The sequence below is a fragment of the Lycium barbarum genome, chromosome 9 (assembly GCF_019175385.1).
Source record: "Lycium barbarum isolate Lr01 chromosome 9, ASM1917538v2, whole genome shotgun sequence".
Lineage (NCBI taxonomy): Eukaryota > Viridiplantae > Streptophyta > Magnoliopsida > Solanales > Solanaceae > Lycium > Lycium barbarum.
In genome coordinates this window covers 115,579,045-115,651,133 of record NC_083345.1, presented here as the reverse complement: position 1 = coordinate 115,651,133, position 72,089 = coordinate 115,579,045, and the positions used below count along the sequence as shown (strand labels likewise).

The 72,089-nt window shown below is 34.1% G+C and overlaps 2 protein-coding genes and 1 pseudogene across 2 annotated transcripts; all 3 read left to right on the top strand.

Annotated features, from left to right (window-relative positions):
- Positions 1-4,938: 4,938 nt before the first annotated feature.
- On the top strand, positions 4,939-5,678 carry LOC132611524 (glycosyltransferase family protein 64 C3-like; annotated as a pseudogene).
- Positions 5,679-18,823: 13,145 nt separating this feature from the next.
- LOC132609544 (peptidyl-prolyl cis-trans isomerase CYP18-1) lies at positions 18,824-28,919 on the top strand. Its single transcript, XM_060323590.1, has 5 exons — positions 18,824-18,978; positions 19,079-19,153; positions 27,053-27,214; positions 28,018-28,176; positions 28,399-28,919. The coding sequence occupies exons 1-5, from the start codon at positions 18,976-18,978 to the stop codon at positions 28,480-28,482; spliced, it is 483 nt and encodes a 160-aa protein (XP_060179573.1). The 5' UTR covers positions 18,824-18,975; the 3' UTR covers positions 28,483-28,919.
- Positions 28,920-40,543: 11,624 nt separating this feature from the next.
- LOC132611523 (uncharacterized) lies at positions 40,544-43,927 on the top strand. The gene is made up of 2 exons (XM_060325945.1): positions 40,544-40,850; positions 43,363-43,927. Exons 1-2 carry the CDS (start codon positions 40,683-40,685, stop codon positions 43,843-43,845), a joined length of 651 nt encoding a protein of 216 aa, XP_060181928.1. The 5' UTR covers positions 40,544-40,682; the 3' UTR covers positions 43,846-43,927.
- Positions 43,928-72,089: the final 28,162 nt, after the last annotated feature.

Below are 72,089 nucleotides of genomic sequence, written 5' to 3'. Positions count from 1 at the left end.
TAAAATCTGCATCCTCCACCGTAGAATCAGAATTCTTCAAACTAGGTCTTCTTTTCACGCTTCAATTTTATGGACCGTAAAACAGAAATACGGTCCGTATATTTCCACCGTAGAATGACACTTCATGCCATAGTTCCTGTTGCAGCTTTTACGGTGGATTTCACAGGCCATAAAATATTTTACGGTCCGTAAATCCTCACCCTATTGTGACTTGTCTTGAACAGGTTTCTATTGATGTGTTGGACAAGGAATACGGTCCATAGAATCTTTTACGGACCGTAGAAGTCACCGTAAAATCTTCTTCCTGCATCTGCCTTCCAGAACTTCACATTTTGGGCCTTTTTCATGCTATTTTCCACGTAATTTCCATCACATGACTAAAATACCTACAACAAGGCAAAAGACATAAAAAAAAAACGACAACAAGTTACTTAAAAACAAGTAAAACTTTAAGTAAAAATGCATCAGATGTGCCCTATTTCTACGGCACATCAATACACCCATACCCTTAATTGGATGAAAAAACCCCAAATCCCACAAAATTACTCGATTTCGTTAAAATAACTCATCTCCAAAATTAAACCCGCCTCGGCCCACAAATAAAATCAACCCCCATCAAATATATCGTTCTACTGTCGCCGCGAAAACGGTGATAAAAAAATTGCAAAATGAAGGTGGATTTGAAGGGGTGAGTTTTGAGAGTAATAGGTGTCTGGAGGAAGTTGACTATAGTGAGTTGTGCGATGAAATCGGAGACACCATGGTGAAGGGGAAGAAGCTTAAAGAAGGGAGAAAAGAATGGGAGAACTGATGAGGATATTACTGTGTTTAAATCAGTTGGTTCTGTTGTTGTTGATCTTCTCACAGCTCAATTGGCTTATGATACTTACATCAAAAGTTGTTAACTGTAGTTAGTAATACTTTTCTCATATATTCTGTGTGGCTAGACAAATAATAATAAAAGAAGATAAAGCTTTATTTTCTCTGAAGTTATTGTTCCATGTCTCAATAAGATAGTGAGGCAGATTTGACATTTCAAAAGATGTTATCATTTGACAGGCTTTTACCTGATTACCATGGTTGTTTTATACTTTTGGTTGAAATTTGTGATATGATAACGTTAACATTACGGACAACCAAAATAGTATTGTGGGCCATGTCTTCTCCTTAGAGTGAAAATCTTGACATGGGAATAAGAGGCACCGGTAAAAGTTAAAAGTAATGGGGAGCATGTGTAGCTAATTGCACTAAGACGAGCAATATCTAGCCCAACTGTTCGCGACCGCAGAGGGATATATTTGGGTGGGGGCTGATTTTATTTTGTGGGTAGGGGTGGGTTTTATTTTAGGAATGAGTAATGAAATCGGATAATTTTGTGGGATTTGGGTTTTTCATCTAATTAAGAGTATGACTGAATATTTACTAGACAGCTGGGGTATATTTGTTTATAATCGCTAACAGATGATAAAGTTAGCTAATAAAGCAAAGTAGAGGGTTATATTTGACCTTTTTCCCTTTTTTATAGTGTCTCTTAATAAAACATTAACTAATAAGGTAATTTAACTAAATCATCCTAATTTAAAAAAATTGGAAAATATTCATAATATGGATCAATTGCATTCTTCTTGTTGTGGAATGTGCCGTAGCTTGAATGGAATTTTTTATTTTTAGTTTTCGACTTTTAGTTAATGGAAAGTAAGGATTCATACAACCGATCTGAACTTGCTTGGGATTGAGAGTAGTTGTTGTTGTACTTTGGTGAATGGAAAGCTAGGGTGCTTGAACAATATTAGGGGTCCAAAGCTCATAACAAATTATGTGGGTGCAAGTCTAAAAATTGGAGTTATGGTCCCATTTTATAATTTCGTTATTTTTGCTTAATATTTTGTGGGGTAGTTATCCCCGTGGTTGAAATAAAACGTGATAAGTGCCCCCATAAAAAAAGGAAAACAAATAAACGAGAGAGAAGAAAGCTTTGGCTATTTGTTTCGATAGTCCCGGTTAGAAGTGGAGAAGTTGCTTGCTATTTAATTATAAGAAAGAGCACTTCCACCGCGGGGAGGAGCTAGGTGAAGGGAAGGGGATTCAACTGAATCTCCTTTGTTGGAAAATCACACAACACAAATGGGGCAAAAATGATTTATTTAGTTATATATAAACTGTTGAATCCCTTGACATAAAGGAATATTCCAACTATGAGGGTCCAAATGTGGATTAGTCACAAGTTCAGATCCAATTATGACATTATAGTATTTTCTTTTAATATTTTGGCTCCACCACTAACTTCCGCTAAAAGTAGTTTCCAATCAAGTCGGAGTTGCTTCTCTATTCTTAACTAATGTACTGTAGAAGCAAGTCCTTATTTTTCTCTTGGCTTATGGAAATGCTTTGTAGGAATGGAAAGTGTTGCACAAGGGAGACTTCTTAAAAATGACAATGGGGTTCAGTGAAGAACTGGAGCTACCTGAATCAAAAACCAGAGTGGCAACTTATGAATCCTTCTATGCACAACCGGAAGAGAACAAGTCCAAGACTTGATGTAGTTGATGAGTAAGTGAGCTAGTACAAAGAACAAAGGAGCCTCCCCTCCCATCCACCAAAACAAAAAAAGAAAAGGAATAAGTGAGTGTAATTAAGCTTAATAACATGGATGTTCAGTAATGCAAATTTCTTTTGATTTGCTGCTTCTGCTATGTTGTGGTAATGCTACCCTTTCCTTCGGTTTTGGGTGGGTTTTTTTTTTGGGGGGGGGGGGGGGGGGGGGGAGGCAGGGGCGTAGCTAGCTCATCGAGTGGGGTCGAACCTAGTAGCTTTAGTCCAAACCTTATATTTTTGTTAAAAAAATCTATTGAACATATACAAATTATTAATTAAGAATCCAGTAACTTTAAAAAATTAAAATTCCGAACCCATAAACGTCAAATCCTGCCTCCACCCCTCTAGTGAGTGGTCGATTTTTTAATCTTGTACAGGGTTCATATCATCGCATGTAGATAGTAATTGCAAAGGCAGTTGCGTATCCTGTGCTTGTGCTCAAACTATACAATAATGTGTGAATGATGGGACATACACACAGGTGGAGCTAGGGGGTTCATCTGAATTTCTTCGCCGGTAAATTGCACTGTACACACAAGACCGAAATATTTATTATGCATTTATAGTAGATGTTCCTTGAATATTTCGTGTGCTTACTTCTTTATGTTTTAAATTCCTAAAGGGCATACCTGAAGAATTTATTCAAGCTCTTAAGTGCCAAATGTCAATTACACAAATAGGTAACCCGGATCCTCAGCACATTATTGCCCTACCCCCCACACCCCCCCCCCACCCCCACACACAACACGCACGCACGCACATAGCCTATACCACTCTATCGTATTGACAAAATAGAATACATTTCAATCTGTCCAAGAAAAGTGCGCTTCTTCCTTGATTGACAAAAAAAGTTCTTCGAAAATTCTAATACTAAAAAGAAAAGCTCTATATATTTAATGTGACGTGTTTTAACAAACTCCTTCACTATCTTTTTAAAAATCACTTGGGCTTCATTTGTTTACACTTCACAAAGGTCTTAATTTTAATCATTTAAATTTCATAATTAATCCTTTTATTTTTAAGTCTGGATCTTAATCATTCATATTTTAATGAATCTAAGTTGATCTGTAGAAAAGTCTTACAGGGGTGGGAACAAATACCGAAAACTAAAAAATCAGACCTAATCGAACTAATTCTATTTGGGTTTGGTTCTATTTTTTCTAAAACTTCGATGTTCGATTCTCTTCTCGGTTTTATGGTCCCAGTTCTTCAGTTAAATCGAAATTTTATAATATAAGTTCAAAAAATTTAAATATTGAACACTGCTGGTCCCTCGGTCTAAACATTTCCGGCAACCCAGGCCCAATTCTCACTCAGTCTTTAGACAATTAGACTTTGACTTTAGTTTCCTAATTTCTATTTCCTAACCCTAGCCGCTAGCATCTTAGACAGAGAGACACTGAGTGTGGAGCACTGAAGCAAGCTCTGTGACTGTAATGTTTATGGCTGTAAGTTGTATGGCTTAAGGCATTTGTGTTGCTTGTTGTAAGGTGTACGGTGTAATGAATTTTAAAACACGTGTTGCTGCCTGTTGCACGCTCGTGAATCAGATTCTTGCCAGTGTGTGTGGCTTCTAGTTGTGTCCCATTACTATCATTGCCATCTCCTTCAAGTGAAATGTTATGAGATGGCTTAATCAAGTGAACTGTGTGAAGTGAAGGTTTAGTTAACCCAACTTCAAACCGAATTAGAAAATCGAACCGGAACGAACCGAATTAATTGTTAGGTGAAGACTTTTGATAAACCGAGGAACTGAATCGAAATTTAAAAATCTAACTGAAGAATCGAACGTATCCTACTACCAAATTGAAGAAGAAAATTTCACCTAATTAATATTTTCTCATAAGGGTGGAACTTATCAGTTCTCCTTGTCTCGAGAGTTTCTTGAAGCCTGTGCATTGCTTGCCGGTACAACAGCAAAATACTATGCTATACCTGTGAACAGCAAAATATAATGCTATACATGTGAAGGACCTTTTATTTTTATTTTTAATTTCCGGGTTTTGCGAAAGTGCCATCTGCCAAATTAATTAGGTGATTATTCACCAACACTAGGAAGTTCTTTTCCTATTAAATGAAAATTCATACGCATAAAAAGATTTTCAACATTGCGCACCGTAATTTTTCACTAAAGAGATTCAGTTGACAGCAATACTGTGTCGTATCTAACATTATAAGCGAGGGTTGAATAAGTGACGGATCTAGAATTTTCAATCACCGACCCAACATGTACTCTTGTGTTCACAGTATTCAAATATATATATATATATATCAAAAATAAAAAAATATCTTATATATACAGTATAATAATATTTTGCCGAGAATGTTCGGTGAACACCTCGGTCCGGTTTCTACCCACACAAATCTATTACTACACGTGCGGTGCTTATTTGCGATGACGACATCGAACCCGACCCGGAATCCGTGAACTTTGCGTTTAACGTGTGGAAATCCAACCCGGATCGCCTAGTCGGGTTCTTCGTCGGATCCCACAACTACGACCTAACACAAAAATCCTGGATCTACACCATGGAAAACAACAAGTACTCGATCGTATTAACAAAATTCATGATCGTGAACTTACAATACCTCCACGAATACACATGCAACGAAGAATATGCAAAACTGAGGGCAAAAGTGGAAGAAAAGAACAACTGCCAGGACATACTGATGAATTTTGTGGTGGCGGAGGAGGTGAAAAAGGGCCAATTTTGGTGGGTGCGAGGAGAGTGAGGGATTGGGGAGATGCGAGGAACGAAGGTGGGGAAATGAAGGAAAGGGAAGTGGGTTTGAGTAGTAGAAAAAGAGAGCATAGGAAGAGAAGAGGAGAATGTATTGCCGAGTTTCATAGGTTATTGGGGAAGATGCCATTGAGGTATAGTTATGGGAAAGTGGTGGACTCCATTGGAGAACAAGGTCTATGTGAGAAAGGTGGCAAGTTAGTGTATTGTGATAGGCAGATTTTCAGATGAAATGAAGGAATTTCCAATTTTCATTTCATTTTCTTTTCTATTTTTTCAATAATGTAGAAGTCAACAAAGATTTAGCAACTGCCTGTTTGCTGTGAAGCTTATTGAACAAGACGACATCGACGGACTGCGTCGGTTGTTTTTGCGCAAACATGCGCGTAAAATATAATTATTTTTTATATTATTTTTTAAAATAAATTGACGGACTCCGTCAATTTTTTATTTTTTTTATAAAAATACCGACAGAGTCCTTTGTAGAGCCAAAAAACAGTATAAATTAAATCAATGTAAGTATTTGATCAAAGAATATGAGTGGTCTAATGGTACAGCCCTTTAATGCCACGGGACATACCTGGGTTCGATTCCAAGTTGCTACATTTCATTATTTATTTTCAAGAAAAAAAACCGACGGAGTCTGTTGATTTTTTAATTTTTTCGAAAAGCGACATAACGTAAACCGATGAACCGTTTGCGTCGATTTTCACCGAAAAACCGACGCAATCCGTCGATTTTCGCCTTTTTTTAGTAGCGCTGGTTGGGGTAGTGGGGAATAAAAAGAAAGAAATGGTAAGAAAGGAGAAGAAGAATTAAAGTGTTAATGAGAAGCCATACATAGTTGATGCATCAGACAAAGGGAAATGGAGGGAATTTAATTAAAAAAAAAGGCGAGAAAGTACATGAGAGAAAATAGCACTGTTAGAAATGGACGAAAAGTTAACTGACGGATGTTAAGTTTTATAAACTTAAGGGATGTTTTTGGTTAAGTGAGATATTATAAGGATGTAATGAAAGTTTAGCTCATACAATGGGGATGATTTTGGGTAAAGCTCAGGATATTCAGGTAAATTCTATTTGTGCTCTATGTCAAACTCAGCCTGAATCCAAAAATCATCTCTGTGTGGACTGTGTAGTCACCAACACTATATGGAAGAAGGTTGCAGGTTGGATGAAGAAATTGTACTTGCCAGCAACTACATGGGATCAGCACATTCAACACTATAAATGAGTCATTTCCGATAGTTCAATGGCATAAATGAGCCAAACTATTGATGAGTGGCATAAACGAGTCATTTTCGATAGTTCAATGGCATATGTGAGCCTTTTCCGATGAAAGAAACCAAAGGATATTTGAGAGGGAAAGCACTGATGTGGACAGATCTCTTGTTTATCTAACAGATCTCTTGTTTATCTAGTTTTCTTGTCTGTTTAATAGATTCTTGTTGTTTTTTTTAGTGTTGCTAGAGGAATAGAGGATCCCTTCCTAGGAGGTGAGCCTCTTATTTCTCCAGGCAGATTAGTTCCACATGAAAGATAAAAGAGGTTATAAGGTCTCATTTATTTTTAATATAGTAAGACTAAAATGTTTGAACCTAAATATTAAGATGTGCATTGAGATTTAGATATTTGAATCTGAATCTTAAATAATTAAGAATGTCTTTTTTTAACATGAATCTATAAAAAATGTCTTTATTTAAAGATGAGTATTAATTTAATAAAATGCTACATTAATCTAATATTGTATCAATAAGAAAATTAGTAAAAAATGTTATGACAGTAGATGGTGGTCATGGTTTGTGGTGATGGTTGTAGGTGCCAATTAGGGATGGTGTTGGCTAATGGTTGTGTTGTGATTAGTAGCCAGTGATGATAGTGAAGGTGGTTGGCAATATATAGTGGTGATTATGAGCAATGATTGGTGATTGTTATGGTAATAGTAGTTGATTGTGATGATTGTAAATGGTGGTCAGTGATAGTGATGACTGATTGTAGTGATTGTCATGGTTGTAGTCAGGGGGCGAATCTACATATCAAATTTGAGGGCATAAGCACCCATTGAACTAGAGAAAGAATGTGTTTTATTATATTGAAAATGTAAGAAAATGAATATATAAAGTTAGCAAGCACCCCGGTAATAAAAAGTTTTATGGGTGCTTTGGCCAATGAAAGGTTGCTGGAAGGTGATGAAAGTTGGGCAGTGAGTTCAATTCTCACTTCTAAGTTAACATGCCCTTTTTAATAAACATTTTCCTTATATTATCAAGCTAGCTACTTCCGTTTCATTTTTGCCCCAATTAGATAGACTCTTTTGTTCTTTCTACTAGCCACTATTTTGACCTAATTTTCCATAGTTTTCGGTTCTTCTTCACTAACTTTTGTTTTACATTTTTTTCTTCTTTTTACTTTGTCTGACTCACTTTAACAAAAAAAGAAAAAGAAAATCTATTTATAAATGGACTCCAAAGCTACCCCTTCTAAAGATGAATTGGTCCTCTAGAACGATAAAACCCACCAATCTTTTTTCTAGCTAGTTGTCCTTATCCATCACAGTTTCATGGCGTCCGTAATACTTATACGATGTGATTCGTAGTACTTTATATTAAGAAAGTTAAGCACCCATGAACTCAAAATCCTGGATCCGCCATTGTTTGTAGTTATGAGTGGTGGTAGTTGATAATGATGGGTCGCGATAGTTGACAATGGCGGGCAATGAAACTGACGAATTGTCATTTCTATAGAAATCTTGAAATAAACATCTTAACGATATAAGACTTTAGAGCTGGGCGTTCGGTTTTTCGGTTTTTCAAAAGTCTGCACCGAACACCCAATCGAATTAGTTCGGTTTGGTTCGATTTTCTAATTTGATTTTTTTCGTTTGAAGTTGTGTAAACTAAACCTTCACTTTACAGAGTTTACTTGAAGGATTCAGCCATCTCATAACATTTCACTTGAAGGGGATGACAATGATAGTAATGGGACACAACTAGAAGCCACACACACTGGCAAGAATCCGATTCACGAGCGTGCAACAACTAGCAACACACATGTTTTAAAATTCATTACACCTTACACCTTACAACAAGCAACACAAGTGCCTTAAACCATACAACTTACAGCCATAAATATTACAATCACAGAGCTTGCTTCGGTGCTCCACGTCCAGTCCTCAGTCTCTCTCTATCTCAGATGGTAGCAGCTAGGGTTAGAAAATAGAAATTAGGAAACTAAAGTCTAATTGTCTAAAGACTGAGTGAGATCTAAAGACTGAGTGAGAGTTGGGCCAGGGTAGCAGGAAATGTTTGTGCTGAGGGAGCGGCAAGTGTTCAATATTTTAAATTTTTTGAACTTATATCATAAAACTTCAGTTTAACTGAAGAACCGGGACCATAAAAAGGGAAGTTACATAAATATAAGTAAATAAGTAAAATATTACATAATCTACAACTATTGACTAAATTACATAATCTACAATATATAGTCTATATTTAGGGTATATGTATGATTTTATACCATAAATAAAAAAAATGTTGTTATGAATAAATGGCTAATAATAAGGAGTTTCCTATATTAGTGGTAACCAAATCAAATACATATCAGAACACATTAATTACTTTTCTAAACATCCCAATATACAACTAGCATTTTAATCAATAAAATAGTATACTACTGTTTATATGATATATATTATATAATTCCTTGAACAAGTAAATATATTCTTGTACTTATATATTACGAATATTTCACTATTGTATACTATATATAATATTTTTTTATGTATATTAACTAGTATATACTATATATAAAATAATTTCTTATGTATAGTAAACAAAAAGTATTATATATATATATATATATATATATATATATATATATATATATATATATATATATATATATATATATATTTGACCACATACATTATTGTATATATTAGGCACATATTGTTTATTATATTAAATATATACAAATATAAATTTAATTGAGTTAATTTTCCTATTTCATGGAAGAGAGAGAAAAAAAATTGAATAATTAATATGTGATGGAAGAAAGGAAGCCAAGTTTTATGAGATTAAGATCCTATTTTAGTGGTAATCCATCAGTAATTATATTATTCTTTCTATATATTGTATATTGTATATTTTATATGTTATTGTAGAGTACAATTGGTTGGCACATAGAGTAATATATTCATATATTAGGTATATCGTAATATTATATACTATATATAATATACAAACTTAAATATACTAATTTCTACTATTATATTCACAAATATTATGCTATTATCTTTTCAGTTAAATATACCAATTTGAATATACCATAATTTTTAAGGTATATTTTCATGTACTTTTCTTAATATTAATATATTCAAATAATTTCTTTTAGTAACAAAAAAAATAATTGAATCATCATAAGTGAAATTAAAAAAACAAGAATAAAAAGGAGGAAACGAAAGAAAAAAAAATCTTTTTAAAATGGTAGATGGAATATGGGATTTGAAGTTGATTTTGTTTGTTTATTTGGAAAATTACATTGTAGTGATTTTGAAAGAAAGAGAAAGTAAAAAGTGGATATGAAGAGAAAGTAAAAGGTGGATATGCATTAATGGTGGTAACTCCTAAAATTAAGTATTATTAATATTTTAGGAATGTAAAAAGTTGTATTTTTGTAATTAAGAAGTTAAAATTTTGAATAAGTTATATTTATGTAATTTTTTTAAAGTAGTTGTAATGTTTTTAATTAACATTTGAAAAAGTTGTATTTGTGTGACTTTCCCACCATAAAATCGAGAATTGAACACCATAGTTTTAGAAAATAGAACCAAAATGGAATCGAAGAACCGAATTAGTTCCGTTCAGTCCGATTTTTCGATTTTCAGTTTTTATTCCCACCCCTACTAAGCGGCTTGTCTGTGCTTCACAGTAATTAGAACATTCATAAATTTATTAACAAAATTTTTAGTGTTTCTAAAGTAATCATGTAAAGAAATGAAAGATTCAAGAAAATTTTGATCTCTTTACGTGCATATGTATGTATATATTTAAAAATATGTTTATTACTTCGTAAATTAAATACTATGTGTATATCAGTAATGAGTATAATTTTTCCACCTTTCATTTGATCGGTTTGGAGTGTTCGTGGATCTGCCGCGGGTGGTTGCATTGGTCTAACGAAGGGCTTGGATCCAGTTCGGAGCGAAAAGACGAAAAGGGGCATGGATAAGATTAGAACTACGTGTAAGGAAAAAGGCTTCGATTTCTTCGTTATACTGAGGTTTTGCTGATAGTCTGTTCTGTTATGGCATTGGTCGCATGGATAGGATTATAATTACATGTAATCTGCTGACAATCTTGTGATTTTGGACAGATTTAAGGGCAATTTTGATATATCGCTGTCAACTAAATCTCTTCACTGAAAAATTATACTCCCTCTGTCTCAATTTAAGTGTCTTATTTTTCTAAGTTTGACTCAAAAAGAATGTCTCTTTCTATATTTAATAAATTTTCCAATTCCAACGTTCTACCTGACAAGTTTAAAACCACAAGTTTTAAAGAACTACACACATCTTTAATTTGAGACCATACTCCCTCCGTCCCGTATTAGTTGGCCACATTACTAAAAGTCTCGTTTTATTTCTCAAACTTCGTGCCCAGTCAAATTAAGGCACTTATAAAATGGGACGGAGGGAGTAGTAAGCATTGTTGAAAATCTTTTTATGTGTGTGAACTGATTGTTTAATTTCATTTAACACAAATAGAACTTCCTAGTGTGGGTGAATAATCACCTAATTAATTTGAGTCAATCTCATTTTACCCCCTAACATTTAATGGTTGGGAAATAATACCCCCTCCACTTATTAAATGGGAACGATAACCCTCTTATGTAATATTTTTTGGTGAATTTTTATTTATTTATTTAATAAAGATCTTTTTTTTTCTTTTTAGAAGTAAATTACAAAAATATATAAATCTTATTATTGTCTCATTCACCTATTCCGTTGAAAATAATATACTCATCTTTTAGGATATAACAACAACTTGGAATAATTTGTTAATAAATTTCAAGCTATGTTGCATTCGTTTTATCAATGATTTTCCATACCATATGTTAATAACAAATGTTGTATCAATATTTTTTCTTCCCTAATTTTAATTGGTTGGATATAATTGGTGTTTAAAGTTTTAGAGTTTTTGAAAAAAGATTGTATGAATTAAATTTTAAAATATTGTTGGTTTTCTCTTCAAGAGCTAAGCTATTTAGGACATCTTTCAGACCATTCGATACTTTATTTGGGATATATATAATTCTCATTCAACGTGTGCGTTTTATGCCAAATTACAATTTTTGGTAAAATTCTACTTTCTATCCCAATTGATAATTTTGACTAGATTAAAATTTGTAGTCTAAAATAAATTATAAGATATTTGTATGACTCTAAATCATCTTATTAATAGTGAAATGAAAATTTTAAAATTAAATTACTCCCTCCAGTTCAAAACAAGTGTTCACTTAGCCTTTAGCACACTCTTTGAGAAAATACTAATTCCTTGCTTGAAATTTATTAACAAAATTTTTCAAGTAGTTGTTATATCCTAAAAGATAAGTACATTATTTTAAACAGAATAGGTGAATGAGACAATAATAAGAGTTACCTATTTTTGTAATTTAATTCTAGCAAGAAAAAAAGGTGTTTATTCAAAAAAAAAAAAAAAAATCTCACCAAAAAATATTACATAAAGAAGTTATCATTCTCATTCAATATATAGAGGGATATCTTTTCCGACCCTTAAATGTTACTGGATAAAGTGGAATTGAGTCAATTAATTTGGCAGATGGTACTTTCACAAAACCCGTTAATTTTTCTTTCTTTTTTTTTGAAAAAAGGTTCGCATATTACATAGCAGGAGTACTTTACTGTTGTCGTACCAGCAAGCAATGCACAGGATCCAAGAGACAAGGAGATTAAATAGACATAAGTTCAACCCATAAGATAAAATATCTAATTAGGCGATGAAACTTCCTTCTTCTTTAGTTACTTTCATTTGTCTACTCTAGCATATCAAAAAGAAAGACAATTTTATTTTTTTATTTTACTCTTAAGACTAACTACTCATTCCTCAAATCATTTTTCAAGTTCATTAAATCTATACATCATTAATATGGGTATTATGATTAAATATGCACTTCATTTACTGTTCCTAAGGGACCTGCAAAGTCCATTATGGACATGTAAAAATGAACAGAGGGATTATGTAGAGCGTTGATACTATCGTGAAACATCATCAATTATGAAGAATAAAATGAGAATGGCTCTTTCATTTAGGATAATTTTAGAATAACTCTACGTTCACTTCCAAAAATATTTGATCTTTTAAATTTACAAAAAGTAAGCATGTTCGATCTCGTCTTCGTTAGATTTTAAAGTGACAACGCACGTTATTATTGATGGATCTCTAATGTGCTTCTCACATAAGGTAACAAAAACCAAGCAAATAATCCGGTCTGTTATCCTAGTTTCATTAACAACAAAAAAGTTTAGATCTATATCATTATTGTATTACCATTATCCTTGATTATCAGGTCTATATCAAATCGTCAAACCTTCGAGTCTGAACTGCATTCAAACTTCAGATCTATGGTCTGAATTTAGGTTCTACCAATTTCAATTAAAGTTTGACACTCTGAAGTTTCAAATTTAAGACCTTCAGGCCTGATGTTTGATTATGGAATGGCTAAATCTAAAACTTATAAAATTTGACTATTCTTTAACTAGTGGTCCTAAAAATGGCTACTTCTGCACTTCACTCTACACCACCCGATGGCACTTGAACACAAAATGTAAACCTTAAAACTTCAAGCCTTTGGTTTGAAGTTTAACTAGTGTACAACTGTGCGCGGCTGACAAAAAAATTATTTTACACATATAAGAATCATAGAATTAATGAAAGAAAAATAAACGATACAAAAAGTTTGACGTAAATAAATAAAAATATAGATAATCTCCACATTTAGTTTAAAATATTTATTTCTTCCAAGGAAATAATTTTTTATAGACAAATGCACAAAAAGTAAAACATACTAATAAGCATAACAAATGTAGATTTACTAAAAAATGAGAGAAATATATGGAGAAAAAAAGAGGAAAAAGGGCAATAAAAACATAACATGTTTGTCAGCCCTAAACCTCTCTGATAACATTAACTTGATACAAACAAAAAACTTAAAATTTCAAAAAGATTACAAACCAAAAAATACGAAGTAAAGCAATTTAAGAGAACTAATAATATTTACATGGCGATTAATAAAACAGTAATGAAAATTTTTAAAGCCTGCCATTTTTTTTCTTCTTTAAATACACAAAGATATTGAATACAATGTCCATAAGAAGTTATGGATGCACATGCTAGTTGGTCGTGAGCCTCTCTCTAGTGCATTGACCTGAAATGTTTTTTAAAAAAAAGTAAAATTACAAAAAATTTATAAGAATGGATACCTCAATATATGCAAATATTTTACAGTTATCAACTGTCAATTTTTATTTATTTATGACGATTTCAAATTTAAAAAGCAAACTCGCATGTAGTGCTGCAAGGGGAAGAGATCGGTAGGAATAGAAATGATATGGGAGTTTTTAAGAGTTGTGGTAGCTTTTGTTTCGTTATTTTTTTTTTTTTTTTTTTTTTTTGGAAAAATGACTAAAAACAAAACTATATCCGAATTTGCTATAACACACACACACTTTGCGGGGGTCCTATGTAGGGGTGGCAAATGGGTCGTTTGGGCTGAAGTTGGGTTGATCAAGATGGGCTAATGCCCAACCCTGCCCAAAGTGTATTTGGGCCAGGATGGACTGGGTCAAGATGGGCTAAATAATGGGCCGTAACCCAACCCGCCCAACTTGACCCAATTCTTTACAATATTCTCAACTTTTAAGCAAATCAAAAAGTTATAATTTTTTTAAAAATAAATACTATATCAAGCTACAGTTAGTTTTTTTGCACAAATAACCAAAACCATCAACAAATATTTACCCATTTTCAAAAGGAGATGATTTTTTTTGCAACCTAAAGAAAGGAACTGTTATCATGACAAAAACTAATTACATCAACGTTATCCACGTATGAGTTATCATATCCCCTAAAATTGACTTGAGTGAGAGTACTAGAGTTTGACTTACTGTTCTATAACTAAAGCTCCTTAAAACTGCCTTCACAGATCAAAATTTATTCTCTCGCTCATGCTTTTCTAAATAAACGGTGTTTTGAAAAAATCAAATTTAAATACTTTTTGGATATAAAAAAAAAACTCAAACGTATGCTTTTTACTCAAAATTATAAAGATATTCATTGTAAATATTTCCTCAAAAGTTATCCCAGTACATAAATTATATTCAAAATTATTTCAAAAAGTAAATCAAAAGAAAATTATATGTTAATTGACGTAATGAATAGTGATTTTGTCAAATTTCTCTCTTTTGCCCCTTTGTCTTATCTATATATTTTTATGGTTGTCTTGTACATAACTAAGAGTGGCAAACGTGTGTTGGTATGGGTGGGTCGAAAAATAGGTTAAACAAAAACGGATAAGCATAGACCCTAAGGAAAAAACAATTAAAAACAAAAAAATTCTAGTAAAAAATTAAAAATAAGGAAATTAAAAAAAAACTAAAAAAAAAATCTAAAAAAATAAATAAAAATAAATCTAAATAATAATTAAAAAAGAAGTTAATCATGTTTTGTAGCTTTTATACATATGAATGGAGGACAATTTATGGGTCAGTTTGGGCTCATTTGATGAGCCAATTTGGGTTAATAATTAGTGATGGGTCAACTTGGGCTAGCCCAAATTAGCCCATCTTCAAAATCACTCTAGCCCAAACCCATTAAAACTTAGACGGGTCAAATGAGTTTGAACTAATTTTACCAACTCTAGTTATATGACCCCCTGAACATTTTCGATGCAGAATTAATACACGCATAAGTGTTGATGTGACATAAATGACCAAACAGACATCAAAAAATAATTTACACGCGCCTTTTTCTTTTATATCATTTAAAACTTTTTGTCCTTTCTTTCAATTTCAATGGCTTGCCTTTTTCATTCGTTTTTCTTTCTTTCTCAAGCCTACGATTCTATTACTTTTCTACCAACTTCTTCTATTTTTGTTTTCCTTGGCTGTACCTCTAGATTGAAGATGGTTACAGCCTGCTCTTCGGTTAGCTCTTAAAGAAATGGACCACAAGAAATTGTTGTCCATACTCAATGAATTATGAGAGGATCCTCAAGGTGATTAGAATGGTGAACTTACTGCTTCGAACACAAGATCTGCTGACTACGCAAATCTTGTAAACACATCAAAAAGTGATTACATTAGCAACCAACATTCGAAAATTAATCAAGATTAAGACTAAACTGAAATGGGTTTCGAGTATTTACCTTGCAATTTGAAATTATGAGGAAAACTAGCTTTTTTATATCTCCCTTTACCAGATTTTGTGCCAATCTAAGGCATATTGTAGATATTGGAATAAAACACTACGCGAATCCCTTTTTATCTAAATTTGTGAAAAAAGAATTAGTAGTTTGGGGAAAATGTTATGGTAGCAATGGTTGAACACGGTATGATGTGGAAGGGAATAGGAGTAAAATTAGTATTATAAAAAAGAAAGGAAATAAAGCCTTCTGTCGGTGCCGGAAATATTTCTAGCAAGGTTCTTAAATTTCTGTAATTTTGAGGTGGTCAATGGAAGGAAAGTATAAAAGACAAGGAAAAAAAAAGAAACAGATGAGAAAATAAAAACTTAGGAAAATATTGTAAAATTAAAAAATTTAACTTTTTTTTCTTACTTTTCACGCTCTATAGGAGAGTACATGCACTCTCTTTGGCAGGTGACATTTCAAGGGGTTTTATTTCTACTTAAAAAATGTTTGAGGGTGTCATAGGACCCCCGTAAAATAAGAGTGTGTTACAACAAATTCAAATATAATTTAGGGGTGTTTTTAGACATTCCCCCCCCCCGCCCCCCTTTTTTTTTAAATCCCTTTTCGAATCTTGCATAACATTTACAGTTTGTTGATTTGGCAGAGCTTGTAATAACAGATACACAGACACAACCTATAAATCTGTCAAAAAAAAAAATCAATCTGACCATAATCACATGTCACCAAATAAAACAAAAGCTCATCCCAGTTAGAGTTAAAACCAACTTCTAAAAAGAAGAAAAACAACAATTGAACAATTTAACACCTTGAGTTAAAAGGGAAAAATATACTCCTTCCGTCCCAAAGTATGTGACTAATTTAGCTTATGTGTTGGATTAAATCAACTAAGTATCATAAAATTGAATATAGATATCTTCCCATGTCAAAATGATAAACTGTAGTTTCAAATTAAAATATTGGTCAAAGTTTACATTATTTAACTCTTAATAAGCGGAAAAATGTCACATGAATTAGGACAGAGGAACTACACCTTTTCCAGTTTCTAAGAATTTTTAGAACAATCTTGTATTTTATGGTGTAATGTTTTTCATACCAAATTATTGCTAAAAGTCCTGTAAATCTTCTTCTGCAATCAAGATACGAAAAGCAAAGACCCGTTAGCTACTCCAATCAAGTAAGACAGATTTTACAATCAGAGAGAACAATTGTTATTTATTATAAATAAAGATGGGAAAAAGATGATGAATGACGAAGAAATACGGAAATTAAAACTGACGAAAATTATAAACCTAGCCATACATAAAACGTATGAGTTATGGAGGAAAATTTCTTATAATTAACGTGTTAACTGGCTTGAGATCTTATTATGTTTTCCACGCCTTAATTATACACCTAAAGAAAAAAAATAGTGGAATAACACTTTATAGAAACAAAAACAGTCGGAGTAGCTTTAGAAAGGAAGAAAAAATGCTGACCTGGAACTAAGAATCACCAAGGGAAATAAGAAACCAACATCCCTTGAAATGACTCATTCTTCTATTACCAAAAAATAAAGAAGTAAGTAACCTCGGCTGGAACTTTCTAAGTTTCTTCCAGAAATTTTGCAAACAGTTAATAGTGGTTTCATATTTTAGGGGAAGAGGCCGTAGTGGGTTCCTACTCATATAATAATGTGATTATTTTCTCCTCATTTAATAATGTAATTATTAGCCACTTTTATATTTAAAAAAAAAACAGAAAAATTAGGAGAAAGAGGCAAAAAAACCACAAAAAAGATAAATAAAATGCTGGCCACACAGAGGTACCACATCACTGTTAATGCCTAGATTTATACTAGGGAAAATAACACTGTATGACAATTTAGACAAATTAATTACCCGGTTTAGCATGTTTACTTTTCGCCCCGCTATAGCCACCGTTCGATCCGCCATCGGTGTTGTTACTAGCCGCCGACCAGAGTCCGTAAGTTCCACGGCCTGGAAGCATCTGCAGTGTACAACCTCTGTTTAGAGATCAAACATCAACTTCTCACGTACATCTGCGATTCCATTGCCGCCGCTGTCAGTGTTGTTACTCACCGCCGACCTGAATTTCCGACTGAAACCCACCACCTCCGGCGAACCAAATCTAGGGTTTCGGTAAAGTATTTATAAACACCTTTTATACATCATTATACACTTTTGTACGGTGTAAAAGTGTGTAGAAACACCCATGTATAAACCTCTCTTATGTATAAACACCTCTTGTATAAGTTTGTATAATATTGTATACTAGTCTTATACATTATTATACACCTCTATATAAGGTTTATACGTTGTCTACAATAAATGTATAAACTTGTATATTGTTGTATACCGTCAAAAAGTGACTATGCGGTGTAATTTAAAAATATGACTACTCCAATACAATTTTGTATGCTGGATTGCACATTATTGAAGTTTTGCCTTTATATTATATATAGATTATGAGCTGTTAGACACACATATATATATATATATTTTTTTTTTTAACTTCAGTTATAAATTAGGGTCCTAAAAATGGCTATTTGTGCATTTCGCTTTGCGCCTTGCAATAGCACTTGAAGACAAATGGGGAACATCCTCGAAACGTCTACAGTTTAATATTTACACGATTAAATTTTAAAAATTTACTCCGCATCTCAAATGATTTGTCCATTTTTTTTTACACGTTTAGTTAGGATATGTATTTGACTAACTTTATTCTTATTTATTTTTAAGTTATAATTTCTCTCTATTAAATATTTACTCTATCCATGTGTCATATGTCTAAGTTATAATCTCTCTCTATTAAATATTTACTTTATCTATATGTCATCTTCATTAATGGTAAAATTCTACTAAAAACAAAATGTATGAAAAATACTAATTAATTGTGCCTTGAAATTCTAATACGATAAATAATTTGAGATAAATTATTTTTAGTAACCTCGATAAAAGTAATTAAATATTTTTAGACAAATTATTTGAGCTATTGCGAGCTAAAAATTGTTAATTTGTGCACTTGCAGTCCACACCAGGCGAATAGCACTTGTAGCCAAATAAATAAGAGAATCATCTCCCACCAAAGCCCTTTTGTTAAGCCAAAAAAAAAAAAAAAAAAAACCCAACCTATTTACTTGTTTTTCTTTTCATCATCAGCTCTAATAATCTCAAAAATCAAACTGCAAAACATGGTACGTTCTTCCTTTTCTTTTTTATTTGTTTGCGACATTTTGTCAAACACATTCACTGCAACATATTTTTGTCGAAATTGAAACCACTATTTTTTGGCAGTCAGTGACACTTCATACAAACCTAGGAGACATCAAGTGCGAAATCTTTTGTGACGAAGTCCCTAGAACTGCTGAGGTTCGTTTTTTGTATTTTTTTTATTATGTTAATTTTATTTAAAAGTAAGCTAAAGATGAATATTTGTATCCAAAATATCTGGTATTTGTGTCCGTAGAGTAACTAATTATTCTTATTGAAGTGAATAACAACTCTTGGGGGGGGGGGGGGGGGGGGCTTAATTAGCTGTTTTCTCCATTCTTGCGTGAAATTATTAGCATAAAGTTTAGAACTTTGTTTGCAATTCGATAGTTTTGTTCTTTTCCTTTGTATAATATTTAGTTATTGTGTAGTCTCTTATTCTTGAATGTGTGTTCTTATTTGTTGTTGCATTTGTTTTGTATCTTACTATTTTGCTGTCCTATTTTTATTTTGAGCCGAGGGTCTAACGGAAGCAGCCTCTCTACCCCAGAAAGGTAGGGGTAAGGTCTGCGTACATCCTACCCTCCCCTGACCCCACTTGTGAGATGTGAGATTACACAGGATATGTTGTTGTCGTATAGTAGTGGGTGGTAGTTCTGACCTTTACCTTTTAAGGTTCGCATTTTAAAGTTCAGGTCCAGCTGAGGTCAAATTGTTAGATCAACGCTTTTGGTTATAGTTTTAATTCCCGTGGTTGTTCTGGTAGAAAGAATTTGTTACCTTAGGACTAACATAGTTAGGGCCACCACTCACTGGGGATTCGGTCGCCGACTCCCCTAGCGTTAGGTCACCAACTTATTTATCCATTCAGCACTGGGCAACTATGTTGCTCGGACTCTCCAAAAATGTTGCTGCACCCGTGTCGGATTCTCCAAAAATACCAAAAAACGAACCTCGATTAGCTGTTTTCACCATTGTTTGCAATTTGATACTCTTGTTCTTTCCCTTTTTGTGTAATATAGTAGTGGGTGGTAGTTTAAAAGTTTTATTTTTTTAATATTAATTGTGTTGAAAGTAAGCTAAAGTTGAATACTTGTCTTGCTTTTACATTCTTCCTTAGCTACTCCAACAAGGGTTTCAAAAAATCTGGCTGTTGTATCCTTATAGTGACTGCTGACAAGTTATGAGGAAATTAGTTAAAAGGGGTCTTTACAAAAATGAATAGAGGTATATGACCCTCTGTATACATGGTCGATTCTGACATAACACATAGGCGATCTATTATATTTTGTAGAGGGTCATTTAATCAGAACTCCCGACAAGTTATTCTTATTGTGGAAGACAATAGCAACTCTTTTGGGGGGGTTCAATTAGCTGCTTTTCCCATGCTTGCCTGAACTTTTTTAGAACTTTGTTTGCAAATTGATACTTTTATTCTTTTCCTTTTTGTGTAATATAGTAGTGGGTGGTAGCTCTGGCCTTTTACGGTTCCCATTTTAAAGCACAGGTCCAGCTGAGGCCAAATCCTTTGATCATCACTTGTGGTTGTAGTTTTAATTCACGTGCTTGTTCTTTTCTTAGAGATTTGACTTTTTTTTATGTTAATAGGTCGTATACTTGTCTTCTTGTACATTCTTCCTTAGCTACTCCAAGAAGGGTTTCAAAGAATCTGGCTGCAGAGGCGGATGGAGCACTATAATTTGGGGTTCAATTGAACCCCAAACTTTCGATGCGGGGTATAATTAATGTGTAAAAATTTACTAAAATTACAATAAATAGTAGATATGAACCCATAACTTTAGAAATAGTATGATTTAGTGCTAAAAATTTAAGAAGTTGAACCCCTAGAATTTAAATCCTAGATCCGCCTCGGTCTGGCTGTTGTATCAATTAGAGTAACTAGTTAGTCTAATTGTGGAAGATATTAACAATTCTTGGGTGGGCTGGGGGTTTGGGTGCCTGGGGGTTTTGTGGGGGTGGGGGTTCATTAGCAGTTTGCTTGCCTGAAATTCGTAGCTAAAGTTTACAACTTTGTTTGCAATTTAATAGTTTTGTTCTTCTCCTTTTGGCGGAATATAGTAGTGGGTGGTAGTTTTGACCTTTACCTTTTGAGGTTCCAAGTTAAAGTTTAGATCCACCAGAGGTCAAATCCTTTGATCAATGCTTTTGGTACTATTTAATTCTTGTGCCTGCTCCGGTAGAAAGGAATTTTGCTACCTTAGGACTAATATAGTTCTAGCCACTGTTCATTGGGGCTTCAATTGCTGGATTCATCTGGTCTTAGGACTTCACAGAGACGTGTATTTTTGGTAAACAATAGTCCGAGACTGGTCACTGTCATCTGTCTGTTGAGGGAGCACCCTTTCTTCTGAAGTTACGGGGCTGATTTCCTAGTTTCTTAGAGAGTGTATCACTTTCGTGGATGAGGTCATACACTTTAGAGGAGTGTGCGCTTTAACTAATGGCACACAGTGATCTTTTATGGCTAGCTCACCAAGAGATTTAGGGAGAGTGAGTTTGGGTCACTTCACCAGGTGTAGCTTGTGGACTTGACAGTTAGTCTGTTACCTTCCCTAAGAAGGTTCATCTAATTTTGTCTATCTGCTTTAGAACTTTGGCAGGAAGGGGGAGAAAATATAAAAAATATGTACTGTTATTGATGAGTGGCAACCTTCCTCCTAATGAGAGGTACTGCTTTTGTCATGTAGCCAGTCTTTTCCCAAAACTTCAACTACCCTATTTCATATTCCAGTTGACTTGAACTTTGCATCTAGAGGGAGGCCCAGATAAGTAGTTTGACAGGAACCAACACTGCTACATGTGATATCAATGCTCCATCAAGTCATGTATCACATTAACATGTTAGATAATACTTTTCAGCATGTTGATGTGGAGACCAAACACTACTTCAAAGAGCATGAGGACGAGGTTTAAGTATAGAATTTTGGGATTTTTCATCACCACAAAAAATAAGTGTGTCATCTGCAAAAAGTAAGTGTGAGATATTCATAAAGTTGGCACTAGCACTTACCACCCTGAAACCTTCCAGCCACTTCATCTGCTTTGTTTTTTCTGTGCCCCTTCATGGCAAGGATGAAGTGGGAAGGGAGAGGATCCCTCTCATAGGGGAGAAAAATCCTACTAGGCCTCTGTTGATCCGAATGGAGTATTTGACTGTATGGACATGCTGAATCGTATCCATCCAATCCATTTTTTTCCCAAAGCCCATCTTCCTAAAGATTGAGATTAGGAACACCCCAATTTAGTTTGTCAAAGGCCTTTTCAGCATCAAGTTTGAACTGGAGAGCTTCCCTAATTTTTTGCTTCCAATCCAGAACTCATTGGCTATAAATGCAACATCAATGACTTGCCTATCCTTAATGAAGGAATTTTGGTGGTTTGATCCAGTGTTTAGGATGGCGAAAGGCGAGGCGTGGTGACAAGGGCTCGCCTCACGCCTCATGGCGAGGCGTGGCGTGGCGAGCGCCTTTTAGGAGCGAGGCGAGAATTAACACAAAAAATTAAAATATTAAATATGCATATATAAATACCCAAATACTCAAATACTCAACAAAATACTAGCATATATTTCAATTGAAAAACTAAAAGTAGATAGTTGATACTAAAGTCTAAAAGTCTCCAACTAGATAGTTAATAAGTCATAAGGTCCCTAAGTGTTAGCATTAGCCAAATTATAACGAAGCAACATCTATTCTTCTTCAAGATCTAAAAATTCTTCAACCACAAGAGTGTTAGCATTATATTGGCTGTCATCTTCTTCTTCCTCAGAGTCTTCATCAAAGAGGGTTCGACTTGAAGAAGCCACCCCTTTATCCTTGTTTATTGAACTTGAACAACTCGCCCTAAGACCATAGATACTCTCCTCACATCCACTTGCCGAAGCAACAATACCCCAAGTGAGACCATCATCTTCTAACTCTTCCTCTGCAAGGTCTTCGGGTGCTCCAGTTACTCATTCATTTACCTCCTCAATATTCTCCAACCTAATTGGATCAATGGTGTCGCGAGCTTTATAACGACGCTTCAATGTTCTATTGTACTTAATGTACACTAGATCATTGAGACGTTTTAGCTCAAGTCTATTCCTCTTCTTGGAGTGAATTTGTGTATAAGTTGTAGAGAGTAATTAAAGAATGCTAATAAAATAAGGATAATGTAATATAAAATAGAATAAATCTTCTCTCTCACATGTTCATAGACGCTCCAATTTCTTTCACATCCGGATGCACTACAAGTCAAGCTTAGTAATTTGATAGCAAACTTTTGCAAGGCTGGAACATGGTTACCATATTGCATCCACCATTCGACTATGGAAAAAATATTTCAAAAGGTATTAAGTATAAAGAAATCAAATAAGTTATAAAGACAACTAAAACAACTAACTTACCTGGTGACAAACGGTCTCTAGCTCTAATGGCAGATTCCTTACCAAATGTCCCATCTGCTTGTCTATACTTACCAAGCTCAACCGACATTTTATCTCTCAAATTGGGATCAGGGACCAACTTCTCAAGACATGAAATGTAGTCATCCCACACTTCTCCATCTAAAGTTTCAGCAGCTGCATTCTTATAATATAACCCCGGGTTCAGAATATGTCCTACTGCATGCAAAGGTCGATGAAGTTGATCCGACCATCTTTTATCAATGATCTTAAAAACTTTGTCATACTTCCTCTCATCACCCCCAAATGCCTTTGCAATAGATTCTTTGCAAAGATCTATAGCTTCAAAAAGATAGCCCATTGGTGGTTTTTTCTCCCCATCCACCAAACGAAGTACTATAATCAAAGGACCACCAACTTTAAGTGCCTTACAAACATCATTCCAAAATGATGGAGAAATAAGGTTCCTCGCAACCTCTTTCCCTGCAATTTCCTTTGCATGTTTGCTTTGTTTCCATTCATTTGAAGTGACTAGGCTTCTTAAGTTTTTCTTTTGCATGTAAAAACTATGCAAAGTCAAGAAAGCTGTTGCAAATCTAGTCTTGCCGTGTCTCACCAAATTTCTTTAATTTGTAAACTTCCTCATCAAGTTTAATAGCAATGGCTTTTGTGATGTAAGCATACATCTTAGTAGCCTTGCTAAAAACTACAAAAGAAATACCAAATAGTTATTAAGTATAAATTGTAAAATGTAACACTTTGATGCTATAGCACAAGCACACAAGTCAAAACTATATTAAAGTTACCTGAAGCATACGGGTTGATCTTGAAAATGTCACCAAATATCAAATTGATACAATGGGCAGCTCATGGAGTCCAATAAATATGTGGGAATGTGCCATGCATCATTTGACCTGCTTTTACATTCTCACTAGCATTATCGGTAACCACTTGTACAACATTATCCTTTCCAATTGACTCAATAGTCCTCTCAAACAAGCTGTACATTTTAGTGGAATCCGTAGAAGAGTGGCTAGCATCATATGATCCAAGAAACAAACTACCTTATGGAGAGTTTACCACAGCATTGATGACCATTTTTCCATTCCGTGCTGTCCATTTATCCATCATAATGGAACATCCAAACTTGCTCCATTGCACTTTATGTTCCTCCACAATCTCGTCAACCTTCTCCACCTCTTTTTTTAGATAAGTAACTCTAACTTCGTGATAGGTTGGAGGCTTCATATTAGGGCCATATTCTCCTATGTAGTCAATGACTTTTTTAAAACTTTTAGCATTGACACAATTAAAAGGGAGCACTGCATCGTAGACCCATCTTGCAAAAGCACCTTCAGCACGATCCTTTAAAAGCTTCCGGGATCTTTCATTACTCAAACTGTGACCTGCCCCTTCCTTTGGCTTCTGTGGATAATAAAGATTCATAGGACCTTTCGTCCCGGTCTTCCTTTTTTGAGTTTTGGAGGGAGGAGGCATCATTTCATTAACTTCATCCATAACATCATCACTATCATCCATATGATCAGTCACCCATGCATCGAAATTCATTTGGGTTTTTGCCACATTCTTTTGTTCCATATAAGCTCTTATTTCCGCCTTAACTGATTCCGGACATCTTTTACAAGCTTTAGAATTTGTTCCGATACCAAGTAAATGTTGTTTGTGCCGGGTTATTCCACCCTTGCTACTTTTTTCACAAAAATTACATATAACTTCATGCTGAGTTGGACCTTTTCTACCAAAATTCCACCCTATATCTCTGCTATTGGAGTGGGATGTCATTATTGAAATCTGTTTATATAACAATAAAAGGCAGAAATTAATGAAAAATGAAGGAAAAAAAAACTGCCGGAATTGGGTCACCGGCCGGCTGCCGGAAAGTCAGATCTGCCTGGAAAAGGCTAATCTTCTGCCGGAAAACGCCAGCCAGGCCGGAAAGAAAGAAGAAATAAAAGAAAGAAGGAAAAAGAAGAAGCAGCTTACCTGAAAGTGGCTGAAACTGAAGGTGGCTCTGCTGGTGGTGGTGGAAGTTGGAATAAGAAGAAGAAACCAAAGAAGAAGAAGGAGGAGACGCAGCTGCTCTGGAAAAATGATGAAATAAAACCCTAGAAATAATATCTTACTCTTTATTATCAATATGTTTTTAAAAAGTCAGCTCTTTTAAAAATTAAAAAAATAAATAAATCAAAAGGCGACACCTTGCTCGCCATACGCATTCGCCTCGCCATGCTCGCCTTTCTGAAACTGCCACGCCTTAGCTGGCTATGGCGAGGCAGGCTCGCCTTGCCACGCCTCACGCCTTTTGGCGTAAGGCGAGCGCCTTTCATAACACTGGTTTGATCCCAGCCTGCATATGGTGGACAGTTTGGAAAGAGAGAAACTCAAGAATTTTTGAAGATACAAGCATTTCCATTCACAAAATTAGGATGAAGTGTCTTAGTCTTTTCTACTTTTGGTGCAGACACAATCTTTTGGGGGATATAGGGGATTTGATAGATCTAATAGGCAAATTGTAATCTTGCAGCTTTATAGTTCTGAACAGTTTTATAGTTCTGAACAGTCTCCTTTTGGCTCTTATATGAGCTTGTAATTACCCTTTTCAGCATTACCCAAGTGCTGCCTTTTGCTAAATATACAAGATTGTTACCTTTCTCAAAATAAAAAAAAAAAATAAAAAAAAATACCAGCATTGTCATTCCATTCAGTAGAGATCAAGAATCTATCGATGGTGGAGACTTGAGTTGAATCCTCTCCCCTTGACCAAGTATAATATGAGCCCTGGAGAGGTAAGTCAACCGTTTCGATATCTTGAATAAAATCAGAAAAGCACCTCATAACGCTTGATCTTCTTATACAATTGAATCTTTCATTCTTAAATCTGCAAACATTAAAATCCCCCCAATCACCCCTTGTTCACTTCATAATTCCCTTAGCAGCTAATTCCTCCCATAGTTCTGATCTTCCCCGGTTAGAGTGAGTCCATACTCAACAGAAAAACATCATCTTAGGTCCCCTTGTATCCCTTCAAACGTTGCAATAATAGAGTATGAGCCTTGCTCAAACAACTAGGATACGGGTATGACTTTGTTGAGATCTATTGAACTACATAAAAAACTTGTTAATACTTGGAGCTGCTGATTTCTAATAGATACCGTTGAATAATACGTATATTCAATTCCATGCTACCTAGTGTCTTACGCGGTATCTCCATTCCTAGTCCATATATGCCTATGCTGCATTGGGGTGCGTAGAAACTTGTAATTCAAAATTCTCATGTCTGGTGTGTACCCTTGTATAATACCTATGTTCAAGTCCATGCAACAAGTGTATGATGTAGTATGCCCATTTCCTAATCCATATGCCTATGTACATAGAGGACATATAGTAGGCTAATTATTCTCCTTGAAACTTGAAAGCTCTCTCGTATCATGATATTTTGCTACTCCTTTAAAGCCATGATTGCTTGCAGAATCATTGATCTTGTTTTGTTTATACTGACAGTTCCATTTTTATCTGGGAGCAGTCGAAACTTTTTATTTGGCTGAGTGGTGAAACCAATTGATATTTTGTGTTTGTTTTATTTGACGATTGAGATATCATCGGTAATAATATTAAGTGACCTTTGAATGCAGAATTTCTTGGCGTTATGCTCAAGTGATTATTATGATGGGACCATATTTCATAGGAACATAAAGGGTTTCATGATCCAAGGTGGTGACCCAACAGGTACAGGAAAAGGTGGTACAAGTATTTGGGGAAAGAAGTTCAATGATGAGATAAGAGAGTCTCTCAAGGTACTTGGTGAACATTTGTTCTTATAGATATTTGCCTAATGTATTCCATGACTTCCTAAACCATCCTTTTACAGTATCAAATTTGACCTGTTGATATACAGCTTTGACCTAAATCTAGGAGATTCTGTAATATGGGCTGTAGCCTCTGTTAGACCTTTAACAAAAGTTTGTTTAGCTTTGCAAGTGCAAACCGTGCTCGTTTCATGGCAATTTAATTATACTCTGTTAAATAAAAAAATAAAAATTTTGCTGTTTGGTTAATACTCTGTAGTTTCACAAATCACACACTCATGGCTAGATGTCGTTTGTTACTCTATAGTTGGTGCAACCTCTCCCCTGTAAATTCCCCCGAGCTATTATTGGATTTTGTTAGCCTCTGGAGAATTACCTTAACTCACATGTATTCAAGCTAATATCATCTTTTGTAGTCATCACCTTTTTGTTCTTTCTTTTCATCTACTTGATGTCATTGATAAATTTCTTACTTCATAAAAAAACAGATATTAAATTTCAAAAAAAAAAAAAAAGAATAAATAAATAAGAACTTTCTGATTTCTTCTTTCCCCTATTCTTGTTTTCAGCATCCTTCGGCACCTCCACTGCTTCTAGGGGGTCGCTTGCCTTTGATTCAGGGTTGAGAATTGATGCCAAACTAGTCAATATAGATCTGATTATACTTGCACTACACTGTGTTGATGATGTGCTATGTCTTGCATGTTTAATTTATCATCTTTTCACTCTTACTATTTGTGACTGCATATTTTTATTTTTCTGAATCATGCGTGTCTTGCAATCTGTTCCAGCACAATGCAAGAGGGATGTTGTCAATGGCCAACAGTGGCCCTAATACCAATGGGAGCCAGTTTTTCATTACTTATGCCAAGCAACCACATCTCAACGGATTGTATACCATCTTCGGGAAAGTGATACATGGATTCGAGGTTCTTGATCTCATGGAAAAGGTATGCCTGGAATGACGTGTGCCATTAAGTCAAGTGTGCTTTCGGAATACAGAGTAATCTATCATTTTCTAGCAGTTACGCGCATGGGTGATTTTTGGCTCTTATTCAGCATCAACTTCTAGAACAGACAGAAATATTGACTTTTATAGCATAACATTCTATTTTCAGATAGTGAATTTGGCCAGTTATCACCTAACTCACTTATTTTATTAAATTGTGCAGACTCCAACAGGACCAGGTGATAAGCCTCTTGCTGAGATCAGGCTCAACCGGGTGACCATACATGCTAATCCACTTGCTGGCTGACGTTATTCTGAAGCTAAGGCAGTACGTGTGATCTCATTGTTCGATTTGTTGATCGTGGTGAATACGTTGGATTATTGCTCTGGTCAGCTTTAATTGCCAACAAATTTACTGGTAGATAGGGAGTAGTTAATACGGGATGATAACAGTAATGAAATTTCCAATGCTTGAACTGGATTAGTTGTGGAACTGTTAGTTTCCTAAAACATAATCTTGATATCTCCAAATAGCAAATATGGAACTTAATCCTTGAAAGAAATGGTTCACTAGATTTACATGTTTACTGCTTTGATAGCCTAATGTATCGCAAGCTTATCATGTATGAATTGTAAAAATCTAGTCGGACTGAGTGTTGAACTATGAAAATATTTAGATTTATGTTATGTAAATCCGGAGTTGTTACAATGGGTTATACTTTTGAATATTTTGTACTTCTGTTATATTTGGCGTTGTTCTTTTACATTTGCAACATAAGGAAAGATCTTTGTGTTCTAAGCCAAAGGCTGATCTTTTCTCTGTTGATTGTTAATGATTAGTACAGAACTTAGTGAAATACATTTTATTAACATTCTTTATTCCAACAATTAGTTAGGTTTTGCTTTATATTTTGACAATCGATTTCTCATTTCAAGCTTGCAAGTACATAAATTAAGCATCCAAGGGTGTGGCCTAGTGGTCCGTTTGAGAACCATGAGGTCTTAGGTTCAAATTCCAACTGAGCACGCTAGGTGATTTTTTTTCATCTGCTTTGGTGGACAGAGTTATCTGATACGTGGGAGGTAGCAGGTACCTTGTGTAAGTAATCGAGGTTGATAGGAGTAATCAACACTAGGTTACTTGCTAATTGAGCATTCCATGTTGTCTTAGCTTTGCAATATAGCCTTGGCACTAATGTGTGCACTTGTGCTACACCTCATTTTTCGGGTTTACTCAACGGGTATTTGGAAACTGGTTCCATCACATTTGATTCATGCTACGTAAGACTTATAAATAGGAGGCCTCTCTACTAGGAAAGGTTTTGAACTCGAGACTTTTGACAAAAGACGTAATATTTCATTCCATTCGACCATACTCCTTAGTTGTGTGTTGTAACAAGAAGTCATGTTTAACTTGCTAAATATTTTTTCTGGCAACTAAGCTATCACGACGAATACAATAGTGTACTTATTATGTCATAAATTAAGCTTTAAGTATGTTTATTCTGTCATAAATTAAGCTTTAAGTATGTCGGAAGAGTTTCATAATTGCTTGCAACACGCACCCAAGGGCGTGGCCTAATGGCCAATGAAGTGACCAATGAGTGAGTTGAGAACCATGAAGTTTTAGGTTCAATTCCTAGCGGAGATAAAAACATTAGGCGATTTCTTCCTATTGTCCAAGCCTTAGTTGACAAAGTTATCCGGTACCTGTGTTGGTGGGAGGTAGCATATACCCCATGGAATTAGTCGAATTCCGCACAAGAACAACAATTGCTTGCAACACTTGCATCACAGTTCAATTGCGTTTTTTTAACAACCTATAATCCAGAAAAATTACCTCAAGTTCATTATTCAATGAGACATGGACATACATTTGGATTGTACATTCAAAAAGTAAGAAAATGTTGCTTGTTTGGTGGGATTAGAAGTTCAGGTTGTGGACAATTTGGCTATAGTGGGTGACTAAGGAAACAACAAACTTTAAAATCTAGTCTAGACTCTAGACATATATTGGTGGAGCTTCTTTTTCTCTTAAAGGGCACAAGGACAAACCAGTTGTATGCCATTCAAAGCTCTTATAGAATAATAAAAAAGAATAAAAAGATTACATTTTAAATATATTTCTCTTAAAAAAACACCAGTTGGAAAATAATTTTTATGAGGATACCAGTTTAGCCAAACATTTAACTTTTATAATAGAATCCATTGAACGCTATATGATATTAGAAATGGTAATTTTTATTATCTTGCCATTGTCGGGAAGGTCAAAAAATTTGTTAATGGTTATTACTTCTACGTGCTTTGCATATTCTAGAGATTGAATCATGGACCGATTAAAAAATATTTTAGCCCCACTCAAGTAGTAACAAGAAAATACTTTTTTGAACCACCTAAAAAGCTTTATTAATTTGTCCAATTATCTATGTTGCTTTCTTTATAAAAATTGCTTCTTATAAATAGCTATATTACTATATATATATACCAACGAATATACATACATACATATATATATATATACTTATACATATCATGCATCAATTGGCTTGATGTAAACATCGAGTAATAATTTTTACTACCACATATCATAGCTATTGCATGTATCTGTAGTTGATTTCGTCAAAAATTGCAACCACATCTTATTTGCAATATCCCTACTTAAATCAAATAAAAGCATTTGGGGCCTTTTTTCTTTCCTTTTTGCGGGGGACTAATTTTCCTTTGAACATTCTTCTCCTTAATAAAATATATTTTCCCAACTAAGAATAAAATATAACCATTTTTTTTTGAGCGGATTGCCCTTCAAAAGCACTGGTCTTTAATTTTTGCTCCTTAAATTGGTGGTCTTTAAATTTTGCCCTTCCGTAGAAGCCCCTTGGTTCCGGGTTCATACCCCTGCTCAGTAAAAAAATAAAAATAAATAAATTCGCAAGACATAAGTTGGGATTCGCAAGGCAGAGTTTTGCATGCTTCAGGCAGAATTTTGAATGCAAACTCTATCTGCAGGGAGAGTTTGAAACTGTGCCTGCAGGTAGAGTTTTGCAGGCCTAACTTGTGATGCCTCAGGCAGAATTTTGAATGCAAACTCTACCTACAGGCAAAGTTTCATTTTGCTACAAACTCTGTCTTGCAATTTTTTTTTATTTTTTTGACTGTGCCGGGATTTGAACCTCAAACCTCGTGGTATTAGGTGAAGGGAAAATATTAAAGACCACCAATTTAATGGGCAAAAATTAAAGACCGCCCCAAAAGAAGGGCATTCCTGCGAATCACCCAAATATAACTAGAGCCTGTTTGGATGGGCTTATGCTTATAAGCAGTTTGCAGCTTATAAGCTAAAAAAATAAGTTGGGGTAGTCTAACTTATTTTTTTTTTGCTTATAAGCTGCTTTAGATAAGCTAAGTCAAATGGACCCAATTATTTTTTTGAGCTTATTTTAAGCACAAAATGACTTTAAGCTGGCCAGTCAAACACTAAAAAAAAGCTGAAACAGCTTATAAGCAACTTATAAGCCAATCCAAACGGGCTCCTACTTCCAATCTAAATTACATATATATCTTTTTCGATAAAGATAGAACGCCGTTGACTTATCTTCTGTAATTGTCAAAGCAATGTGAACCTCCTTTTTCTTCTTTCTTGGGCATTTTGTGCATGCAACTTTTTCTCCATTATATATATTTATTTAAAATAAAAAGAATAATGAGCACATGCATTTTACTTCTATGTATAAACATATTCATGCTTCAATAGTCGTATTTACTCTTGTCAAGTTAAATATGAATATTTAATTTTGGATCGAATAAGTAGGATTTAGAAGAATGCTTTTATCTGATACGATATGTAGAATTTGTGCTTTTATTTAACCTATATTCTCATCAATCACTTCAAAGATGCAACGCCTAATAAAAACTTATGGTCAATTACTATTCTTATATTCTCCAGTTCACAACGTAACGTTGATTTAACACTGGATTTGGTGCATGATTATGGGGAATACTTATAAAAGTAAAATTCCTAGAACACTTTTTTGTTCCGGAGGAATTGGAAACTTTCATTTGTTGGGAGAGTGAATAATATTTTACTTTAGTACTAGTTGAAAATATTGGGAAACTAGATTTGGGAAGCTAGATATAGTGTATGGATACTTTCAATGGTGTGAGACCTTTTCGGGGAAACTGAACAGGCTTGAATCAAAGCAGAGCGACTCACACCATATCAAGAATATCTTTGGGTTTACTTGGCCCAACAACTGATTTTAAAATCAATGCGACACGATTAGGAGTGCATGATCTTCAAAATTTAATTTAAAAGTGTTTCGAGAGCCATAGTGATGATTCATTCGAGGAATACCAAGTATGGAAGCTTGAAGATTGCTTGGAACAAGTTTGGAGTCAAGATTTCGAAGTTGGATCAGTGAAACTTTTTTTGCACTACAGCACAGAATTATTGTGGCGCACCATGAATAAGCTACTGCCAAATGTTCCGCCCAATAATAATGAATTAAACTTTATTTTAGGGTTAGTTTTGGGATTTTTCTTGTTATTTCCAAGTCGTATTTAAACCTAATGTATTTCATCAGTTAAAGGAAGTTTTTGGATGATCATAGATAACTCTTTTGAGAGAGAATTGGACCTCTTGGTTTGAGTACGACTTTAATTTGGATAGCATGTTTTCAAAAATTGGGATTCTTAAAGGTAATCTCCTTCTTTATATCTAAGATTCAAGTTCATCTTTCTTGAAAGGCGATCGCTAGTGTTTTGATCGCTGCCTAACACATTCATTTAGGATTTTAGATACCTTTTCTGTTTAGGATTCAAACTATTCTATCATTAATTAATTGAATTCCGTATTTGATTTTCTTTCGATCGATTATCTTTTTTTAAAATTCCGCTACTTTGTGTATCTTGAATTGTATCATAATGTTTAGACGTAACAAGTATGTAGAAAACAAAGTAATGACATGAGACTCGGTTATTATCGTGGTAGCTTGAAGACACATGTACATAAGAAGAAGCTAGCTGTGGCAGCCTTCAGTGTCCGCAAATACTCGTTATAGAAGTGGCACTAGTGAACCTTGAAAACTGAACTTAGATTGTTGTAATTGGCCCGTAGTTTGAGGAAAATTATTAAAGTAAAACTTACACAAATAGCTACCTTTTAATAGTTTCTAACTAGTTATAGCTACAAGTTGAAGATTTACAATTCGTAGCTGCTTTTGGCTGTATTTCAGTTGTATCTCGCATTTTTGAAATACAGTGAAATATAGTGAAATACAGCGAAATACAGAGAAATACAAAACACGTTAGAGTAAATTTAGGCTCTATTTTTGGAACATATATTTTTTTTTAATTTCTGAGAGAAAAAATAGGCTATATTTTTGGAACATAATATTCTTTTCCTTTTTAAATAGTAAGTCAAATTAAATCAACCATATTTCACACAAATCACTGAAAAGTAAAATCAGGCCCTATTTATGGAACAATTTTTTATTTTTTTTTAAATTATGGGATTCAATTTAAAACTTCCCATAAATCACGCATAACGGTTGTTCTTCCATAAAAGCTTACAAATCTCTCTCAACTTTTATCACAATCAAAACTTTTTGAATTCAAAAACCACTAAAGATCTAAAAACTTTCAAATACAGAAAAATATACGCTGAAATATGGTTAATTGTTTAAGAAATATAAAGTAGTAGTATGCGTATATACAATTAATGGAATACAATGAAATATATCAGAAACTGTTTCATAAATTAGAAATACAAAATGTAGAAATACATTGAAATACAGCGAAATACAAAAGTCGTGAAAAAAAAAGTGTAGTAAAAATAGGCTCTATATTTGGAACATTCACTATATTTACACCAAAAAAAAAAGATAAATACATTGAAATACAGCGAAATAATGTACTGAAATACACTGAAATCTACTGACAATTAAATATATTGTTTATTAATACACAGAAATACACTAAAATATACTGAAACATTTTATCAAACACTTGGTGGGCATGAAGCTCCACAACTCTCATCAATGGTGTTCTCATGGAAAAGAAGCGAGTCGTCTCCGATTGCTATAAAAATGACGTTATCCGGAGATAAAGACTTTCAATTGGACTAGTTAATAAAGCTTCACTCCGTCGTCCTTCACCGTTGTTAGAACTCTTTTTTTCACTCCGTCGTCGACCATGGCTTCACTCTGTTGTCGACCATGGCTTCACTCCGTCGTCAACCATGGCTCTTTTTAATAAAGCTTCACTCTGTCGTCCTTCACCGTTGTTAGAGCTCTTTTTTTCGTTGACCATGGTTGCTGCTACTACTGTAGGATTCTTCTTATTTGTAAGAGAAATTGAGATCTAGTGTGGGTGATGGAACAGAGAGAGAAAGAGGGGTGAGAGAGAAAATAAATTTGATAGGTGAGAGAAAATTAATTTAAAAGACTAGGAGATGGAACGGAGAGAGAAAGAGGGGTGAGGGAGAAAATAGATTTGATAGGTGAGAGAAAAATATTTGAAAAAAAAAAAATTGTGGGTAAGTGGGAGAGAGGTACCTTATTTTTAGGGAAATACACTGCAGTTACAAAAATAAGTTATAGATGGTTTGATAAATAATTAAGCTACCAAATATAATTAAAAAAAAAAGGTAGCTATTACTAATAAATAAGTCTTAGAGGTAGTTATGGGCTGTAAATTTTTCATTATTAAGTAGGCGTTTGGACATGCGATTTCATTTCATGAGATGAAATCAGCGTTTGGACATGCGATTCCATCTCTGATTTCATCTCATGAGATGAAATTCCAAATCATCCAAAAAGGCATGATTTGGGATTTGAAATCATGATTTCAAAAAAATATAAATGTAAAATTGGACCCATACGTTTATATTTTGTAAAAAAAGACCCATAAGTTGGTAGATATATTTACCAATCATGTTTACCAACCATTTGTGTTAAATATTAATCTGCATGTTGATAAAATATATTTACCAATCATGTTACCATCTGGGAGGATTATATTAAGAGTAGTTACATTACTATTCATGTTATATTTTCCTTTTTATTGAACTAAAATTTACTCAATTGATGTTGTATTTTTTAGAAAGGCCTTCTAGTAGCGTATTAATTTTATTATGAATTATGATTTACTCATTTGGTAAGATTGTATAAGAATTAGAAAAAATTTGATGGTTTTCACAACTTGTGGGGTTTTTATGTTTATAAAAAAAACTGCAACTTAAGAAATCCAAATTGCATGTCCAAACATGATTTCATCTCACAATTTCATCTCATGAGATGAAATCATGTCCAAACGGCTCCTAAATGTGCAAATAACGTCTCATATTGATAGTTGAAAAAATGTAAAAATTTATACATAAAAGTATTAAAGTTCAGAATTGAGATATTTGAAATACGTCTTCCACTTCTTTTGACTTTCATATGTTGTCTTACTATGATTTGTTTTTATTATTATCTCAAGTTTCAAGGGATATTAGGCCTCCGTAGTCTTCTCTACAACCTTTATCACTGGAATAGCTCTAGAGAGCTCCAATTATAGCTAGCTAGCTTATGGTTTGGACCAACTCCGCCTTTTAGTATGGAGAGGTGAATCAAAAATTTTGAGTTAGTGTTGATAAATGATACCGGATCCGTATTTGGTAAAGGTATAATTATATAATATACAATTCAAATACAATATGTACTTATAATTTTTAAAGGTATATCTTCCATGCGTATGGTTGGTGGAAAAGGGAGAGAAATTGGTGAGAGAAAGTTGAAGCCAATTTAGGAAAACTCCTAAGAAAAATATGGCCACAGAATCAGACTCCAACAGGCTTGGGGGGGGGGGGGGGGGGGACTGTTTATAAAAAGTATTTAAATAGTACAGATTGACAGTGTAAAGTTTCTTCTTTTTTACATTAACAATTAATTCTATATGTGATAGTGAATTACCAAGTAGTATTTGTGACAACAAGTTATCAATTAATATTTATTGTAGATTATTATTTATAAGTTTTATAATCAATTTAATGATATATTTTTAATCTTTTACACCATTAATACATAGAACACAACTTAAAATTATATGGGAATGAAATCATAAGGGGGAGATCAGAATTTGAGTGCTAAGAAGGTGGCCAACCAGAAAGCACTTAGAGTACCCCTTAATTTGTCTCATTCTTCTTTCCACAATATTTTGGAAAGAAAGCCAACCTTAACACTACTAATTTAATGCAAAGCCGTTTTAACTTCTTCCCTTTTATCTTCATTAATTAAACTAAATCAGCATCGGGTTGTTACTTAGTGCGACCTAATTAAACACAAACTCCAACCATGCATCCACTCCCAACCCCATCTCATCTCTGGGTATATAGTTAAGGGTGTGTATACATATAGTTAAATCTAGATGCAATATTGATATTCTAAAAAATATTATACAATTACATCACTTATAAAATAATTAAGGATAAGTTTTTAATATGACTTTATTTTTTAATTATTTTGTTTAATAATGTGAGTGTCGCTTTTTCCAGTCTCAAAATCTCATGCCCCCTATCTGAATTACCAAATACTTTGTTGCCGCTGATAAATTAGACCCTCTCCCGAAATCTTTCCTAGATTGATCTCTTCAATTGGCCTTAATTCATGTCACCGGCTAGCACATCATGGTTATTCTCTGCGGCGATTTTTATTTCTTTCTAGAAGAGCAGCAGAATGGAGAGGTAAGTCCCTCATCTTTCGAAACATGACACATTAATTGATAATTCGATAAAAGTAATAATTAACTTGCTACCATATGCATGTTAAACTACACTATGTAAAACTTTTTTTACTTTATTAGTGTATATAACTTAGCGTATATAACTTATAAAATCCTACACGTATATATCAACAATGTCAAATATATGATGTGAATACAAAGGTAGCAAAGTTTAACAACTTGAATAGCCAATTTGATCCTTACACGCTATTATAATAAGATTAATTAACAGTGGCACATATGTGCTACCTCTTAATATCCTATGCTCACCTAAAATGGAATTACTTATATTTCCTTGGTTTTGGTGAAGTTTATTTTCATAATGTTGGCCTTTTTCAGTGGAGTTCAACTCAGCACATTGCTTCAGCAAATTAGGTCTCTGAAAAAGTTGATCTCTTAGCTTAATTGGCTTATTTGTCTACATTGTCCAACTTCCAACCCACAAGAAAGTACATTACTTTATAATATTAAGATATTAAGACAAACTAATTGATATGTGAAGGCTCGTATAAAATGTTGGAGTGCAAATGGATTTTTATATTACCAATATTGAACGGAATAGAAGTGTTGAAGGGTAAATGTGTGACCATTTCTCTCAGAAACTAAGTTGCTAAATGAGAGCACAATTATATTCACTCAATTATGATTTCAATATGTTCTCTCATTCGTGAGATTGACTTTTTTTAAGGAGCCAAACAAGTAGAAATTCTTTTTTATTTTGTTTTATAACGGATGGTGCTGAGACTCTAACATAGGGCAACCTTCGCCTGCTCTGATATCATGCATGTTGAAATGTGTGACTATCTGATATAAAGTTTCAAGTTATTTTCCTGATTAGAAGAAAGGACACTTGTATGTACTTAATTATGTGTCTTCAACCTGAAGGAATCTAAACGTTATCAGCACCTGGTGTTTACACCAAATAATAAATGCATGACATGTGTTTTCATATACGCTTCTAGCACTTAACCATGATTAGCTAATATGCATTCTCACCTCATTAAATTACTTAACTATACTATAAGTTAGTATGATTTGGTGACTATCCGACCGATAAGTATTTTCCGAAATTTAAACCGTACGTGAAAATAAAGTATAAAATAATAAAATTTATAGTAATTTACTTGGATCATTTGGTTCGATAATTATGTTTTTGGATGAAACCGATGCATTGAATTTCTCCTTTTACATATATAGTGGCAACAAATAATTCAAACTATTTACTATCTTAAGACGACACATAACACATGGCCTTAAAAGACCACCACTTAAGAATTATTTTGTTATCATGAATGATTACTATACCTTGATTTAGTAATTTATCACTCATGATAAAATAATGAAATTTATAGTAGTAATTTTCTTGGATCATTTGGTTCGATTATATTTTCGGATGAAACCGATGCATTGAATTTCTTCTTTTACATATACAGTAAGTATCAACAAATAATCCAAATTATTACTATTTTAAGTCTACGCATAACACTTGGCCTTAAAAGACCGGTAGTTAAGAATTATTACGTTATCATGTATGATTACCATACTTTGATTTAGTAACTTATCACTCATAATAAAATAATAAAATTTATAGTAATTCACTTGGATCATTTGGTCCGATTATATTTTTGGTTGAAACTAACCAAACCGAACCGTATTATTTGAAGTAGTTTTACCTAACTAAATATGGTTATTTGATTTAATATTTTTCGAAAACTGATCATCTGAATTATAAAGCTTAATTACTAGGTAAAATGCTCTTCATTGCATTATAATAAAGGAACGTTTTTAGTATTTCGAGTCTGTAAAATTGATGAGAATTACAATGGGAACTGCTGAAGAGCTATGTGGACTATATGTGTATGGATGTTAATTTAATACGAAGTGGAAATGATCTCATAAGCACACTTACAATCTAAAAAGAGAAAATAATCTTATAAATTTTTATGTTTTATTTAAAGATCTCTTGTTTATGTTTCTTTGATTATAACAAGATTTTTTTTAATGTTTTAGACAGGTGTGAAATTGACGAGAATAAAGCAAAAAAAAGAGAGAAATAAAAAATGGAGCCACAAAAGAAACATATGAACTATAAAGTATATATTTATGCGTGCGTCTTTGTAGATACTATAATTTAATACTACGAAGTGGAAGACTATGGATTGGCTCTTCTTCATTTCTTTTCTCTTCATTTTTATCAAGTTCTATCTTAAATTAAGAACACATGACATGAGTTAGAATTAATGGCTAAGATTTAATTGACTAAAATAAATCCTTAACCATGGTTTACATAATTAATAACGTATCCATAAATACATTAAAATATTCTCTCTTCCTATTTTCGTTTCCCACTTATTCCTTTTTCCTACGCAAAATTAGACTCATTATTCATGTTACAAATTCACAGAATATATTCCCATTACTAATTCACATACATGATGTCACCATTATTCTACCATAACAGGCTACACGTGTACCGTCAGAAAACTCAATCACTGAATTTCCTCTCAATCCAAAATTAATAAAGTATCTGCTTTGTAAAATCTTCTTTATCAATTCCACATTATTCAGATTCATTATACTCTAAGATAAGATGATTCTCTAACATTTTTATAATGGTCGTCAACGTCCACATTTCTTCTCCTTTATCCGGGGCTTGGGATGGATATGCTTTGTGAAACTCTTCTATCAATTAAAACACTATGAAAACGGAGAGAAGATCGGGTAAACTGATAAGGAGAAAGGGGATTTTGGATTTTACTGCTAGGAAACTAAAATAGGAAGAGACAGAATATTTTAATATATTTATGGATAAGTTATTAATTATGTAAATTATAGTTAGAGACTTATTTTAGTCAATTAAATCTTAATCATTAATTTAAACTCACGTCATGTGTCTCTAATCTAAGACAGAACTTGGGGAAAATGGAGATAATGGAAACAGAGAGGAGCCCAATCCTACCTTCTTTATCTACAAGTCTTTTTTCCTTTAAGTTCGGATCTGTGCATTGGATTTAAGTTATACAGTCAAATCCTCTCTATAACAATCATTATTTATAACAATATTTTACTATAACAGCTAAGTCTTTTTTTAGAACCGTTTTTCATGTTATGTTATATTATATGTTCTTTATAACAATACTTAGCTGTAGCAACCACAAGATATCCAAACAAATAACGTCGTTATAAAAAGGATTGACTGTATACGCTAATCGATGAATAATTTTTTAGATGATTACTCAACTTTCTTTTTATTGTAAACCGAATTAAAGTATTTTATTTTAGCAAAATAGTCATTTATCTCTGTCTGGTCGTTATAGAAAATTCTCATATTTCTCCTAATGATTTTTCATGATTTTTAGATAAATCTGAGTGATTTTTTTGTTACAAAACATAATTAATTTACTGATTTTCGTTATACTGAGATAAAGTTGGGTAACTTTTTCTGTCACACAAAAAATTAATTCTAATGACTTCAGGTACAATAGCATTAAAGTTAATGACGTGATCATTCATCAAATTAATTAACTCCAATACTGACAATGTGTAAATATTTTTTACACAGTCAGCGTGTATATATATATAGAACTTAGACTCTAACTATATATGTTGCTTGCTAGCTCATAAACCCATTCAAGTAGAAAGGAGAAAATAAGTCCTCTCTACTAACACAAGAAAAAGAAAAAGGGGGAAAACACACACATATTAAAGAGAGAAATTAACACAGAGCGTGTGAAAAGAAAAGAAGAGAAAATGGAATGGAGGAAATGTTATTTGGATGTGATATTAGTTCCATTAGGGTTTATGATAAGCATGGCATATCATGCTTGGTTATGGCATAAGGTTAAGACACAACCTCTTTCTACTATTATTGGAACCAATGCTAGTGGCAGACGTTCATGGGTTTCTGCTATAATGAAGGTAACATACTTCTTCTTTGTCTTTTTTCCTTAAGAAAAAAAAAATAATCTTTTTTAGAGTTATTCTAATATATAGTCCCTTATGTTAGTTTTTTCTTTTGTGTTTATGAAGATGTATCAAAAAAATGTTTTCATTGCTAGAACATTTTTTTTTAAAGGTTTTATCATACATACAGGGGGAGGGGAATATGAGATTATAAGGTAAGGAAGCAAACCCTCACCGAATAACGTGAAAATTTAGGTAGTCAACCAACTACCAAGATTCACCGCTAGAACATGTTTGAAGGTGGAGGTGGAGACTTTGTTTTTTTGCTTGAATTTCGCTTATATATACATTAATAGTGTAAAAAAGAACTCCCACAAAAGTAATTACTTGAAAAATAAGGCAGTCGTCAATCTGCTACAACATATTGTACAGTATATAAGTTGTATCCTTCTTGTTTTCACACTTCTTAGCTCTCTGTTAAGAAGCTTTCTTACAACAAATTGGGTGAGGATTAAGGTTTCTCTGGAATTATAAAAAGGCTTGGTGCATAGAGGGATATATTCAAGACTGTTTAATAGGATAGTTTAAAGTTCTAGTTTACGTTATATTAGGTTCATGTCAAGTTTATTTGATGTTTTTGTCGTCTAAATTTGATCATAGTTAAGTTTTTTAACCATGGTCATGGGGATCTTAACTTCACCATTAAAAAACGCAATTTTTTGATGAAATTCATCGGAAGTTGGCTCCACAAAAATGATTTCGACATATTTTTTCTCAAAAATTTCATATTTACGTTAGCGTTCAGACAAAAACGTCCGTCGAAATTCACTTTTTTTTTTTTAAAGGAATGGGTTCTCATTTTTATTATTTAGGGACAATTTGCACGGTTGCCCTTATTCGTGAGTGGTCTTTAATTTTGCCCCTTAAATTGTTGGTCTTTAATTTTGCCCTTTGCCTAAAAATCTCTGGGTTCCGAATTCGAACCCCCGTTCAGTCAAAAATTTAAAAAATATTCGCAAGACAGAGTTTTGGATTCGTAAGACAGAGTTTGCCTTAAGGTAGCAACTCTACCCTTTAAGGCAGAGTTTGCTTTCAGGCATAAGACAAACTCTGCCTTGCAATTTTTTTTTTTTAATTTTTAAGTGAGCTGGGGTTCGAACCTGGAACCTCAGGGTATTTTCGATCACTTTTTTAAGCGAATGACAAAAATCAAAGACCAACAATTTGAGGGGCAAAAGTTAAAGACCAGTGCCTTTGAAGGACAATCCGTGCAAAAAAAATGATTATTTAGAGCTTTTTTTAGTTTTGGGGTTGGGAGATTTTTTTTGGGGGTGACGGGGGTGGGGGGTGGGGGGTGAGAAGTTTCTTTGTAGTGGCCATATATGTAGCCTTATGTTAGTGGCCATTTTGCATTCATCGCATTTGCATGTGAATGCACTTGGGAGACATACATTTGTTTTCTCAAAATCATTTTCTACCTACTTTGAGAAAGTTGATTGAAACTCAAAAAAGACAAAAGTACTATCATTTGCTCAAATCATTCTAATGAATTCCTCAAATGATAGAGAAAAAAGAAAGAAATTTATTTTAAATTGTCTGCATATGACGTTTTGATTTTATTTTCCTTTGGGAAAAGAGTGTTTGTTAGGGTTGTTACATGATATATAAAAGCATAACGTCTCTTAATACCTTAAATGGATGAAATTAGTGAAACTCTCTAAATACTCTTTGTGTGTTTTAGAAATTTTAAGTTAAACAAACACATGCTATGAACCACTTTCCTATTTTTGTGCTCACTTAACAAAAGAGGAATGAGGAAAAATAGATTTCAAACTTTAGTGCACGAATCCAAAATTTGATTAGAGATACCTTCTTTACTTCCACTTACCAAATGGCTTCAATATTTCTTTTTAATTGGCCATTTCGCAAATGCAATCCAACAACCTCATTTCTGATTCACCAGTCAAACTTGTCAAAAGTCCACCTTTTCCCTCTTTGGGTACACTAATCAATTTTGGACTATTCTTTTAAAATAGATTTAATTATATATATCTTATCTTTTACTTATCAGTACAGTTAAATTTGTGATCACAGGTTTAATTTACTTATAATTACCTACACATTGGACTTAAATATGTAGATATATCACAGGTTTAATACATTTTTAGTTATTAAATAATTTTTTTTACTGACAGTTACCTATAATTATCCTTTGTAACCAGATAATGTAAAAAACTCTGCTACATTGTTAGTACATAAAAATTAAACTCATTACCTTCTATGTAACATCAATACAAAAAAAAAATTATCTGTAAATTAAATTCGACTCTAATCTATCGCTAGATAGCCTGTAGTTAACATGAATTTTGATAATCCATTATTAAATAGGATTAGCGAGGTGTCTTTGATATTTAGTGACAGAAGTAATTATCCGACGCTAACTCCTTTTTTTGTAGTGCATAATTATGTGAATACTTTTTACATTATCGGTGTGTATAACTTAAACTCGTTTTTTTTTCTTTCGCAGGATAATGAAAAGAAAAACATCTTGGCTGTTCAAACATTCAGAAACACCATAATGGGAACAACCCTAATGGCCACAACCGCAATCCTTTTGTGTTCAGGCCTAGCTGCTGTAATAAGTAGCACTTATAGTGTCAAGAAGCCATTAAACGATGCCGTTTATGGGGGTCATGGAGAGTTCATGGTTGCACTAAAATATGTGACACTATTGCTACTTTTCCTCTTCTCGTTCATTAGTTATTCCTTATCAATTAGGTTCATCAGCCAAGTGAATTTCCTTATCAATTGTCCACCAGACCATTTGGGAATATTGAGCACTGAATATATTTCAGAGTTACTTGAAAAGGCCTTCATTTTGAACACCGTGGCTAATAGGTTGTTCTATGCTGCATTAACACTTGTACTTTGGATCTTTGGGCCTGTGTTAGTTTTCTTGAGTTCTGTTAGTCTTGTAACAGTGCTTTACAATCTGGACTTTTGTACTTGAATTTAGACTTATGTACCTTTCTTTTTCTCGAATAAATCACAAATAGAGTCGGGTTAGTCCTTTGTTTGATAGGGTTGGGCTATAATTTTTCAAACCTATTTAAAATTGAGACATTTTAACTCAGCCCAAGTAAGCCCGCAAACCCTTGAGGCTTGATCGAGGTACTCGTGGGACAAATGATTTTTTTAGTTAAATGAAAATTATAAAAGTCAAAAGGAAGTAATTAAGGAACTAATTGACATGACGAGAATAGGAGACCAAACTTTCCTGAAATAGTTTGCACGGTTTTACCAAACTCAAACCGGTAATGTTTTCATGTTAATTTAAATATTGTTAGTTCTTTAAATTAATTATTACATAATGTATAACTAATTTGCATTACCTTCTCAAAATTTGCATTACCTATGAATTGTAAATGTAGATGAAAATGAAGATGTTAAGATAACTTTTATCACAAGCAGATTCTAATGTGCTTGATGAAGATGATGTGTTATAGTTGAATATGATATAAGTGCCGTGGAAGACTTTTTGATGAGTTTGTTCTGACTTTTAATGAATGAAATGTTTGTCCTCGTCAGGGACGGAGCTAGCATGGTAGTCGGGGGTGTGGCCGAGCCCAGTAACTTTGGTCTAAACTCTGTAGTTGTCTTGAAAAAATCATCAAATATGTATAAATTCTTAATTTAAAATCCTGTAACTTAAACGAATCAGAATCCCGAACCCACAAGCTTCAATCCTGACTCCGCCTCTGATCCTCTTTTGGATAATATAATTGTGGGCGTGAGGCTTTGTTAGCAATACTATAAAACATTGTCGTGTGAAATTTATGTTTTTACAACTTTTAGGTTAGAATTTTCATTGTTTTTTTTTTTTTTAAATTATGAAGGGCTGGACTAGCCAAGCTAACAACCTCTTACCCCCCTGTTTGGATGGTTGTTTCCCGCTGTTTATTAATGTATTGTTTCCTATGAAATCATGTTTGTTTCCATTATTTTTAAAATTATATTGTATGGTGTTGTAAACCCGTTGTAATCCCGTGGTTATATAACCATGAAAAAGCCCAAATTTTGTAACCACGGATTTAGTGATTTTTGCGTGGTTACGTATTTTATTTCCCATTATACCCCCACCCACCTCCATCACACCCAAACCCACTCCACCCTCAATCCTAGCCCCACCCCCACCTCGACCCCTACCACCCCACCAACCCCCAACCTCTGTCACCCACCCCACCATCCCACCACCACACTTACCCCCACGCCCACGCCCACGCCCACGCCCACCACCACCCACCACCACCATCCCACCCCCACACCCACCCCACCACCACTCACTCCCCACCTACCACCACCCCACCACCAACCCACAACCATTCACCCCACCCCTAACCCCACCCACCACCTACATATTTTTTAAAGTCATATTTTATTCTTTATCTCAGTTTTATTAATAGATATAATATAAACTAGTTTGTAATTAAAGGTTAAGGGTATTTTAATAAACTTCATGTTATTACACAATACCATACAGTCAAACTAAACAATAAAAATGTTATTAAACCACAATAAACGATACAGTCCATCCAAACGTTGTATTTATTAATACACTACAATACAATACAATACCATACCATACTGTACATTAATTGAACCATGGGAAACAACCATCCAAATAGGGGCTAACCATTTTAAGGCACATCTAAAAGGTGTGCTAGCTCGTCCCAGCCTGTCAAATCCCAAGGTTCGGGCGGGCAATTTGCAGAATTGCCCTTTTTTTGGGGTGGTATTTAAATTTTGCCCCTCATATGTTATACCCCGTATTTTTATACGCCGAGATTTTTCGCAAAAGAATCGACGCGAGTAAAGACGGAACCCTTCCCGGACACGAAATGGAAACTTGTAATTTTTAATTTTCAATTAGAACATAAATTGTTTATAAATTGTATTTAGTGTAAAAATATTATTATTGGAGATTCAGAATTAATTAATTGTGATTAGATTATTAGACAATATTTAGTGAGTAATTAAAAATTAATTAGCTTAATTAGGTTTGGTGGGCCCCACCCGATCATTCTTCAAAAAAAAAATGATAAATAAATATAATAATGAAATAAAGTTAAGTTAGTGGGTCAACATGGGGAAAAGCACGTGTAGGGAAATTGGGAACAATATATGTATAGTTAAATGAAAAGTGGATGAACATTTCATCTCACACTTTGCAAAGCTAAGTTTTAGAGAAAACAAAAGTGAAGTCATCAAATGCATGCCACCTTAGAAGGGCACGTGTAGGGCCTAAACAATGCATACATATATATATTGGCAACATGACTCATAGTCAACACATTCAACATTTCAAAAAAAAAAAAAGAGGAGCAAGTGAAGGGAGGTTCGGCCATGGTTGAGGTTTTTGCAAGCTTGGAATCTTGATCCTAATTAATTTTCCAAAGTGTTCTAGCTGAATTAGAAGGACAATTGTGACGTGGAAGTATTCATAAAGGCAACAAGAACAAGTGCTATCTTAAATTGTAGGTGCTAGCCGATTGAAGGATTAAGTGTCAAGGTAAGAATTGATCACTTTTCATATGTTTTATGGTGAGTTGGATGCATTGTGAATATGTATAAATGTGAATTTAATGTATAAGGATTATGCATGTTGGTATTAGAATGTTGTTGAAGTTTAAAGTGAGCCGTGTGATAAGCTTATATGAAGCAATGCTTAATCTTCTATTACAAGTATTGTGGATGGTTTGAACGTGTGGTAAAATGTGGAAATGAATAAAAATCTTGGAATTTTGTATGTTGGTATTGAAGCCGTGTAGGGGCTGGTTTAGGAGAAATTGGTAAATTGATTTATTTGATGGTTGGTTGATTGTTGTTATGGACGGGTAGTGAGGATGAAGTTTAATGATTCAAGTTGAAATTGAAATGGTTTGTGGGCTGTTGTAGGAGCTAATATGATGCTAATATAGTTCTTATAATTGTATAAATGATGTCGTTAGACGTGTGGATTATTGGTGTATTTCATGAAATTGAAAGAAAGAATGTGTTGTTGTGATTCTTGTAAAACTTGATAGATGTGTGTTGAACACAAGGAATTGTAAATGGTAATGTTATGTTGCTGTTTTGGCCGTGAGTAGGGGGCTGTTTTGATCAAGCATGATAGTTAATTTTAAGTCGCATTATAGTTGTGGTTTTCCCGAACTATATGGCGAAAAGATTAGAAAGTTAAAGTTGAAATTGTGTTGATAGGAACATATTGTTGTTCTTGTTGAATTGAAGGAATTGGAAGTATAAGTATGCCCATATATTGTTATTGGTATTTCTGTGTCTACAGGAGCACAATTGGAAATTTGGGATAGGTGAACCTATAAGGGAAGTGCTGCCGAATTTTCGCCAAAATGTTAGATAATAGAAAACTTAAGTGAGAATATGCATAGACTGGAGTGTAGGTCCTATAAAAGAATGAACTATAGAGTTGCGAACTAGAAAATGTAGTTACTAACGATAACGTCACTTTTATATAAATAGGCGAAAAGAGCGACGAGGCAAAAAGGATTCACGGATAGTCGTCGACAGGTATGTAAAGCCTATCCCTTCTTTCTTTTGGTATGTCCTAGATGTAAGTAAGATATAATATAAGCCTTGGGGAAATTCTACTCTCTAGTTCCAAACATGATTCATGATTTTTATTCGTTTCTTGATGTTAGAACTTTCAGGATAGTCGAGCTATTGCCTCGAGTCTATTACATGATTGACTAAAATATGATGTATAAAAGTTCCTATTCTTAAAGAATTCCATAATTAGAGGTGTACTTGGCTTTTGTAAGCTATCTTATGTTAATTTGATACATGTATATGATCCCTAAAACGTTCCTTGTTATAGTTCGTAATAACATTTAGAAAGAACTTAATATGATTGTTATCCCGGTACTTGAAAGCTGAGTAGTTTACTTATCTATTGAGTCTCAAAATATGATTGGTATGCATATGGTTGCTTATTACTCTGCTCGTACTTACCGTTACATCCTTCACTGAGTCCCGGGCCAGGACATGTTTTCGTGCGCAGATCCACTGCATTATTCACCGAGTCCCTCACTAGAGGGCCGGGACACGTTATATATATATATATATGATGATATGATGACATGATGATATGGGGATGACGACCAGGATGTCATATGATCATTTTATTCACCGAGTCCCTCACTAGAGGACCGGGACACGTTATATATGCTTATGTACAATATGATTATCTAGTTATGTTTTTAAGTCCTATAATGGTATGGGTATGATGTTGACACATATGATTTATGTTCAAAGGTAAGTCTTATGGTTTTCTGGTTGTTGCACTGGGTCCTACACTCTTGTCTCAGTATGATCCTATTTATTATATTTCATGCTTTACATGCTCAGTACATATTCCGTACTGACCCCCTTTCTTCGGGGGGCTGCGTTTCATGCCCACAGGTACAGACGCTCGTTTCGGAGATCCGCCAGCCTAGGGTATCTATTCAGCTATTTTGGAGTGCTCCTTTGTTCCGGAGCCTAGCTTTGTGGTATAGATCCTGTTTGTTGTATATATATGTGTTTGTTCAGGGTACGGCGGGGCCCTGTCTCGTCATATGATACTGTCGGTACTCTTAGAGGTCTGTAGACATATGTGTGGGTCTGTATATAGTTGTTGTTTCGTTGTGTGGACATGACTTATGTTTGGGGCGTACCCATTCGTAGTGGCAGCCTTGTCAGCTTGCGTATATATATGTTTGGGATGTTGTGTGTAGTGGCAGCCTTGTCGGCTTGCGTAGATATATATATTTGTTGTGGAAGCCGTGTATAATGGTAGCCTTGTTGACTTATGTATTACTGGGACGTTCCCCTATATATGACAGCCTTGCCGGCTTATGTGCAATATAAACTGTTGAAAGTTGTAACTCCTCAGGAGACAGGTGGCTTTGATATGCACATATGCGACAGCTTTAAAATAACGTCTTGCCTTTATATGTATATGAGTTCTCGTTATGCTAGCTGTAGACGATTATAGTTAACAGGTGTGTACGAGTGTCCAGCTCGGGCACTAGTCACGGCCTACGGGGTTGGGTCGTGACATCATATTTGTGCTCTTTAAATTTTGCCCTTCGGCTAAAACCCATAGGTTCCGGGTTCGAACCCCCGCCCAGTCAAATTTTTTTAAAAAAATTGCAAAGCAGAGTTTAAATTTCGCTATGCCCCCTCCGGCAGACTTTTAGTCATGTTTAACTAAAAGTCTGCCGGAGGGGGCAGACTTTGCCTTGAAGCATATATATGTATTTTTTTTTAAAACTTTTCAAGGTAAACTTTTAGTAATGCCTTAACTAAAAGTGTGCCCCATAAAACATAACTAATAGTATGCCCATAAGGCGTAAGTTTTCCTTAAGGCATAACTAAAAGTTTGCCTTATAAGGCAAAGTTTAAATTTTGCTATGTCCCCTCCGGCAAACTTTTAGTTGTGTTTAACTAGAAGTCTGCCGGAGGGGGCAGACTTTGCCTTGAAGCATATATATATATATATAATTTTTTTTTTAACTTTTCAAGGTAAACTTTTAGTTATGCCGTAACTAAAAAGTGTGTCCCAAAGACATAACTAAAAGTATGCTCATAAGGCGAAACTTTTCCTTAAGGCATAACTTAAACTTTGCCTTATAAGGCAACATCTATGCCTTAAGAAAAGTTCTTGCCTTATGGGGTATAATTTTGTTATGCCTTAACTAATATTCTGCCCCATAAGGCATAACTAAACTATGTCTTAGGAAAAATTCTGCCTTATGGGGCAGACTTCTAGTTATGCCGGATCCGACATAACTTTAGCTTTTCCTTAAAGGTTGTATGCTGGATCCGGCATACACTCCCCCAGTCCTGCCTTGCGAAATTATTTTTTTATTTTATGCTTGAGCGGGGGTTCGAACCCAGAACTTCATGTATTCGCTCACTTTTCCAAGCAAAGGGCAAAACTTAAAGACCACAAATATGAGGGGCAACATTTAAAGACCACAAACTTGAAGGGCAAAATTTAAAGACCACCCCAAAAGAAGGGCAATCCGCGCAAAAAAATGGCTGGGCTAACCCAACCATATTGATAACTTTAATTGACCTTGAAGCCTAATTCTACTTGTCGAAAGCTAGGATAATGTTGCCAAAGGTATCTAAAAAATTAGTTTTGTATCTGTATTGTCATTGTGAGTCAACCTTTGTAGTCATACGTGAGATTAACTCACTACATTTGATGTAATGTATCTATTTTACTGAGTATGTTTCTTTAATTTGACTTCCATATTATTATTTTTTTTGGTGAAATTTCTCTAGCACTTCTTGGCCACACTTTCTAATGTGGTACTAAATATCCTATATATCGCATGCTATTTAGTATTTAACTCGTATGCACTAGCAATTTGGCTTCAGCCATCATCATATTTAGTACAGGGCCTAACTTAATTTGACCCTGGCAGATGCTCATATGTATAACCAGGCATTGAAAATTTAACTTTCTATTCCTTTCTATTCTATGAACACTTCACAAACTGCTCAATTATTTGAATGTGACAAAAAATAATTTTATAATTATAATATTATAGTGAGTAAATGTCAGTGATGATACGTAAGATTAATCCTCACCATATCCGATGATCTATTTTATTATATTTCTTTCATTTGATTTCATTTTTTTGTGGTGCGAATTACTAATCTAGCACTACTTTGCCACAGTTTCTAGTGGTAAGATAAATATCCAATATATTGCTATTTAGTTCATGATAGGCACTTAGCAATTTGGCTTGTTAATTAACAATCATTTGACATCCTTTACACCATTATTAACACTTGACCTAACAAAATATTTGGCCTTAAGACAGTTGACAATCACTCACAACTGACAACTTGTCCATCACTATCAAGTATCAAGCATATACATAGGTGACAAAATTAACCTATAATAACATGACTTGTTCAATTCACTCAAATTTAGACAGATTAATGAATTCTCTCATTTATTAATTCGATCATTTGGCCTTTTCATTTAGATCATCTAAAAGTTGGATTGATATACAACCTAAATTGATCCATAAGAAATTTTGTAAATTCTTTTTACAAATATTCTTTTTTGTTTGATATGTTATATGTAGTTATAAAGAAAAAAAAAAGTAATTAAGCACACTATAAGAAAATAAATAAATAAAGTAAAACATGATAGAGTTGAGTGTGTTAAGTTATGACAAATTGTTTAGTCCAATTTAACTCAGTCCATTTCAGTCCAATTAACCTTTGGGTGAATCAATAAGGAAAAAAACATAACTGTGCATAATTTTAAAATTTTTTACAAAAGTTTAGCAGCATTATTGAAATTACAAATCGTGTCAGCTATAATTTGATTCCCTATTATAATCCTTCTAAAAGATAAACTAAAATTATTTTATAAATATAGAATTGATTCCATTATAAAACTTTTCAAACAATTAAATATCACTTATTAATTATGGGGAGGTTGGGGCCCGGGGGCGCAGTCGTATGATTGACAGAGAATATAAGAAGTTTTATAAATATAGAATTGATTCCATTATAAAACTTTTCAAACAATTAAATATCACTTATTAATTATGGGGAGGTTGGGGCCCGGGGGCGCAGTCGTATGATTGACAGAGAATATAAGAAGAGTTTGGGTGGAAATTGGAAACCTTTAGTATATTGCAAATTTAATTATACAAATGGTATAATATATACGTGTTTATGTCTATTTATGCATTCTTATTTAGAGAAATATTCATGGTATATTTGAATAGATAAAAATACATAAGATATATGTCTACTTTTTATAGTCTTGGTATATTTAATAGGTAAAAATACATAAGATATATATCTACATTAAATATTCTTGGTATATTTAATAGGTAAAATGCATAATATATATATATATATATATATATATATATATATATATATATATATAATATTCATGGTATATTGAAAGCAAAACGTTTTCTAGTTACAAGATGTTTCGACATCAAATATTTTTTTTGGTTACGCAATAATTTTTTTTCAAAAAATATATCTTGCCTACGTCACATTTATACCATGAATATACATGGTATGTTTTACATATAAGAAACTTATCTATTGATACATTAGCATACAAATGTGTTTTTCATGTAAGTGATTTGCAGGTAATATTACTCATAGTATTGTTAGTACTACTGGTATAATTACTAGATATTATTATAGTTAGTATTACTGGTATAATTAGTAGATATTACATACACTATATGCAGCATTACTGAAAGCTGCAGATCATTGTTGACAGGAAGATTTCAGGGAAGAGTTAGACCAACAATTTAAAGTTTTATCTGTACTTGAGTCTGTTACTATGCAACTTCTATCCAACGTGTGGTATTAACTTCATGTTCAGCCTATTGGAAGAATTTCCATAGTGATAGAGGATAAGTACAAATAAACTGCTTCATTGAAGAGGTTGACATCAAGAACAGTGTGGCTCAGTTTTTATACAGTTTCTGGCAAGTATTTCAGGCCTGATTGTGCACAGTTTCAAGTTGGAAAGATCCTTCTGTTGGCACTTGATTTCATAGCATCTGCTTTGATAAAATAAAATAAAAATTATTGCTAGTATATCAATATTATATATTTAGATATATACATGAGATCAGAAAGAGCAGAAAAACAAGTACCAAGATACAATAATCAATTGGGAAAAAATGAAGAATTAGGAGAAATCAAATGCAACAACTTAAGATTTAAACATACAAACTGCATTTTTTTTAACTCCTCTTGCCTTCTTCCATTTCACACAAAATTCTCATTTTTGCCATGTCAATGGTAAAAGCATAGAAGAATTCCTTATAATTATCATTGTTCATAAATTTTTCTCGCCTAACCGATTAAAAGCTCCACCAAAATCACCATCAATTTTTATACTAAAGTATATAGAAGTAGTGGGTTTGAGGGGAAGAGAGTGAATTTGATGATGAAAGAGAAAGTCAGTTTGAAAGCTAGAAACGACTGAATTTTGGAATTATAGTGATGAGAGAGAAAGTATAATAAATATATTTAAGGACAAAATTAATTCATTAATTTATGGTGTTATTTTTGAAAATCTTTAAAAGTTGGGCTTTTGAACTTGCGTAACTTTAAAAGCTTGACCTATGATGTAATTTTCTCAATTCATAACGGGTCATTGACACTTTTGCCCCTATTTTGTGCTGGTCTTTAATTTTTGCCCCTCATAACAAATAACTTTTTTACGGGACATGAGTTTATATTTTCGCATCATAATATCTCATAAGTTATGCTCCACATAATTTTTTCCTTTCTGAACTTACGCCACCCTAGGCATAATTCAATTGTTGTATAAATTAAAGACCAGCCCATTTGAGGAGCAATTCGATCAATTTCTTCATTAATAACCCATACATTTATTAAATAAATCTATTTTCACCTGTTCAAATTCAGCACAACCCGTTCATTTGACCCCCTAAGCATATAATCCCTCCGATGTGACCATAACGAGTACTTACATTACTTCATAAATAAAATTTTGGATTTTTTTCTTTTCTTAAAACATGCAAAATTTTGGATATTGCGTCGGCTAAAAGAGCAACAGACAAGAATAAGTGAAATATATTAGTATTTGATAAAGGCTTATAATTTTGAATTTATTACTCGATACTTTTTTTCAAACAAGTGCACATATCAAATTTACTTGAGAAGAGAAACAGGGGTGGTTCGGGTATTTTTTCCGGTGTTCCTTTTTTTTTTTTTTTTTTTGAAGGGTGCTGCTGTGTTGGTCGCTGATTTCAGGTGGCAATAGGGGTGTTTGGGTGCTTGGTTTCGAAGTGGTTTTCCGGTGATTGAAGGGATGGTCTCGATGGTGGCGTTGGGTGGAGAAGAAACAAAATGGTGTTTTGTTTTGGTCTCTGTGTGTGATCTGTATGTATATATATATATATATATATATATATAGTTGTCTATAATTTTTAATTCTTTGTTTTTCTATTGTTGGAGATGGTGAGCTTTAATGGAGGTGAGGAAGCTATCATGGTTTACATGGTGTGGCAATGGTGTATGGATTTTTGGTCTTGAAAGTGATCTAAGGCACGTGTGTTCCCCCCCCCCCCCCCCCCCCCCTTTTTTTTTTTTGTTCCTGAAAATCTTGTTAACATGAGGAGGCTGATCGATGTATAGGTGTTGCGGCTGCTGATGGTGTAGTCTTTCTAAGTTAGAAAATTAGGACTAGCTTCCTTTTTATACAATATCTAATTTTTGATAAGTTTCCTAAAAAGTACTTCTAATACTAAGATATTCTTATTCCTAAAATGGAATATGCCATGGATATGGGTAGGAATGAAATTTGCCATGTGGAAATATGGTATTGGTTCTCCTTTCCTCCTTTTTTTATTTTTCTTTTTTCATTAAAGGTATAAAATAAAAATACTACGATAAATATATTAATCAACTACTTTTAACCAAAATATAATAAAACATAAATAATTATACTAGAGAAAAACTCAAAAGTAATTAACTAAAACCTCGATTTAAAGAAACCTATTTTTGTAAGTTTTCTTTCTTTGAAACACAAGACTTGTAATCTAAAAATGGTGAATATTTTTGTCCTTTTTTCATTTCCACAAACAAAACCTCGTAAAATAAAAATAAAAGTTAAAATTTCAAAGATTAGACTAAAAGAAAAATCAGACACTAAAACCGTGAAAAGGTCCCGGGAGGGTCAAAAATCACGTGTCTACATCTGCCCCTGTTTGACTGGAAATGTGAAGAGTTTCCAGACAAACAAGTAGACAAAAAGAGTAGTTTAACCTGACCGTTATTCTAAAAGGAGGGGGAAGAAAGAAAAGGATGCAATCGAGCCTTGGTTTAAGGCATCCTACATATCCCGGGTTATAAGGGAATCAGGTCACAAGTAGTTCAAGGAGTAAGAAGAGTGGTGGAATATACTGAGTTGGAGAGTCGAGTGAGGTCTTGTCGAGGCTCTAGTCCGCGGTCCTGTTATTACATCAAATAAAAAGTAAAAGTCAAAAAAGAAAATACAAGTACAAGATCCTATCTATGCAGCTTCTCTTGAATCTTGACTTAAATCTTCATGATGTCCCAAGTGGTGAGATCAGCGCTATGATCCCGAAAGTAAACCCTGTTCTTCAGGCGGGGCTCCTGCTACTTCTGACTGAACTTGTAACCAACTGAAAGTATACCCTATTCTTCAGGCGGGCTCTTGAGCTTGAATTTTTTTTTTTTTTTTTTTTGTGTTAGAGCAGGATGGCTTGGTATTCTGATTCAACTTTCCGGCAAACTAAGAAGTTTTTGTACCCAATATCTCTCTTTCGTTAAACAAGCTCAAGTGCTCTCCCAATTGTTGAGAAAAATGGTTGAAGTTCCTTTTCTAACAAAGGTTTGAAGCAACCAAAAGAAACTGGAATGTTTTCTTTCTTTTGGGTTTGAGGAAAGAATCTGAAGAGAAGAATAAGCTTTTATCTCGTGATGATTTCAAATTGTAGGAGATGCTATAAAGAATAGAAGGCGGTAAAGACCCTTGTAAATCTTTATCTAACAACTATGCCTCAGTTCCAAATAAGTTGGGGTCGGCTTTTGTAATTCTTTATTTAACAAAAAAAAAAACCCTCGTAAAATGAGGATTTTCAAGCTGCCTCATTCACATGCTAAAACTGTCTTTTTTACGGTGAATGGCAAGAACTGGTTCAAAGAGGGCAAAATAATTAGTAATGAGATCTTTGCATTCCAGGCTCCAAGGAGGGTTGTATAGATATACTCCTACATTTGTATTATAGAAAGGTTGTTATAACCGGGGTTTTAAAAGCACTAATCACAAAAAAGCGACGAAGTTCATGAATAAGTGAAGCGCATGATTTGCGAAAAACTAAAGATACCAAACATTTCAATGTTACATTTTCAAAAAAAAAAAAAAAAAAAAAAGAATAAGAAGATACCAAACATTTATAAATTTATACTATTAAGTATAAAATTTCAAATAGAGAAACTAATTTATCACCTAAGATACTACTATAATGTAGATATATCATACATTAACCAGCTTCTCATAATTAAGATTCAAAGAATGGGCCATTTCCCTTTGAGATCACTTTGTGTGCCATCATTTGAAGCACACACTCCTCTGAAGTTATGGCTTCATGGATCTATCTAGCATGCATGGCGTTTCAGTTATTTTTTATTTTCGCTATTATAGCAGAAAGTTAAAAAATATATATTCTATAATCAGTCTATTACCTGGTTTTCTCACATATAGTGTTCTCGTCTCAAACAGCTAGGATATGGGTATGACTTTGTTGAGATCTATTGAACTACATCAAATCTTTGTAAAACTTTGAGTTGCTCATTTCTTATGTATACCGTTGCATATTACTTGTATTCAATTCCATGCTACCTAGTGTCTGATGCAGTATCTCTATTTCCTAATCCATATGCCTATATTGGGGTACAAAAAACTTGTAATACAACTCCTGTCTGATGTATACCCTTGTATACTACCTATGTTCAAGCTCATTTAAAAAAGTGTATGTTGTAGTATGTCCATTTCCTTATCAATTGTACTTTGAGGGACATATAAAGTGGTGAACATTAATTCAAATCTGAAAAAAACATAAGCTTCATGGCACGACTAGACTAATTATTCTCCTCGAAACTTGAAAGCTCTCTCTTATCTTGATATTTTGCTTACTCCTTTAAAGCCGTGATTGCTTCAGAATTGTTAATCTTGTTTTGTTTATGATAACTCCATTGATAGGAGCTTGAATTACTAAGATAGAATGAAGAGAAAGCTTAAGGAATAAGGAAACTTGAATAAGAATCTAACGTATGGAGCATGAATAAGAAGAAGAGAGGAGAGAATTCAGTTATAGAGAGATGATTTCTAGAATCTTCAATGATATAGAAATGATTCCATCATATGAAATATACTCTACTTGCTTGTATATATACACTTAGTTGAACTACCTTGAGTTAGTTAACTTTAAGTACCTAAACTAACTCTAACTACCTAACCATCTAGAGTAGTTAGTTATAACTACCTAACCATGACAGCTTGTATAATCTTTACATGATGTATGCTCATGTTAACACTCATCCTCAAGCTCATGGTTTAAACAAGTTCATTACTTTAAGTTGTTTGAGTAGGTACTGGTGTTGTTCCTTGCCTAGTCCCTTTGTTAGCAAGTCTGCTAGTTGATCATCAGTGTGCACATACTCAGTTTTAAGTAGCTCTTGACAGATTCTTTCTCTCACAAAATGACAATCAATGTCTATATGCTTGGTTCTCTCATGGAATATAGGATTGGCAGCAATTTGGATAGCAGCCTTGCTGTCACATATCATCTTCACTGGTACTTCAACTTCTACTCCAAGTTCTCTGAATAGTCCAATTAACCAAGTTACCTCAGCTGCACATGTTGCCATGCTTCTAAACTCAGCCTCAGCTGAGCTTCTAGACACAGTTTCCTGTTTCTTTGACTTCCATGACACTAAAGCTCCTCCAAACTTGACTAGATAGCCTATAACTGACCTCCTAGTCTCCAAACATGTACCCTAGTCTGAGTCACAATAAGCTATCAACTTATTAGCATCTTCAGCAGGAATGAACAAGCCTAATCCAGGTTCCTCTTTTACATATCTGATTGCTTGGAGTGCTGCTTCCATATGTGAAGTTTTTGGACAATGCATATATTGACTTAGTACCTGAACTGAGAAAGCCAAGTCTGGTCTGGTCATGGTAAGATATAGTAGTCTTCCTACCAGCCTTTAGTACTTGCTAGGGTCCTGAAGCAACTCATCATTTACAGCCTGAATCTTCTTATTGTTTTTACTTGGAGAGGCCTGACTACTATCCTCAGGCTCTTGTTTATCTGTTGTTTGATCATTCTCGGTATTGTTTCTTGAGGTGCATTGATCATACTGGAATGAGGTCAACTTTTGATTAAGTTCAAGAGGAGTACCAACTGTTTTGGCTCCTCCTAAACCAAATTCTACTATTAGCTCTAGAGCATACTTTCTTTGAGATAGTATGATCCCTTTATTTGATCTTGCACATTCAATGCCAAGAAAGAACTTGAGCTCACCCAAGTCTTTCATCTTGAATCTCTTCTATAAATCTCTTCTAGTGTCACACAATAGTTGTTGATTGTTACCAGTTATCAAGAGATCATCTACATAGACTAGAATGATCACAGTGTCATTACCAGACATCCTTGTAAACAAAGAGTAATCATAGTGACTCTGTTGGAAGCCCATATGCAACAAAGATTCAGTTAACTTCAAGTTCCACTGTCTAGGGGCCTGCTTAAGCCCATACAGTGACTTATGTAGTTTGCAGACCTTATGAGACTCCCCCTGTCTGGTAAACCCTTCAGGAATTTTCATGTACACCTCTTCTAGGAGATCACCATTCAAGAAAGCATTATGAACATCCATTTGTTAAATGAACGAGTGCTTGGCAGCAGCTAAAGCAACAACTGATCTAACTGTAACCATTTTAGCAACAGGACTAAATGTTTATCCATAATCCAGACCCTATTGTTGGTTGTATCCTTTGGCAACAAGTCTAGCTTTGAACCTCTCCACTTCACCATTAGACTTGTATTTGATTTTATAAACCCATCTGCAGCTAATAGGCTTTTTGCCAGAAGGTAAGTCAACCAAACTCCAAGTTTTGTTGGCCTCTAAGGCATCAATCTCTAACTGCATTGCATGCACCCATTGAGGATCAACAGAGGTTTCCTTGAAGGAGGAAGGCTCAACATGAGCTGAATAGGCAGTCAAGGTATGTTTATAAAAGGGTGAGAGATGTTTATATGACACATGATTGGATAAGGGGTATAGACAGGAATTGCTTGTGGATATGGTGATATGGTCTTGCATCCATAGTGGTGGCTTGATAGCTCTGGATATTTTCCTGGTGGCTATAGGTACAGATGGGGAGACAGGAGTATGTTCATCTTGTGGAGGTGATAGTGGTGTAGGTGTGGGAGGGGACCTTGGTTCAAGGGACTCAATAGTAGTAGGAGGGGGATCACTATGATGTGATAAAGAATGAACAGACTCAGACAGAGTGGAAGATAGGAGGTTTAAGACAGGAAAAACTGGGTTGGATGAGGTTTGCATGTGTTTAAAGGGAAATAGTTCTTCATGGAATATTACATGCCTATTAACAAACAAGGATTTATTGTGCAGGTCATATAGGATATATCCCTTCTGAGTGGATGAGTAGCCAAGGAGAGCTGCTGGTATAGCTTTGGGAGAGAACTTGTCAGAAATTTTGGGACAAGAGGCATAACATAAACATCCAAAAACTCTGAGGTGGCTGAGTGATGGAGGGTGTGAGTACAACAGCTCAAAAGGTGACTTGAACTTCAGTAATTTAGAGGGAAGTCTATTAATAATATAGACAGCAGTTGAGTCACACTCTCCCCAAAATCTCAAAGGAATAGAGGCCTGAAATCTGATAGCTCTAGCTATGTCAAGAATGGTTCTATGTTTCCTCTCAGCAATATCATTTTCCTGAGGTGTGTACACACATGATGACTGATGAATTATCCCATAGTCATTAAGCATAGTTTGACACTCAGAACTGAAGAATTCTCCCCCATTATCAGTTTTGAGTGTTTTCACAGAAGTGGAAAACACATTTTTAACTTGAGTTAAGAATTGTCTGAGAACTACAATAGTGTCAGCTTTAGAGGTTATCAGAAAGATCCAAGTATATCTAGAGAAATCATCCAAAATGGTTACAAAGTAACTTTTATTATCATGAGTAGGAACTCTATAAGGTCCCCAAATGTCACAATGCACCAGTTCAAACACAGATTGTGAGATATGAGTATTGATAGGAAAAGACAACTTTGGTTGTTTAGCTAAAGGACAAATAGGGCAATGAGAATGATCTGCAGATAGTGACTGTTTAAAGAACTCATGCTTCTTTATTATATCAACAGGAGCGTGTCCAAATCTCTTATGCCACAAAGAACTAGACTCAGATAGACCAGCAGTATTAACAACTTCCCTTATTGGTTGAACTGAAGACTGATGAGATCCTCCTTCCCTTAGTATGTAAAGGCCACACTCTTCTTTACCAATCCCCTTGACCTGTCCAGTGTAGAGATCCTGAAAAATGCAGAAATCAGGAAAGAAAGATGCTGAGCACTTTAGTTCTTTTGTGAGCTGAGATACAGATAAGAGACTATATTTGAACTCTGGTACAAACAGAACATTGGTGAGGAGATGATCTTCAAATATCTTTGACTCTCCAACATGAGACACTGGCACTACACTATCATTAGGTAGATGCACTTATTCCTATTAGCCTCTAGAACAGGTTTATAACTATCTAGCATTTCAACTTTTGATATCATGTGATTAGAGCTTCCAGTATCAACAATCCACTCTTTTTTCACATATTTGGACACCAAAGCAGTTAAAACACTACCTGCTGATGCTGCTTTAGCAGATGTGTCTGGTGATGCAGTGTCACTTCCCTTTGACAGCAACTGTAGAATCTGCCTGTATTAATCCTGAGTGAAGAATGCTGCAGGTGGAGCCTGTACTGGATTTGTAGCCATGTGTGCTACAAGTTGACTAGATGCAACTTGATTTGCATGTGGTCCATTTTTTCTCTTTGTTTTCCAACCTGGTGGATATCCCACTATTTTGAAGCACTGCTCCCTAGTGTGTCCCTTATAACCACACACTTCACATATTATGAACTGTTTCTGTGACTTATTCAAATGGTTCCCATAGTGACCACTGCTTGGTGCACCACCACTTCCTCCTGGACCAGTACCACCTACATGACCACTTCCAATTCCACTCCCTTTGTGACTGAAGAATGATGTTCCTTTAATACTACCAGACCTCAAACTTACATAAGCAGCACTAGCTAGATTTCTTTGACTTTCCTAATCAACTATCAGTGAATAAGCTTTGTTTAAGCTGGGAGTGGGGGACATCATGAGAATCTGACCTCTAGCTTGTGTATAAGACTCATTAAGTCCCATAAGAAACTGTAGGAGTCTCTAGTACTCAAAATGTTCCATGAATTTCTTTGATTCAGGACAAGGCATTATTGCATCAAATTCATTCCAAAAGTCATTTAGTTTTGAAAAGTAATCTGAGACTGACATGGTTCCTTGTGTGCAGGTGTGAATTTCCTTATGTAGATAAAACACTTGAGATCCATTGACCTTATCAAATCTTTCCTTTAACTCACACCAGACCTTATGAGCATAAAATGCATACACAACACTACTAAGCAAGCCAGGTCTGACTGCACTCATGATCCATGAGAGTACTACAACATTGCACTTCTCCCATAGATCATGCAGTTATTCAGAAAAGCTATTTTTTGGATATCTACCATCAACAAATCCTAGTTTTCCTTTTCCTACCAATCCAATTCTCATGTACCTACTCCATAATGCATAGTTTTCTAAACCAATTAATTGTATAGTAATCAGAGAACTACCTGGTGTATCTGTTGACTGCAAGTACAAAGGATGAGTGTGATCTATCACTGATCCTGATGCAGTTGTTGCTCCAGTGCCTGTATTTCCATTTGATTCATTTGTATTGTTGTTCATATTGTTGTTTCCAGTTCCTAGAGTTCGTGATCCTTCAACAGTTACATTCGTCATGATCTTCTCGTTCGAATGAACTTGAAATCACCAAATCTAACTATTTTATGCTTATTTTTTGACTCGACTTGATTTTCTTCGAATCTAAGCAGTTTTGGAAACTATGAACACTGATTTTTTTTACCTCGATCTAATCCACAATCGCGAGAGGCTCTGATACCATGATAACTCCATTGATAGGAGCTTGAATTAATAAGATAGAATGAAGAGAAAGCTTAAGGAATAAGGAAACTTGAATAAGAAGCTAACGTATGGAGCATGAATAAGAAGAAGAGAGGAGAGAATTCAGTTATAGAAAGATGATTTCTAGAATCTTCAATGATATAGAAATGATTCCATCATATGAAATATACTCTACTTGCTTGTATATATACACTTAGTTGAACTACCTTGAGTTAGTTAACTCTAAGTACCTAAACTAATTCTAACTACCTAACCATCTAGAGTAGTTAGTTATAACTACCTAACCATGACAGCTTGCATAATCTTTACATGATGTATGGTCATGTTAACAGTTTATACTGACAGTTCCATTTTTATCTGGAAGCAGTCGAAATTTTTAGGTTGAGTGGTAAAACTAATTGATATTTGATGTTTGTTTTAATAGGACGATTGAGATATCATTGGTAGTAATATTAAGTGCCCTTTGGTTGCAGAATTTCTTGGCGTTATGCTCAAGCGATTATTATGATGGGACCATATTTCATAGAAACATAAAGGTTTTCATGATCCAAGTTGGTGATCCAACAGCTACAGGAAAAGGTGGAATAAGTATTTGGGGGAAAAAGTTCAATGACGAGATAAGGGAGTCTCTCTACTTGTTGCAACATTTTTTCTTGTAGTTTTTTGGCCAATACATTCAGTAACTACCGAAATCATCCTTTTACACTATCAAGTTTGACCTGTTCTTGATAAAGAACATTGTTATTGGTGGTCCCATAGAGCTATGAGATTTTGTAATATGGGCTGTAGCCTCTGTTAGACCTTTAACAGAAGTTTGTTTAGTTTTGCAAGTTCATGGAAATTTAATTATACTCTGTTGTTAAAAAATAAATAAGAACTTCGGTGTTTGTTTAATGATACTCTATAGTTCACCAATCATGCACTCAAGGCTACATGTCTTTTGTTACTCTATAGGTGGTGCAGCCTCTCCCCTGTAGATTCCCCTGAGGCTTTTTTTTTTTTTAAGACAAAAATGCTAGGTGATTTTCCTATCCGTTCAAGTCTTGGGTGGACACAGTTACCCGATACCTGTGCTGGTGGGGGGTAGCAAGTACTTTGTGGAATTAGTCGATGTGCGCATAAACTTAGGGCTGGGCATATTTCGGTTCAAACCGAAAAAACCAACCGAACTGAACTTTTTTTAATTTCGGTTTCGGTTTTTTGATGTGTTCGGTTCGGTTCGGTTTTAATTTATAGGATTTCAACAATTCGGTTCGGTTTTCGATTTATGCAAATTTTAATTCGGTTAAACCGAAAAAACGAATTTTAAGTAAACCATATTTTTCATGAAACATAAATACATAACAATTAATATATTGGGTTCACTTCTGCCCATGAGTAATAAACTAATAACAATGAGCCATATATCATTTAGCATTTGTTAACTACTGGTCAAAGAACATGTAATAACAATGAGCCATATATCATTAACATATAAGATTGCACTAGTAGCAATTTCTTCCTCTGCCATTTCCCATGACCTAGACCATCCCATTACCTGTAGCTAGTTTCTTACTGTAATCTCACTAGTAGGCAGTAGCACTAGTTGCTTTCTCTGTTTTTACTGTTTCCTGTGAGCTTAGCATCCCATTACCTGTAGCTAGCTTTAGCTATGTTTGTTCAAAATTGCAAGAAATTGTCCAAACTCAGTACTTGTAGCTGTGGGAAAGTTTTCATATCTAAACCGAAGAAACCGAACCGAAATTGTAAAAACCGAATTGAACTGAAGTTATTTCAGTTCGGTTTCAATTTCCATTTTTTATAAACCGAAAACCGAAAAACCGAACCGAATTTGTGAATCCGAACCGAACCGACCGAACGCCCAATCCTACATAAACTGACCTGAATACCATAATTATATATAAAAAAATGTTTGCAACACTTGCATCAAAGTTCAGTGCGTTTTTTAAATAAACTATAATCTAGAAAAGTGACTTCAAGTTCATTTATTCAATGAGATGTCGACATACAATTGGATTGTACATTCAAAAAGTAAGAAAATGTTGCTTGTTTGGTGGGATTAGAAATTCAGATTGTGGACAATGTTAGCTATAGTGGGTGACTAAGGAAACAACAAACTTTAAAATCTAGTCCAGACTCTAAGACATATATTGGTGGAGCTTCTTTTTCTTAAAGGGGACAAAGACAAACCAGTTGTATGCCATCCATAGCTCTCTTGTAGAATAATCTTTTTTTTTTCTTCACCTCTTATAGAGTAGTAAAAAAGAATAAAAAAGATAACATTTTTAATATATTTCTCTTAAAAAAACAGCAGTTGGAAAATAATTTTTTTAAGGATATCAGCTTAGCCAAACATTTAAACTTTTATAATGAATCCATCGAGCGCCGCACAATATTAGAAATGGTAATTTTTATTATCTTGTCATTGTCGGAAAGGACAAAAAATTTGTTCATGGTTATTGTGCTTGGCAGATTCCAGAGATTGCTCATGGACCGATTAAAAAATATTTTACCCCGCTCAAGTAGCAACAAGAAAATACTTTTTGAACCACCTAAAAAGCTTTATTAATTTTTCTATGTTGCTTTCTTCATAAAAATTGCTTCTTTTTTTTTTATATATATATACACCAACGAATATACAAATACATATCATGCATCAATTGGCTTGATGTAAACCTCGAGTAATAATTTTTACTACCACATATCATAACTATTGAATGTATCTGTAGTTGATTTCGTCAAAAAATTGCAACCGCATCTTATTTGTAATATCCCTACTTAAATCAATTAAAGCATTTGGGGCCTTTTTTCTTTCCTTTTTTTGGGGGACTAATTTTCCTTTGAACATTCTTCTTCTTAATAAAATATATTTTCCCAACTAAGAATAAAATATAACTACTTCCAATATAAATTACATATCTCGTTCGATAAAGATAGAATGCCGTTGACTAGGGGTGTTCATGGTTTGATTTGAGTCGGTTATCCTCTAAAAGATAACCAAATCAACTTAGTCAATTTTTCAGATGTTAGAATCAAATCAAATCAATTAAGTCGTTTTTCATTGCTTTGGTTTTTGCCGGTTTTGTCGGGTTTTTCGATTTTTTCCGTTTTGTCGGTTTTTATTTAAATATATGACAATATACGTCCAAACACATATTAAATTAACTATTTTCTAGCATAACACTACCAAATCAATTACTCCTATTTGAGAAAAGAAAAAAATATAAACCTAATCCCCTAATCAAGTTATATATGTACTTTCTCCAAAAATTTGTATGCATCATTTAAGAATTTAGTAATTTTCACGGAACATTAAAAAAAAGGTTCTTACCATGAATTTGTTTTTGTGCAATAAATTAAAGATCTAGTTGTGATAAACCAAGATATCTTGATGAATAATTAAAGGACTCAAAACAAGTTATTTTGAACAAGAAATATATTCTTAGAATTATAATTATCAAAATAAAAGTAACAAATCAACTAGAAAGCAAATACAAAAATTGGATTATATAAAGGCAAATATATATATATATATATATATATATATTGTCGGTTTAGTTCGGTTATTTTTTTTGCTTAAAATCAAAATCAAAATCAAATCAAATTTTGTCGGTTTATAAAATTAAAACCAAAATCAATTCAAACCAAAAAGTGTCGGTTTTTTTCTTCGGTTTTTTCTTCAGTTTGATTCGATTTTTGGTTTGGTTCGATTTTTCGGTTTTTTGTGAACACCCCTACCGTTGACATATCTTCTATAATTTCTCAAAGCAATATGAACCTCCTTTTTCTTCTTTCCTGGGGATTTAGGGTGTAACCGCACCAAACCGATAAACCGAATCAAACCGAGAAAAAAACTCTGATTAGTGGTTTGGTTTGACTTGGTTTGGTGTTGAAAAAAAAAACCCTACCATAATTGGTTTGATTTGGTTTTAGCTAAAAAAAGTCAAACCGAACCAAACTAACCCGACACTACATGTATTCATTTTTTAAAATATTTTATATATGAAAATATTTATTTGTCATGTAATTTATAAATATTCCTTAATTTTTTCGTAGTTTTTTGTCTTTTATCATATTATATTTCAAGCTTGAACTTAGAATTTTGAATGTCACTAAGTTTTATATCCCACGGATGTTAGTAACTCAAATAAAGTTCAAACCGAAACCAACTCAACACTAATGCTAACAAAAAAAATTCAATTCTACCACTAGGAATGACAATGATGTTGGATGTCTATTCTTTAATTTTGCATAATTGGTTTAGAGAGTGAAAATACTTAACTTAATTTTTCTCTTTGTCATGTAATTAATACTTATTAGCCGTACTTATTTTAGCATGACTTAGTACTTTTAAATTATGGTCATTTTCTTTATGGCTTATTAATTAGCAATATTTATGTTAACTGATTTTATTATCTTTTTTGTTGAATATTTTAATACCGTGTCATCACTCATCTCACATTTGTGTTATTTCCTCAAGAAACACCTTAATTATATAGTTGTATCTTACTAGGACTAAAGAAATATTTGAAGTAAAAGTTATATGTTTTGTATGAAGACTTTTCCGGAAAAAAACCCGAAAAACCCGAGAAAACCGAATAACCTGAGAACATCCGAGGTTGAAAAATTGGGATTCTTAAAGGTAATCTCCTTCTTTTTCTTTATATCTAAGATTCTAGTTCATCTTTCTTGAAAGGCGATCGCTAGTGTTTTGATCGCTGCCTAACACATTCATTTAAGATTTTAGGTACCTTTTCTGTTTAGGATTCAAACTATTCTATCATTAATTAATTGAATTCTGTCTTTGATTTTCTTTCGATCGATTATCATTTTTTAAAATTCTGCTACTTTGTGTATCTTGAATTGTATCATAATGTTTAGACGAGATAAGTATGTAGAAAACAAAGTAATGACATGAGACTCGGTTATTATCGTGGTAGCTTGAAGACACGTGTATATAAGAAGAAGCTAGATGTGGTCTTCAGTGTCCGCAAATGCTCGTTATAGAAGTGGCACTAGTGAACCTTGAAAACTAAACCTTAGATTGTTGTAATTGGCCCGTAGTTTTAGGGAAATTATTAAATGTGCCTATAAAGTTTCATATTGATAGTTAAAAAAATGTAAAAACTTATATATAAAAGTATTAAAGTTGAGAATTGAGATATTTGAAATACGTCTTCCTCTTCTTTTGACTTTCATATATTGTCTTACTTTGAATTTTTTTATTATTATCTCAAGGTTCAAGGGATATTAGGCCTCCATAGTCTTCTCTACAACCTTCATCATCGGACTAGCTCTAGAGAGCTCCAATTATAGCTAGCTAGCTTGTGGTTTGGACCAACTCTACCTTTTAAGGCCTCGTTTGTTCATAGATATCAAAAAAAAAAAAAAAAAAATTTGAATTTTGGAGTTAGAGTTGGAGTTGCGTTTGGCCATAGTCTTTGAAATTTTAATTTTTGGTGAAATGTAGTTGTAAAAAAGTGAAAAAAGTAATTTTTTTTTGATTTTTTTTTTTTAAGTTTTTGGCATTTCGGAATACAACTTCAAGTCGTATTCAGAATTTTCATGGCCAAACGCTGATTCCGAAAAAAAAGTAAAAAAAAAAATTCCGGAATAACATGAATAATTCTTATGGCCAAATGGGCGGTTAGTATCGAGAGACGAATCAAAAAATTTGAGTTAGTGTTGATAAATGATACCGGATCCGAATTTGGTAAAGGTATAATTATATGATAACTATTCTATCATTAATTAATTGAATTCTGTCTTTGATTTTCTTTCGATGGATTATCGTTTTTCAAAATTCCGCTACTTTGTGTATCTTGAATTGTATCATAATGTTTAGACGAGACAAGTATGTAGAAAACAAAGTAATGACATGAGACTCGGTCATTATCGTGGTAGCTTGAAGACACATGTACATAAGAAGAAGCTAGTTGTGGCGGCTTTCAGTGTCTGCAAATACTCCTTATAGAAGTGGCAGTAGTGAACCTTGAAAACTGAACCTTAGATTGTTGTAATTGGCTCGTAGTTTGAGGGAAATTATTAAAGTAAAACATACACAAATAGCTACCTTTTAATAGCTTCTAACTAGTTATAACTACAAGTTGAAGATTTACAATTCATAGCCGCTTTTGGCTGTATTTCAGTTGTATCTCGCTTTTTTGAAATACAGTGAAATATAGCGAAATACAAAACACGTTAGAGTAAATTTAGGCTCTATTTTTGGAACATATTTTTAAAAAAAAATTATGAGAGAAAAAATAGGCTATATTTTTGGAACATAATATTCTTTTCCTTTTTAAATAGTAAGTCAAATTAAATGAACCATATTTCACACAAATCACAGAAAAGTAAAATCATGTCCTATTTATGGAACAATTTTTTTTTTAAAAAAAAATTATGGGATTCAATTTAAAACTTCCCATAAATCACATATAACGGTTGTTTTTCCATAAAAGCTTACGAATCTCTCTCAACTTTTATCATAATCAAAACTTTTTGAATTCAAAAACCACTAAAGATCTAAAAACTTCCAAATACAGAAAAATATACGCTGAAATATAATGAAATATGGTTAATTGTTTAAGAAATATAAAGTAGTAGTATGCGTATATACAATGGACTACAATGAAATATATCAAAAACTGTTTCATAAATTAGAAATAAAAAATGCAGAAATACATTGAAATACAGCAAAACACAAAAGTCGTGAAAAAAAGTATAGTAAAAATAGGCTCTATATTTGGATCATTCATTATATTTACACCAAAAAAAAGATAAATACATTGAGATACAGCGAAATAACGTATTGAAATACACTGAAATATACTGAAAATTAAATATACTGTTTGTTAATACACAGAAATACACTGAAATATACACTAAACATTTTATCAAACACTTGGTGGGCATGAAGCTCCACAACTCTCATCAATGGTGTTCTCATGGGAAAGAAGCGAGTCGTCTCAGATTGCTACAAAAAGGACGTTATCCAAAGATAAAGACTTTCAATTGGACTAGTTAACAAAGCTTCACTCCGTCATCCTTCACCGTTGTTAGAGCTCTTTTTTTCACTTCGTCGTTGAGCATGGCTTCACTCCTTCGTTGACCATGGCTCTTTTTAATCAAGCTTCACTCCGTCGTCCTTCACCGTTGTTAGAGCTCTTTTTTTCGTTGATCATGGCTGCTGCTACTACTGTAGGATTCTTCTGATTTGTAAGAGAAAATGTGTCACACCCCAACCTTGGTAAGGCGTGACTGACACTCGGCACCCTACGGGAACCGAGCGAACCAAACTGTAACTCACGTTTTTTGTATCTCGAAAGGCAACATAAGACCAAGGTACTATAAGCCATAGGGGTACAAGCCCAAAAGATAACATACTTACGTCTTCAAGCTAAATCTCGAGTGCATGTGCCGGTATGGCTATCCATAATAATGATACAACATAGTATAAGTCGAGATGATTATAAGATGTCTAACTGTGCATATCTGTCTATGAGCCTCTACAGGAATTCATGACATAAAGTGGTCGGAACAGGGCCCCACCATACCCATGCAAATGCATATGTAACCATGCTGACTCATAGGGCAACTCCGAAGCAAGTGGAGTGCCACGACTCTGCCTGTTGAGCTGGTATCCTTACTGAAAGATCCGTCAATCTGTATCTCAAGACCTGCGGGCATGAAACGCAGCGCCCCCAGCAAAGGGACGTCAGTACGAGCAATGGACTGAGTATGCAAAGTGGAAAGTGCAACAAAATAGCCATATACTAAAGATGAGAAGAATAAGAATTAATCTGGCATTTCTGAGCTACCGATGGAAATCTAGCATATATATACATACCTGTTCATCTTTTTGTAATCTTTACTAGGTCTGTATACCTTACCATAGTCCTGGTTACCTTATCATCAAACGTTATCTGAACATGTGTTGCGGCGTGCAACCCGATCCATATACTCTTGCATGCTTAACCATATCTATGTACAGTACTGTGCCTTTATCTTACTAATCATCCTATACTAACTGCCCAGCTGATCAGTGGTAACTGCTCGACCGGCTGCAGTCCGGTGGTAATAACTGCCCGTCCGATTATCGCCCGACGGTAGAGCGTAACTGCCCGACTGATCAGCGGTAACTGCCCGACCGGCCGTAGTACGGTGGTAACTGCCCGACTAGCTACAGCCCAGTGATAAATATATATATACATATCTGCCCAACCGGTCGTAGCACGGTGGTAATAACTGCCCAACCAGACGTAGCATGGTGGTAGATACATAACTGCCCAACTGATCATAGACCAGTGGTAAATACATACCTGCCCAATCGTACTTAGCCCGGTGGTATCATCTGCCCGACTGATCGTAGACCAGTGGTAATTATAATCAATATCATGATCAAACCTCTACGAGTAACCTCTATGCACTTCTCATTGCCGCCATTTATTCGCTAATGTCCACATAATCACATAAGACTTATAACACATCTCTGGGCCACAACATATAAATATATGTGCTGCAGAACGTGCAGCCCGATCCAGTCTCTCATATAGAATCCCTTTATATAATTCTAGTACTCATTCCTTATCTATTCACTTCTAAGCTCTTCTCGTGACCATCAATTATCCGTCAACGCTTATATTGTCATATAAAACTCATAAGCATTTTTCTAGGCCCTTAAGACTTCTTCCCGCTTAACTAAACATTAGCCAAATCCTGAGATACATCATAAGTCTCTCTTCTAGTATCAAATACCTCATTAGGGATCCTTCGCTAGCACTCTATTCATGTCCCACAAAACATTCCTTAAGACACATTTCTAAACTCATTGGATTGTTATTACTATGGGACTATCGTCATCGCTATATCTCACCTTGAAGGAACAAATATCATAAGGTGAGATCAATCACAATGAATAATTTCAAAGGTCATGAATGAGCTCAATAATATCATGAGATTCATAGGTGTCTAGCATTTGTGGAAACAACGATATTATGGATATAGTACAAAGGTTTACAACAAGGAATCATACCTTTAGAAAGAAAGGTTTAGCCTTAACATACCTGGAAGCTCGCTTCTCGACTTTCCAACCTACCTTCTGTCTTGAAATCTACATATAAAACCATTCATTCTATTGTTAGGCTCGTTGTTATATACTTATCATAAGCCTCCAAATAAATCTTTCTAGAATCTGCCGAAATTTCGGCAGCATCTCCTCTATTTATATGCCTAGCCCAAAATCTCAATTCAGCAGCCAACAACAACAACAACAATACCAACATCAACAACAATATTATCAACACCAAAATATTCCATAAACATCTCACACGATGTTTTATCCAATTTCTCAACCCATAATTCATTATAAGCTCATTTAGTAACTTTTCCTCCGTAGATAAGCTTAAATCAATACTAATAAGGAAAGATTCATACCTTTCAGACGCTAGAATTGCAATATCTTCGATTATCACCTTGAATCCAAGCCAAGTTTCACCACAATACGATAGTATAATCGCAACTACGCGTTGTCCAACCTTAAATCCGGAGATTATACTTAATTCGCGTAAAAATCTAGTGGATAGAAGTTGGGAGAATTTTCTAGAAGGTTTGGGAAATATTTGGAGAATTCTTGGCTGAAAAATGAGGTTTTGGATTAGATTTGGTCCTTAAATAGTGGGTCAAATTCGGGTCGGTTCACTGTAGCAGCACGGTAGCAAGTCGGTACTGTAGCAGTTACTGTAGCAGCACTGTGACAGCCCTGTTACTGTAGCAGCGTTTCTGCTCCGTCAGCCTAAATTGCAACGTCCATAATTCTCTACTCCGATGTCGTATCGATGAGCGGTTTATTGCGTTGGAAACTAGACTCGACGAACTTCATTTTAGAATTTTATTTTGCTTCAAAACTCCTCATCTACTAAAAGATATTCCTTCTCAAAGTTGGACCAAAATTTGCCCTTCATATTTTCCACAAAATTCAAGGTCTCAATAGCTTATTTCTTCAACTCCATTTGGTCGTGAGACTTCCCAGTACTCCTCATATATCACTTTATCCATAAGTATACCTAATAATTACGCCGTTCCTTAAATTCGAAAGAGGGCTCATCTTGATCATAATTCCACGTACTTGTACTTAAACTTAGCGAACGTTCATCTGGAAGTACGGGTGTAACAAAATGAGATCTAGGGTAGGTGATAGAACAGATAGAGAAAGAGGGGTGAGGGAGAAAATAAATTTGGTAGGTGAGAGAAAATCAATTTAAAAGACTAGGAGATGGAACGGAGAGAGAAAGAGGGGTGAGGGAGAAAATAGATTTGATAAGTGAGAGAAAAATATTTGGAAAAAAAAAAAAGATTG

Coding starts and splice junctions, on each gene's coding strand:
- LOC132609544 (XM_060323590.1), top strand. Junction 19,154..27,052: donor AAGTCCCTAGAACTGCTGAG/GTTCGTTTTTTG, acceptor CTTTGAATGCAG/AATTTCTTGGCGTTATGCTC. Junction 27,215..28,017: donor AGATAAGAGAGTCTCTCAAG/GTACTTGGTGAA, acceptor AATCTGTTCCAG/CACAATGCAAGAGGGATGTT.
- LOC132611523 (XM_060325945.1), top strand. CDS start 40,683: ATGGAATGGAGGAAATGTTATTTGGATGTGATATTAGTTCCATTAGGG. Junction 40,851..43,362: donor GGGTTTCTGCTATAATGAAG/GTAACATACTTC, acceptor TTTCTTTCGCAG/GATAATGAAAAGAAAAACAT.